At 38.8% G+C, this 72,089-nt stretch overlaps 2 protein-coding genes across 9 annotated transcripts in view; one reads left to right on the forward strand and one right to left on the reverse strand.

Moving 5' to 3' along the window:
• LOC133615812 (PEST proteolytic signal-containing nuclear protein-like) overlaps positions 1-1,798 on the reverse strand; it is a 17,935-nt gene extending 16,137 nt beyond the window's left edge. For all 7 annotated transcript variants that reach the window (XR_012050844.1, XR_012050843.1, XR_009816773.2 and 4 more), the window contains exon 1: positions 1,657-1,798. Coding sequence is in view for 3 of the 7 variants with exons in the window: in XM_072914829.1 (XP_072770930.1) it covers positions 1,657-1,702 (46 nt within the window). In the remaining 4 variants the exon portion in view is untranslated. The remainder of the gene's footprint in view (positions 1-1,656) is intronic.
• A 2,409-nt stretch (positions 1,799-4,207) lies between these two features.
• On the forward strand, positions 4,208-48,316 carry stk16 (serine/threonine kinase 16). 2 transcript variants are annotated; one of them, XM_061974618.1, is made up of 9 exons: positions 4,208-4,283; positions 9,711-9,825; positions 13,906-14,125; positions 14,192-14,325; positions 17,251-17,338; positions 17,544-17,672; positions 18,872-18,993; positions 20,561-20,648; positions 48,232-48,316. In XM_061974618.1, the coding sequence occupies exons 2-9, from the start codon at positions 9,740-9,742 to the stop codon at positions 48,238-48,240; spliced, it is 876 nt and encodes a 291-aa protein (XP_061830602.1). In that variant the 5' UTR covers positions 4,208-4,283; positions 9,711-9,739; the 3' UTR covers positions 48,241-48,316. The 2 variants fall into 2 exon arrangements, with proteins under 2 accessions (XP_061830602.1, XP_061830601.1); XM_061974617.1 differs by lacking the exon at positions 48,232-48,316 and having other exon boundaries at positions 20,561-22,547.
• Positions 48,317-72,089: the final 23,773 nt, after the last annotated feature.

Below are 72,089 nucleotides of genomic sequence, written 5' to 3' on the forward strand. Positions count from 1 at the left end.
TTTTTAACCAAAAAAATACCGACTTTTTGACACTTAGAAAAAATCCCGACCTTTTGAAAAAAAATTCCATTTTTAGACAAAAAAATCCAGATTTTTTGACCAAAAAAAATCCAGATTTTTTGACCAAAAAAAATCAGATTTTTGACCCAAAAAAATCAGATTTTTTGACACTTAAAAAATCCAGATTTTTTGACAAAATTTTTAGACTTTTTGACACTTAGAAAAAATCCAGACTTTTTGACATTTAGAAAAAAAATCCAGACTTTTTTACATTTACAAAAAATACCGACTTTTTGACATTTACAAAAAATACCGACTTTTTGACCAAAAAAATTCCGACTTTTTGACACTTGGAAAAAATTCCGACTTTTTGACAAAAAATGTCCGACTTTTTGACACTTAGAAAAAATCCCGACTTTTTGACAAAATAATTTCCGACTTTTTGATACTTATAAAAAAATCCAGACTTTTTGACAAAAGAATTTCCGACTTTTTGACACTTATAAAAAAATCCAGACTTTTTGACACTTACAAAAAATCCAGACTTTTTGACCCCAAAATTTCCGACTTTTTGACACTTAGAAAAAATCCAGACTTTTTGACCAAAAAAATTCTGACTTTTTGACACTTAGAAAATGTGAATTTTTTTGTCAAAAAGTCTGGATTTTTTTGGTTACAAAATCATTTCCGACTTTTTGACACTTAGAAAAAAATCCCGACTTTTTGACACTTACAAAAATTTCCGACTTTTTGAGACTTAGAAAAATCCAGAATCAGATGACAATATCAACTATCAAGTGTGGTTGATTATTTGCATTGAGTGAGAAGAGGAAGTCAAAATGAAGAAATTGTGGATAAAGGAGGAAAAGGCACCTCGACAATTTTTGAAATTTTTCCAAAGGGAATGTGGTCTGTACATGATGCAAGGCAAGACCGCTAATACCACACCACCTTAGCTCACCCTTTAGAGCACAGTAGTAACTTCCTGACACTAAACCTGCAGAACATAGTTTTTCTTAGTTTTCTCTATGTTTACATTTTCACACTTTGCACTATTTTCTTACACTTTAGGAAACATTTCTTACATATTCCTTATTTTTGCACCTTCATTTTATGAGCTTATTGTTAAGTCTTCAATATGATTTAACTATTTTGTTGACATTGTTGGAGTGTTTTCCATGTTTGTGTTGACATTTCATTTCTGCCTTGATAACTGAGGGATTATAATCCTATTTTAAATATAAATGTTTACATTCTATACATTTTCTTCTGCTCTTTATTTTCAATTGGTCATGAAAACAATCATTAATTATCGATAAGGACCGATATAAAACATTTACTGTATATCGTGATAAAGTTTACAGCCGTATCGCCCAGCCCTAGTTTGAACTGAAATAAAGATCTAAAAAGAGCCTTTGCCAAATGTGAACTTATCAAGTAAGCATGATATTACATGACTAGTTAAAACACAAATCCAGCATTAAACGATGCATTAGCATTAGCATTGGCTAAACAACAACACCGAGCATGTTAGCGTGATACCACCTTAAAGGTGGCTCCAGTGACAAGGTTATGAACAATACGAAACGTGTAAAAAAAGGCAAGCAAACTGCGAGAGAAATGAGTGTTATATCGTGAAAATAGCACAGATATCACCTCCGTCGTCGGAGTAGTTTCTCCTCTTGCGCTGGAGCTCCGCCATTTTTGCTTCAGTGACGTCACTTCGGCTTCTTCTTCGGTGACGTCACTTCTGCTTCTTCTTCGCCGCTTAGTCCGAGGACCGCGATGCTCTTTAGCGCCACCCTCTATTCGTCAAATCTGCTACAACGCCTTAAATGGCAAATAAACTAAATCCATCTTTTTACTACTTTATATACATCAATTATACACATCAATTAACAATACTGGAAACTTTTAAAAAATTCCGATTTAGAATAAAGTGAATTGCCTTGTTGAAAAAAACAATATTTAAAAAATCTACGGAATGGGATTCTTTAGCGCTCCCGTGCGTCGCTCGTTGCAATGACAAGAGTCATCCTGGACAATATTCATGATAAATTTGTGATTTGTTTTAAAAATGTGCTATTTGGATTTACAAAAATGTGAAAAGGAATTTTACCTTTGCAACCTCATTGCACTATTGGCTAAGTTTTATATGCATACATGTAAGACTCTCAATACCCAACCTGTTTTTTGTGCCTTTAAAAAATAATTAGAACTCTACTTTAAAACGCTTTCTACCGCTAACAACCAAAAAGCTGTGATAACTATGATGCTGTGCTGTGCTCCAAATTTGGATTATTTACGGAACGTGTGTGAGCCTGTGGCTTTACACTTTGTTACATATATAATAGTAATAATAATAGATTTTATTTGTAAAAGCACTTTTCATTGAGCAAACAACCTCAAAGTGCTACAGTGCATTAAAAATAAATAAATAAATAAATAAAATAAAATAAAAACTAGAGCAGCCTAATAGCTAGAACTAGCACACATATATATAAAAAAAGAAAAGAAAAGAAAAAAAGGCTTTTTAAGGGTTTTTAAGCCTTTTTTTTTTAAAGCATCCACAGTCTGTGGTGCCCTCAGGTGGTCAGGGAGAGCGTTCCACAACGGCGGAGCAGAAAGCCCAGTCTCCCATTGTTCGGAGCTTTGTCCTCGGAGGTTGGAGGAAGTTAGCCTGTCGGTGGAGGATTTGGGGGTGAGCAGTTCTTTGAGGTAGAGGGGGGCATTTCCATGGAGACACTGGTGAGGTAGTAGGGAGACTTTGTATTCAAACCTGAGTGTATATATATATATATACATATATATATATATATATATATATATATATATATATATATATATATATATATATATACTATGAACCCACGCCAGGAAACCAGCCAAAAAAGAACAGAAAACGAAACGACATCATCTGGTACAACCCCCCATACAGCAAAAACGTCTCAACGAACATTGGACACAAATTCCTCAATCTGATTGACAAACACTTTCCCAAAGACAACACCCTAAGAAAAGTATTCAACAAGAACAACAGTAAATTGAGCTACAGCTGCATGAACAATATACGACAAATCATCTCAAACCACAACAAAACAATTGCAAATGAGCCGTCAGCCCCCAGACAGAGCGACTCCAAAACCAACAAAGGATGTAACTGTCGAAAGGAACCTGATTGCCCTCTCAACGGGGGGTGCTTACAAACATCAGTTGTCTACCAATCTAAGGTAATACGCAAGGACATTAACACATCCGACACATATGTAGGATTAACCGAGGGAGAATTCAAAACCAGATGGAACAATCACAAGGCTTCTTTCAGGAACAAAAACCTGCGAAATACCACAGAACTCAGCAAACACATTTGGGACCTCAAAGACAATAATGTTGAATATTCAATAACATGGCAAATTCTTGCATCCAGCACACCTTACAATAGTGGTAATAAAAGATGCAACCTATGCTTGAAAGAGAAACTGTTTATTATTTACCGTCCAGACCTGTCATCCCTCAACAAGCGCAGCGAAATTGTAACAACATGCCGCCATAGACGGAAACACCTCCTAGGTAACACATGAGCCAATCACCACGCCCCTAGGCCAGCCTGTACCCACCCACTCTGTGTCCTATATAAACCATAGTATGCGAATGCTCCCATTAAAATCTCCTGATGATTGAGGGTACCCCCCCTCATGAAACAGGCCTGTAGAGATGAAATAGTCTTGTGATTTTTTTCCCACACATACATATATATATATATATATATATATATATATATATATATATATATATATATATATATATATATATATATATATATATATATATATATATATATATATATATATTGTATTCTACTTTAGTTGCTTTATGAGTTTAAAACCCCCTGGCACTCTTTCGTACTGTGTCTGTACTTTGTTTTGTTTATTATTATTTATTTGCTTGTAAGTAAATGTTGCATATTATAAATAAAGGTTTCTAAAAAAAAAAAGTGGTTGAAATTGAGGCGAAAATACTCCATGATTTTTTTTAAAACCCCCACTTGCTCATTTTTTATTTCTTGTTCTCTTTTACTACAAGGTAAGTTATTTTTTGCATACAAAACATTAACGAAGCATTCTGACGTCACAGCATGTGACGTCGCAGAAGCGCCGGAAGTGTTTCTAGGTCACGTGACGGCGAGGGCGCGAATATGGGAAGTGACGTAATATTCGCGCATGCGTGAACAGATCGAGTCTTCCGGCACCGATCGGGTAGCGACGCCGACTGACCGACAGCAGGTAAGGAAGACGACGCCGCTAAATGTCACATTTGTGTCAGTAAACACAACTATGTCTCTTTTTTTTTCATGACAAAAAAATGTATCGTTAGGTTTTATACGGACCTTTGTTTTAGGTTGCTGTGGACTTGCTTTGTTTACATCAGTTCGAGAGGAGCGCGCGGACTTAGCGTTCTGATGACGGGTTTGTGTCCAATAATGAGTTTTAAACACAAATATTTACTCCGGATGGGAAATATAATTTCATGACTCTTATGAAGGGAGCCGGATCATAAGAATTAGTTTTTTTTCAAAGAGCCGTTCAAAAACTGTCAAAAACCATCTTCTTCCGCTTATCCGAGGTCGGGTCGCGGGGGCAGCAGCCTAAGCAGGTAAGCCCACACTTTCCTCTCCCCAGGCACTTCGTCCAGCTCAGACTTGGGCAAATTAAGGCCCGGGGGCAGCTTGCGACCCGTTAAGCTTTTCAATCTGGCCCGCCAGACATTCCCAAACATTTTTTTGTAGATCCTTAAGATGTAAACTGTAGCTGCCATTATGATGTGTAGTGATGTTTTCAAATGACCGTAAGTCTTGAACTATACTAAGTATTTCAATGGTCGGAATCTGCACTTTTGCATGATATAGAAGAATCAGAATCAGAATCAGCTTTATTGTCATTACGCAAGGTAACGAGATTGAGGCCATTCCATACAGTGCGATGTGTGCATGCTAGAAAAACAATGTGCAAATATATAAAAATTTAAAAAATGTAGAAGTGCAATGAGTATGGTGTGAAATGAATATATACATGAAAAAACAAAACAAAAACAGGGTGGTTGGTGGAATGGGTTATTGCACCGAAGAGAAGGCAGTTATGAGGGACAATGGGGCAGTCCGTTCAGGATGGTTATGGCCCTGGGGAAGAAGCTGTTCTTTAGCCTGTTTGTTTTGGTTTTAATGCACCTGTAGCGCTTCCCAGAGGGCAGCAGGTGGAACAGGTCAGAGCCAGGGTGGGTGCTGTCCTTGATGATGGCACTGGCTCTGTTGAGGCAGCGGGAGGTGTAGATGTCCGTCAGAGAGGGGAGAGGGCGGCCGATGATCTTCTGAGCCGTCTTGACCACTAGTTACTAGTTACCATATACTAGTTACTATGGTAATTCCTGAGGGAACTCTCCTGAAGGAATCAATAAAGTACTATCTATCTATCGATAAGTGACGAGGCACCAGGCAGTGTGGGTGGGGAGCGTTTCCACAGAGTGTTTCCAGAGCGGCCAGCCTGAAATGCGGGTGTCAGGGACAGACGCGGAAGGAGATTTTTACAACAAAGTTCTGACCCTTCGCGTTTATATTTTGCTGTGGTTGTTGCATTTTCGTTTCGTTTTGCTAGATTGTAAAACATGTTGGTCGAGAGGGTGAGTGACGTTTATATGTTGTCAATATTCAGTGTTTTATCCTTCGTAGTTCATATTGCAGATCCCACATTCTTTATTGTCATGTACATTCTAGGTGTCTCATTCAGTAAACAAATGTAATATTCCATTCTGTTTTTTAAGGTGGTCTGTCATAACGTTTTTAGCTTTTATCTATAGATAGATGGATATACCGGCCCCCAGACACATTTTTTTTCTCTAAATTTGGCCCCCCGAGTCAAAATAATTGCTCAGGCCTGGGCCATTGTAATGTCTGCTCGCGGAAAAACAAACATCCTAATTTACGATTTGACTCCCTCGAATGGCCTTGACGAAGGAGCAGGCTGTTCTGACAAAATCCCAGAGGACACCTCAATGATGGACGCTTTTGACCTCCCTCCCTCCTCAACGACACCTGGAGTCGAACTTTTGCTTACATGCAGAACGGCCCCAGGCCTATGGACACTACATCAACACACCCAAGACAATGGGCATATACACACACACACACATCCCTCCCCCACCCCACCGCTTGATTCCCCTTTGGGGTGATGGACGGCTGGCAGCGCTTCATAGCAGCAGTCGACCTCCAGGGTCCCAACCCCCCCGTGTTGCGAGTTGTCGTGATTTAATGTAATATGTTTATGAGTGTGTGGCACCTTTTACGGGGAGCCTTGTGGCGACCCATCAGCGTTCCTGTTCTGTAACCCTGTACTCTTTGTTTGTCTAATCTTGAACGGGTTTGTGCTGAAAACATAGTTTCGTTGTACTTGTTGCAATGACAATAAAGACCTGTCCCCCTATCCTATCCGGTCCAGCTCTTCCCGGGGAATCCCGAGGCGTTCCCAGGCCAGCCGGGAGACACAGTCTTCCCAACGTGTCCTAGGTCTTCCCCGTGTCCTCCTACCAGTCGGACGTGCCCCAAACACCTCCCTAGGGAGGCGTTCAGGTGGCATCCTGACCAGATGCCCGAACCACCTCTTCTGGAGCGGCTTTACTTTGAGCTCCTCTCGGATGACACAGTTTCTCACCCTATCTCTAAGGGAGAGACCCGCCACCCGGCGGAGGAAACTCATTTCAGCCGCTTGTACCCGTGATCTTGTCCTTTAGTCATAACCCAAAGCTCATGACCATAGGTGAGGATGGGAACGTAGATCGACCGCTAAATTGAGAGCTTTGCCTTCCGGCTCAGCTCCTTCTTCACCACAAGGGATCGATACAGCGTCTGCATTACTGAAGACGCCGCACCGATCCGCCTGTCGATCTCACCATCCACTCTTCCCTCACTCGTGAACAAGACTCCGAGGTACTTGAACTCCTCCACTTCAGTTTTACAATAAGATGAAAAAGATCGAAATAATTAAATTTACACAAATATTACTCTATTAGTGGGAATTATTCTGAAATACTGGCTTTAATTTCTTTTTTTGTTGTTGTAGTTTTCATTGTAAATATGCCATATTTCCATGCTTTGGCATTACGAGCTTGAATTTTCCCTCACCTAGAAAAACTGTGCAGCATTCTAACAGCATAGAAAAAACGCATAAGCGCGAATAAAGTGCATTAATGGATATAAGAAGTCAAAATAAAACTATTATAACTAGATTTTGCAATTCCGGCAAAAATTGAGTGTGAACGCCCGAAGCCGCCGAATCCCCCGATACATGTGAGTGGAACCGAAAATAATTGAATGTGTGGGTGAGTGGAGTGTGTGGATGTTGGAAGGCTTCAAACCGGATGAGAAATGTGGGAAATGCAGTAGATTGTATATTGCCCAGTCATTGTCAATGGAGAGAAATTCCTGGAAATTCCGGGTAATCAGGGAATTTTCGAAACTGGGAAACATGATGGCTTGAATGTCCAGGGTGAGTCGAGTTTGTGGATGTTAAATATACATACACACATATATATATATATATATATATATATATATATATATATATATATATATATATATATATATATATATATATATATATATATATATATATATATATATAAATAAATACTGTACATACACACATACATACAGTCTTGGTCAAAAGTGTACATAGTAGAGATGCGTGGTTTGCGGGCACAACCGCGGAGTCCGCGGATTATCCGCGGATCGGGCGGATGAAATTAAAAAAAATAAAATTTTATCCGTGGGTCGGGTCGGGCGGTTGAAAAAAAAAAAAAAAAGATTTAAAATAGATTCAGGCGGGTGGCAGTTAAACCAATTGGTAAATATATATACATAGTTAAATGTTGTTACCCACATATGAAAAACGAGCAGGCACCTGCAGCATATGCCACAACAGAAGAAAAAAAAAAAAAGAGATGGACACTTTTACGGAGCGGAGAAGGGACGCCTCGCCGGGGTCCGGGACCGAGGCCCCACCGGGAGCCGTAGCTGAGGCGATCCGCGAGAAGGGCCCGACGCACGTCCAGGGTCACCACCGCGCCCACCGCACCGACACCCCGCCTCGTCCGCCTTCGCCGCGGCCGGCGTCACGCGCAGCAGGTAAGCAGCTTACCTGCCCACCACCCCCGTGGCCGGGGGCTCGTAACAGGGGTCACTCCGCCCGCGCAGCTTACCTGCCCGCCACCCCTGTTGCCGGGGGCGCGTAACAGGGGTCACTCCGCGCGCAGTGCGCTCACGAAAGGGGTGGGGCTCACCCTGGTTGATATAGACAGCAGCTGGGACGGTGGCCATGGAAGTCGGAACCCGCTAAGGAGTGTGTAACAACCCACCTGCCGAATCAACTAGCCCTGAAAATGGATGGCGCTGGAGCGTCGGGCCCACACCCGGCCGTCGCCGGCAGCGAGACGCGCTTGGAGGTGCGCTCAGCGCGGCTCCCATATGATTGCGCACTGGTGTGCGTCTGGGTCGTGACAGCGTGGCACGCGAATGTCTGTGCTGCATTGGATCAGTCTCCTTTCTTTAACAGGCAAAAGCTTTATAACCTCACTAATGCCTTGCATCGTCTATATTAGATATATAACAACGGGCGGATGCGGTTCTGATCAAATGTTAGGTCGGGTGGATGGCGGATGGTTGACGACTTTCTGATGCGGTTACGGATGAAATAATTGCCTATCCGCGCATCTCTAGTACATAGACTTGTAAAGAACATCATGTCATGGCCGTCTTGACTTTACAATCATTTCTTATTTGTTTGTGATGTAGTGATTGGAGCACATACTTGTTGGTCACAAAAAACATTCATGAAGTTTGCTTCTTTTATGAATTTATTATGGCTCTACTGAAAATGTGAGGGTGAAAAGTATACATACAGCAATGTTAATATTTGCTTACATGTCCCTTGGCAAGTTTACCTGCAATAATGCGCTTTTGGTAGCCATCCACAAGCTTCTGCTTGAATTTTTTACCACAAAAATGGTGCAGTTCAGCTAAATGTGTTGCTTTTCTGACATGGACTTGTTTCTTCAGCATTGTCCACACCTTTAAGTCAGGACTTTGGGAAGGCCATTCTAAAACCTTCACTCTAGCCTGATTTAGCCATTCCTTTACTACTTTTGAGGTGTGTTTGGGGGTCATTGTCCTGTTGGAACACCCAACTGCGCCCAAGATCCAACCTCCGGGCTGATGATTTTAGCTTGTCCTGATGAATTTGGAGCGAATCCTCCTTTTTCATTATCCCATTTAAAGCAGCAGTTCCATTGGCAGCAAAACAGGCCCAGAGCATAATATTACCACCACCATGCTTTACGGTAGGCCTGGTGTTCCTGGGATTAAAGACCTCACCTTTTCTCCTCCAAACATATTGCTGGGTATTGTGGCCAAACAGCTCCATTTTTGTTTCATCTGACATCACATGGACAAAGATAAGACCTTCAGGAGGAAAGTTCTGTGGTCAGATGAAACAAACATGGAGCTGTTTGGCCACAATACCCAGCAATATGTTTGGAGGACAAAAGGTGAGGCCTTTAATCCCAGGAACAAGCATGGTGGTGCAGATGTTGCTGAATGATTTAGTGATTAAAGCTGCGTGTCTTCTTATTTAGTGTTTAAATCTGTATGTCTTCTTATTTCCCAGGCTAGTTTGTGAACAATGTTCCTGTCAAAATGGGGCAGACCATGTGTATCTGCTCCCGCGGCTCCATCACCATCGATAGCAAAAGATATTACTTCTTGCAGAAACTTGACGAGGGGTAAGTAAGATCATGCAAATGCTCCCAGTCTGTGTGTTGACAGTTTACTACCACAACACTCTGACTAGAGACTCGACTTCCTGACTGGGCCTGCTGTGGTAAATACTGCAGACCAGGGAGGTCCAGACTGGTTCCACTATGTTGATTCATTATTATTTTTCAGCAATGACAGTTTAAAACAAATCCCCACCAAAGCTTTTGAGGGATCCAGAAGGGTCCCACTAATAAGTGTTAAAAATGAATACAATTGTATTTTATATGTTTTTATTTTAAGCTCCTATATTATTTTTTATGTGTTTTAATTTCAACGCTCAAATCTCTACATCAACTTCACATCTACCCGTCAATTAAACCGTAAGTTTTGATTATTTCTGTACGTTTTATGCCTTTTTAACCCTTTTGTCAAATAAAACTTAGTTTTTTATAACAAACTATGAATCTTCAATATTTCCCCAATAAATATTTAAGAAGTGGTATATTTGATGTGAAGTAATTGTAGCTTTAAGTAGGTCAATAATTCATTAGAAAAAAATAATTTGGATTCATTATAATTTTTTCAGCAATGACCTTTTATAAAAAAAAAACCACAACTATTTTTGGGGATCCAAAAGAACCCCACTTTTAAAAGTGTTAAGCATGTCACACTTCTTTCTTTTTTTTTTAACTTTCAAGGCTTTAATCTTTAGACTTCCGATCTAGCCGTCCATTAAATATTTATTAAAAGTTAAAGATTAAAGTAGCAATGATTGTCACACACACACTAGGTGTGGTGAAATTTGTCCTCTGCATTTGACCCATCCCCTTGATCACCCCCTGGGAGGTGAGGGGAGCAGTGGGCAGCAGCGGTGCCGCGCCCGGGAATCATTTTGGTGATTTAACCCCCAATTCCAACCCTTGATGCTGAGTGCCAAGCAGGGAGGTAATGGGTCCCATTTTTATAGTCTTTGGTATGACTCGGCCGGGGTTTGAACTCACAACCTACCGATCTCAGGGCGGACACTCTAACCACTAGGCCACTGAGTAGGTTTTATAAAAAAAATTTATGTTGTTTTTTGTTTGTTTTATGCCTTTTTGTCAAATAAAACTTAGTTTTTATATGGCAAACACACACAATTTTTGATAGTTCCTCAATAAATATTTAAGAAGTGGTACAGTTGATGTGAAGTCATTGGAGCCTTAAATAGGTCAATAATTCATAATAAAAATATTTTTGATTCGTTATTTTTTCAGCAATGACCTTTTATTTAAAAATTTTTTTTTTAAATCCACAAAAATGTTTGGGGATCCAAAAGAACCCCACTTTTAAAAAACATGTCACACTTTTTTTTTTTTTTTTTTTAACTTTCAAGGCTTTAATCTTTAGATCAACTTCCAATCTAGCCGTCCATTAAGCTTTTATTCATTTTTGATGTTGTTTTTTGTTTGTTTTATGCCTTTTTGTCAAATAAAACAAACACACACATTTTTTTATATTTCCCCAACAAATATTTAAGTGGTACAGTCATACTTGCCAACCCTCCCGGATTTTCTGGGAGACTCCCGAAATTCAGCGCCTCTCCCGAAAACCTCCCGGAACAAATTTTCTCCCGAAAATCTCCCCAAATTCCAACGGAGCTAGAGGCCACGTCCGCTTTCCCACAATATAAACAGCGTGCCTGCCCAATCACGTTATAACTGTAGAATGATTGAAGGCGAGTTCTTGGTTTCTTATGTGGGTTTATTGTGAGGCAGTTTCATTAACGTCCTCCCAGCGCGGCAACAACACACAACAACAGCAGTCACGTTTTCGTCTACCGTAAAGCAGTTCGTCTGCCGTTAGCAGCAATGTTGTGACACTCTTAAACAGGACAATACTGCCATCTAGTGTACATACATATGTGACAATAACATATACGACTTCTAGCAAGTGCAGTGCACAACTGCGCACACAACAAGGAGACGAAGCAGAATGCATCATCAGAGAGGGTGTTCAGCATGGTTAGAAAAATAGTGACGGAGAACAGAAAAAGGATGGACAATTCAACCCTTAGCTCAACAATGAGTAGATGAGTGTTATGTGTGTGTATATGTGTAAATAAATGAACACTGAAATTCAATTTCCAAAAACATGCACCTGGGGATAGGTTGATTGGCAACACTAAATTGGCCCTAGTGTGTGGATGTGAGTGTGAATGTTGTCTGTCTATCTGTGTTGGCCCTGCGATGAGGTGGCGACTTGTCCAGGGTGTACCCCGCCTTCCGCCCGGTTGTAGCTGAGATAGGGTCCAGCGCCCCCCGCGACCCCAAAAGGGAATAAGCGGTAGAAAATGGATGGATGGATGGATGAAATTCAAGTATTTCTTTTATTTATATATATATATATATATATATAATAAAATAAATATATACAATATATATATATATAGCTAGAATTCAAGCGGTAGAAAATGAATGGATGGATAGCTGGAATTCACTGAAAGTCAAGTATTTCTTATATATATATATATATATATATATATATATATATATATATACCGTATTTTCCGCACCATAAGCCGCCCTGGGTTATAAGCCGCGCCTTCAATGAACGGCATATTTCAAAACTTTGTCCACCTATAAGCCGCCCCGTGTTATAAGCCGCATCTAACTGCGCTAAAGGAATGTCAAAAAAACAGTCAGATAGGTCAGTCAAACTTTAATAATATATTAAAAACCAGCGTGATGTGGGCGCGCATGGAGTCGTATATCAACATGGACGGAGCTGCGTGAAAAAAGCCACCCGGCCTCTTCGCGTAAACTTACCTTAACCACTCGCTCATCTTTTCTTCATCCATCCATCCCTTCGAGTTAGCTTTTATGATGACGCCGGCTGGAAAGGTCTCTTTTGGCAAGGTCTTCCTTTTGAATATCACCATGGGTGGAAGTTTCTGGCCATTAGCATGGCAAGCTAGAACCACAGTGAAGGATGACTTCTCATTCCCTGTGGTGCGAATATTCACCGTACGTGCTCCCGTTGTATCCACAGTGCGGTTCACAGGAATATCAAAAGTCAGTGGAACCTCGTCCATGTTGATAATGTTCTCTGGCCGGATCTTTACTATGCTACTTTCCGTGCATATTGTAAAAACAAGATAGCTGAAAAAACTATCTTGTTTTTACAATATGCACGGAAAGTAGCCAGCTTTTCTTGAAAGTCTTTAGGCAGTTGCTGTGAAATAGTAGTCCGTGTGCGGATGGAGAGATTGCGTCTTTTCATGAACCGGAAACCTGTCGCTTAGTAGGAGCCATTTTGTGGTCTTTACAGATGTAAACACACAAAGGAAATGAAACGTAATATCCGCGCGCTTCTTCTTCTTCTACGCGGGCGGGTGGTTGCTTACAGTAGAAGAAGAAGCGCTTCCTGTTCTATGGGGGCGGGTGCTTACCTTGGCGGTTGCTTGCGTAGAAGAAGAAGCACTTCCTCTTCTACGGGGAAAAAAGATGGCGGCTGTTTACCGTAGTTGCGAGACCGAAATTTTATGAAAATGAATCTTAATATTAATCCATATATAAAGCGCACCGGGTTATAAGGCGCACTGTCAGCTTTTGAGTAAATTTGTGGTTTTTAGGTGCGGCTAATAGTGCGGAAAATACGGTGTATATATATATATATATATATATATATATAATGTGTGAAATACTTGACTTTGTGAATTCTAGCTGTAAATATACTCCTCCCCTCTTAATCACGCCCACAACCACGCCCCCCCACCTCCCGAAATCGGAGGTCTCAAGGTTGGCAAGTATGGGTACAGTTGATGTGAAGTAACTGGAGCCTTAAATAGGTCAATAATTCCTAATAAAAATTATTTATTATTTTTGGAGCAATTTTAAAGAATAAAAAACAGCCTGCAAGGCAGTTTTGTGTTTTTAGAGTTGCAACTTTTTCTCGTTACATTTCACCTGTTTGCTCTTTTTTCCAATTTTTAATGTTTTTTTTTGTACTGTTATTTTTAAAATGTGCTGTAAAAATGAGCTGAGGGCCGCACATTGGCCCCCCCTGCTGCTGTAGATCCGTCATGCATGGACCCTTCATGCTGACTAATTGCTATTCTTGTGCAGTGGTTTCAGCTACGTGGACCTGGTGGAGGGGGTGAAAGACGGGCGCTTCTACGCCCTGAAGAGGATCCTGTGTCACGACCGAGAAGGTCGCCAGGAGGCCCAGACGGAGGTGGAGATGCACCACATGTTCAACCATCCCAACATCCTCAGCCTGGTGGCGCACACCTTTGTGGAGCGCAATGGGAAGAGCGAAGCCTGGTTACTGTTGCCCTACATACCAGTAAGTTGGAGTGGCACAGTCAATGGAAGCCAAACGCTCAGACACTTTGGGTGTGTGCACAAACAGAAGGGCAGCCTGTGGTCCATTCTGGAGAAGCTCCGAGAGAAGGGGAGCTCCATGCCCGAACAACAGATTCTCAAAATACTGCGTGGGATGTGTTCAGGACTCAAGGCCATTCATGACAAAGGTTATGCACACAGGTAAGCACACCTTCTGAATACTCTCCTCATATTAAACTACACTTAGATAGGGTTTGTTCCCATAGCAACACGCATTTTGGTACTTTTCAAAATAAAGGCCACCTCAAAAAATTTCATTATTAACAGACATTGTTCTGATACACGAAACCAGGGGTGCCCATTACGTGGATGGCGAGCTAGCGGTTGATGGTGGAGGGTGTGTCAGTCGATGGTGGAGGGTGTGTCAGTCGATGGCGGAAGGTGTGTCGGTCGAGGGTGTGTCGGTCAATGGAGGAGGGTGTGTCAGTCGATGGCGGAGGGTGTGTCGGTGGAGGGTGTGTCAGTGGATGGAAGAGGGTGTGTCAGTCGATGGCGGAGGGTGTGTCGGTCGATGGAGGAGGGTGTGTCGGTCGATGGAGGAGGGTGTGTCAGTCGATGGCGGAGGGTGAGTCGGTGAAGGGTGTGTCGGTCAACAGAGGAGGGTGGGTCAGTGGATGGAGGATGGTGTGTCAGTCGATGACGGAGGGTGTGTCGGTGGAGGGTGTGTCAGTGGATGGAAGAGGGTGTGTCAGTCGATGGCGGAGGGTGGGTCAGTCGATGGCGGAGGGTGTGTCGGTGGAGGGTGTGTCAGTGGATGGAAGAGAGTGTGTCAGTCGATGGCGGAGGGTGTGTCAGTCGATGGCGGAGGGTGTGTCGGTCGATGGCGGAGGGTGTGTCGGTCGATGGAGGAGGGTGTGTCAGTCGATGGCGGAGGGTGAGTCGGTGAAGGGTGTGTCGGTCAATGGAGGAGGGTGGGTCAGTGGATGGAGAAGGGTGTGTCGGTCGATGGCGGAGGGTGTGTCGGTGGAGGGTGTGTCAGTGGATGGAAGAGGGTGTGTCAGTCGATAGCGGAGGGTGTGTCGGTGGAGGGTGTGTCGGTCGATGGTGGAGGGTGTGTCAGTCGATGGAGGAGGGTGTGTCAGTGGATGGAGGAGGGTGTGTCAGTGGATGGAGGAGGGTGTGTCAGTCGATGGTGGAGGGTGTGTCAGTCGATGGTGGAGGATGTGTCAGTCGATGGAGGAGGGTGTGTCAGTCGATGGCGGAGGGTGTGTCAGTCGATGGCGGAGGGTGTGTCAGTCGATGGTGGAGGGTGTGTCAGTCGATAGAGGAGGGTGTGTCAGTGGGTGGTGGTTGGTGTGTCAGTCGATGGCAGAGGGTGTGTCAGTGGGTGGTGGAGGGTGTGTCAGTCGATCGCCAGCCAGGCATTAAAAAAAAGAGGTAAAAATGATGGATCCTAAATCTTCACCAAGATGTGACTTTGGTCACTTGATTGACATTCAGGGCACCCGAGGGTCTTGTGAGATGACGCTGGCTGTTGCCAGATCATTATTAAGAAAAAACGACCGACAGGAAGGCGAGAGAGTAAGTCGGGCCGCACCATTCTGAGAAGACCAAAAAAATACAGAAAAGTGTGAAAATAATGTGAGAATGAAGACATGTTACTTGTAGACGGTCCATCAACATGTTCTTGTGTCAAGGTGCCACACATGACAACAATATTTGTCTTTATGCAGACACTCTGAGCTTTTGTCTCCACCATGCTCCTAAACTGAAGAAATAACCCATCAGACTATACAGTGTTTATCATGTCATCATCATATATGAGAGCTGTCAATCTTGGGGCACCACACCATTTGATTCAGAATCGATTCTCAATTAAAAAATCCATACTTGTTTAATAACATTGGGTGTCAGTTCTATAATAACTACATTCCTCCATAAAATAGATAAACAACTGTGTGATAAACGTCTATATTACTTCAAATAAAGCTGATTTTGTTGAACAAATTCTACCAAACAAGACAAATAAGACAAGAGAAGTATCCAACACTTCTCTTTTCTAAAGTACAGCAGATATAGATCATCTACATCAACTATATGGTTTGTCTGAAAATCGATTTTTGATCTTTTTAATCGATTAAGAATTGTTACAAATAAGAATCGCGATTAATTTGAAATCGATTTTCTTTGACACCCCTATAATACTGTATATAATAATAATGCAAGGAACCATTCTTCAACCAGTCTTCCTCTCAGGGAATAAAACCCACTGGTCACTCCCAAGTTCTTTTAGATGACATATATGTTGAGCAAAAAGGACCCCAGAGACAGACTGGTACTTGGCCAAGTTTTACTGAAACTTTAGGAGACCAGCCCTTACAATGCAACAATAGCATCAGCAAGAAAGACGTCTAAATCCAAACAAAAAGAGTCAGCTTCTGTAGAGCGAAAACAGAAAGGAGCACAGCTGCTTCTTCAAAACAGATAAGGAACTGGCCAAAACAGTTCTGTGAGCCGACAAACAGGAGCCCTTAGAATTGTTTACCATTCTACTGGAATTGGAAGGTAAATAATTAAATAACTAAATAAAACATGAAAGGGACTTGTTTCTGTAAGCGAAAATGTAACTTAAATAAATATTGAACACCTGAGAGTGCATTTTTTTTCCCCAGTTGGAAAAACGAGGTCGGACGTTGCCTATTTGTTAGTTGCCATCACGTGATCGCCGCATTCTCGCTGGTTGATAGTTAGCCGCGAGCTAGCGATGTTTTGAAGCACCGCTTGCAGGGCGGCGCTTCAGCGTTTGTACCTTCACCTTCATCGTTAGTTTTGAAGACAAAATACGTCCATTCTCCTTTCCTGTTTCCGCTTGTCAGTGCTCTGTGTGTGTGTGTGTTGACTCACATGCGCCTCGGCTCATGGTACAGAAACGTCACCACGGCAACATCAAGTCTGTTGAAAAAAGAGCAATGGTATTTTTCAAAGGCAGTATAGTACCTTTTTGACTTAATCATTACCGCAGTACTTAATCAGTATTGCAGTACTTTATCAGTATTGCAATACTTTATCAGTACTGTTATACATGACAACCCTACTGGAGTGTAACATCTTGCTGTGTTTCCTCAGAGATCTTAAACCCACCAACGTGCTCCTGAACGAGGACGACAGTCCAGTCCTGATGGACTTTGGCTCCATGAACAAGGCACGCATTGAGGTAAGAACCTCTTCAGACACGCGTTTGATTCCCAAAGTGGGTCACCTGAAAGGTACTGCAGGCGGACTGGTTAGATGAGCTCATGAATTTGCTTAACGATGTTTACCGGGAACATATCACGTCTTTCACTGGCAAACAAACATTTTATTCAAGTGGTGAGATAAATTCACACGTTTTTAGAAAGTGCTCCGTTTCTGACTTGTAGGTCCGAGGGTCCAGAGAAGCCATGACGTTACAGGACTGGGCTGCTCAGCGCTGCACCATTTCTTACCGTGCTCCTGAGCTCTTCAACGTCCAGAGCTACTGTGTCATCGATGAGCGAACAGACATCTGGGTAGGCTTCATGTCGCAACTAAAGTACTTTTGCTCCCAGTTTTCATGAGATGAAGTCAACAACTTTGACTATATACACAAAAGACGTATTTCTCTCAAATATTGTTGACTAATCTGTGTTAGTGAGCATTTCGTCTTTGCCAAGTTAGTCCCTCCCACCTCACAGGTTGTGACATATCAAGATGCTGATTTAACTGCAGGAATGTCCCGTGAATTGAATGTTTGTTTCCCTACCACAAACCGTCAGAGAATTTGGCAGTACATCCAACCGGCCTCACAACCGCAGACCACGTGTAACTACACCAGCCCAGCAGGTGCACCTCCATGATCGTCTGAGACCAGCCACCCGGACAGCTGCTGCAACAATTGGTTTGCATAACCAGAGAATTTCTGCACAAACTGTGAAAGACCGTCTCAGGGAAGCTCATCTGCATGCTCGTCGTCTCCACCTGACTGCGGTGTGTCGTCGTAACCGACTTGAGTGAGCAAACGCTGACATTTGATGGCGTCTGGCACATTGGAGAGGTGTTCTCTTTGCGGATGAATCCCGGTTTTCACAGTTCAGGGCAGATGGCAGACCGCGTGTGTGGGAGAGCGGTTTGCTGATGTCAACGTTGTGAAAGGGAGTGGCCCATGGTGGGGGCGGGGTTATGGTATGGGCAGGCGTATGTCATTTTGAATGCACAGAGACACCGTGACAAGATCCTGAAGCCCATTGTTGTGCCACACACCCGAGACCGTCACCTCATGTTGCAGCATGACAATGTTGCAAGGATGCTGTAACCGTCACCTCATGTTGCAGCATGACAATGTTGGAAGGATGCTGTAACCGCCACCTCATGTTGCAGCATGTCAATGCACGGCCCCATGTTGCCAATGCACGCTCCCCTTCCACCCCATCCCAGACCCCAATAAAGCAAAACTGCACATTTCAGTGCGGTCTTTTATCGTGGCAGCCTAAGGCACACCTTGTGCAATAACCCTGCAGTTGAATCAGCATCTTGATATGTCACACCTGTGAGGTGGGAGGGACTATCTTGGCAAAGAAGAAATGCTCACTAACACAGATTAGTCAACAATGTTTGAGAGGAAAAAGTCTTTTGTGTATACAGTCAACGTTTTTGACTTCAAGTCATGAAAAACTGGGAGCAAAAGCAAAAGTGCTGAGTTTCTTAAGATGATTGCTGTGGACTCCTCCAGTCTCTGGGCTGTGTGTTGTACTCCATGATGGTGCTGGAGGGGCCCTATGACCTCATCTTCCAGAGAGGGGACAGTGTGGCCCTGGCAGTGCAGAACCCAGTCGTCCTCCCACAGCCGTGCAGGTGAATTCATCCTGCAAACATTCTTCTATCACAGTCAGTTTGGAGTGTGGTTTGATCAGGGCCGATACTGATACCGATTATCAGTAGTCAAGGAGGCCAATAAGTGCTATATTCATTAGCAGTAAAAGGTAGTAAAGATGAATATTATATGTCAGTAAACATCTGGATATAAGCTGTTTTTTAACATTATTTTGTAGGGAAGGTGTGATCAGTAGTGACATAATGTTTGATGTTGTGTTTAATTGATCATCAGACACCTTTATTAGGTGTGTCTAAGAGGAACATCAACATTTTATTTCTAAATATAGAACATCTCTTGGGGAAATGGGTCAAAATATGACATTTCTCTACATCACAATAACTCATCTACTCCATTTTATACACTTTTATATCACTTTATGGATTTAATACTTTGTAAGGTTTCCTCCTGAAATATTGTCAATATTTAAATAAAAACGATTCTGTGCTCTTTCACGTAGATTATAAATCGAGTGGTTTTTAAATGGAGGCTCCACTGTATTGATGTGACTCTCCCTGATGACATCACCAAGTGTCTTCGGTCTAGGCCAGTGTTTTTCAACCTTTTTTTTGAGGCAAGGCATGTTTTTTTTCATTAAAAAAATACGAAGGCACACCACCTGCAGAAAAGGTAAAAAAAAATGAACTCCACCAGGTCGTCGTGCCTTATTTTGAGTTTGTTGGTGTTTAGTGCTTTAGTTCTCGTCTTGCGCTCTTATTTTGGTGGCCCTTCCTGTTTTCCTGTAGCAGTTTCATGTCTTCCTTTGAGCGCTACTCCCCCGCACCTGCTTTGTGTTAGCAAGAAAAACTATTCAAGTCGTTGCTATCCTTCTTTGTGTGGACATTGTTGATTGTCATGTCATGTACGGATTGTACTTTGTGGACGCCGTAAGTTTTTGCTGTCGTCCAGCATTCTGATTCTGTTTACTTTGTAGTTAAAGTTCCAATGATTGTCACACACACACACACACTGGGTGTGGCGAAATTGTTCTCTGCATTTGACCCATCACCCTTGATCACCCCCTGGGAGGTGAGGGGAGCAGTGAGCAGCGGCGGTGGCCGCGCCCGGGAATCATTTTTGGTGATTTAACCCAGCAGGGAGGTAATGGCTCCCATTTTTATAGTCTTTGGTATGACTCGGCCGGGGTTTGAACTCACAACCTACCCATCTCAGGGCGGACACTCTAACCACGAGGCCACTGAGTAGGTAGCCAGTTCAGTTTTACTTTCGCTTTGCATAGCCATTGCCTTTTCCTTCCCTTTACAAACTACCTGCTGCCACCTACTGACATGGAGTGTTACGTGCTTACCCTGCTGAGTTCTACACAGCACAGACACTAAGCAACGGCACGTTATTTGCAGATTATAATTATTGATTTGCAAAATATATTTTTTGGACCAATTAGGTGAAGCTGCATGATTTCCCACGGCACAGCAGGCAATATCTCACGACACTAGTGGCACAGTGGTTGAAAAACCCTGGCCTAGGCCATGTGTGTGTTGAGGGAGTCTGTGTAACATGTTTTTGTTCCCTTCATTTGCCTCCCAGCTACTCAGACGGACTTCAGCTGCTGCTGAGCTCCATCATGACATCAAATCATGAAGAAAGGCCGAACGTCAGCTGGGTTCTGGAGCAGGTACAGGACTTGCACACTTGTGGCCCCAACACTCAAACCAACATGGTCTGAGCGGGACCTTGAGCAGGCGAATGGAAGATGACAAATCCAAATCTATTATTTATTGACCAGTGGTCAACTTGGTCTATGATTGACGGCTTCACACTCAACTTGTGATCCAGACCTTCTCAAAAGGTTTTATTCATTAGAACATCACTTCACCGCTTTCGCTTCAAATGACATTCCTTATGTTTTTTTAAATATTCTTACGTGCCTTTTTGTTACATGAGATGATGAATTATACGTTAGAGCAGAGGTGTCCACACTTTTCATGTTTTGTATTTTCACAACCAATACAATATATCGTTTTTGTTTTTATTTGACCTTTAGAGCTCCCCTCAACTTTAATTCCAGGGACCTGCAAAGGTCTCAAATTAAAAAAAAAGTTAAAAATAAGTCATTTATTTAAAAAATACAACGTTTAAATTTCAAGATCAACTTCAGATTTATCTGTCGATATAAAGTAGTTTTTTGTTTTTTTGATCTTTTGTGCCCTTTTTGTTAAGGAAAACCTTGTTTTTTTTAATGGCAAAAACACAAAATATGCAACATTTTCCACCAAAAAATAATTAAAGGTGAATATTTGATGTGAAGTAATTGGAGTCTTTCATAACAACAGTCATTTTGATTCATTATTATTTTTTGAGCAATGACAGTTAGAAAAAAATAACCACTAAAATTCCCAGGGTTCCAAAAGTGTTTAAAATAAGTTGTATATTATTTAAAATTTTTGTTTATTTTCAACCCTTAATGGGAAAGTGCACATGTTAATTTTTTTTTTTAAATAACTTATATATTTAAAAAATTCAATGTTTAAATTACAAGATCAACTTCAGATCTATCTGTCGATATAAAGTTTATTTAATTTTTTTTGTGTTTTGTGCCCTTTTTGTTAAAGAAAACCTTGTTTTTTTTAATGGCAAAAACACAAAATATGCAACATTTTCCACCAAAAAATAATTTAAGGTGAATATTTGATGTGAAGTAATTGGAGTCTTTCATAACAACAGTCATTTTAATTCATTATTATTTTTTGCGCAATGACAGTTAAAAAAAAAAAAAACCCACTAAAATTCCCAGGGTTCAAAAAGTGTTTAAAATAAGTCGTATATTATTTAAAATTTCTGTTTATTTTCAACCCTTAATGGGAAAGTGCACGTTAAAATTGTTTTTAAAAATAAGTCATTTATTTTAAAAATTCAACGTTTGAATTTCAAGATCAACTTCAGATTTATCTGTCGATATAAAGTTGTTTTTTGTTTTTTTGATCTTTTGTGCCCTTTTTGTTAAGGAAAACCTTGGTTTTTTTAATGGCAAAAACACAAAATATGCAACATTTTCCACCAAAAAATAATTAAAGGTGAATATTTGATGTGAAGTAATTGGAGTCTTTCATAACAACAGTCATTTTGATTCATTATTATTTTTTAAGCAATGACAGTTAGAAAAAAATGACCACTAAAATTCCCAGGGTTCCAAAAGTGTTTAAAATAAGTCGTATATTATTTAAAATTTTTGTTTATTTTCAACCCTTAATGGGAAAGTGCACATGTTAATTTTTTTTTTTTTTAAATAACTTATATATTTAAAAAATTCAACAATTAAATTTCAAGATCAACTTCAGATCTATCTGTCGATATAAAGTTAATTACATTTTTTCATGTTTTGTGCCCTTTTTGTTAAAGAAAACCTTGTTTTTTTTTAATGGCAAAAACACAAAATATGCAACATTTTCCACCGAAAAATAATTCAAAGTTGAATATTTGATGTGAAGTAATTGGAGTCTTTCATAACAACAGTCATTTTGATTCATTATTATTTTTTGAGCAATGACAGTTAAAAAAAAACAAAAAAAAACACCCAGGGTTCAAAAAGTGTTTAAAATAAGTCGTATATTATTTAAAATTTCTATTTATTTTCAACCCTTAATGGGAAAGTGCACGTTAAAATTGTTTTTAAAAATAAGTCATATATTTTAAAAATTCAATGTTTGAATTTCAAGATCAACTTCAGATTTATCTGTCGATATAAAGTTGTTTTTTGTTTTTTTGATCTTTTGTGCCCTTTTTGTTAAGGAAAACCTTGTTTTTTTTAATGGCAAAAACACAAAATATGCAACATTTTCCACCAAAAAATAATTAAAGGTGAATATTTGATGTGAAGTAATTGGAGTCTTTCATAACAACAGTCATTTTGATTCATTATTATTTTTTAAACAATGACAGTTAGAAAAAAAAGACCACTAAAATTCCCAGGGTTCAAAAAGTGTTTAAAATAAGTCGTATATTATTTAAAATTTTTGTTTATTTTCAACCCTTAGTGGGAAAGTGCACGTTAAATTTTTTTTTTAAATAACTTATATATTTAAAAAATTCAATGTTTAAATTTCAAGATCAACTTCAGATCTATCTGTCGATATAAAGTTGTTTTTTTGTTTTTTTAATGTTTTGTGCCCTTTTTGTTAAGGAAAAGCTTGGTTTTTTTAATGGCAAAAACACACAAAATATTCAACATTTTCCCCCCAAAAAATAATTCAAAGTTGAATATTTGATGTGAAGTAATTGGAGTCTTTCATAACAACAGTCATTTTGATTCGTTATTATTTTTTGAGCAATGACAGTTAAAAAAAAAAAAACCACTAAAATTCCCAGGGTTCAAAAAGTGTTTAAAATAAGTCGTATATTATTTTAAATTTTTGTTTATTTTCAACCCTTAATGGGAAAGTACACGTTAAAATTGTTTTTAAAAATAAGTCATATATTTTAAAAATTCAACGTTTAAATTTCAAGATCAACTTCAGATCTATCTGTCGATATAAAGTTGTTTTTTGTTTTTTTGATCTTTCATGCCCTTTTTGTTAAGGAAAACCTTGTTTTTTTAATGGCAAAAACACAAAATATGCAACATTTTCCACCAAAAAATAATTAAAGGTGAATATTTGATGTGAAGTAATTGGAGTCTTTCATAACAACAGTCATTTTGATTCATTATTATTTTTTAAGCAATGACAGTTAGAAAAATAAGACCACTAAAATTCCCAGGGTTCAAAAGTGTTTAAAATAAGTCGTATATTATTTAAAATTTTTGTTTATTTCCAACCCTTAATGGGAAAGTGCACGTTAATTTTTTTTTTTAAATAACTTATATATTTAAAAAATTCAATGTTTAAATTACAAAATCAACTTCAGATCTATCTGTCAATATAAAGTTTATTTAATTTTTTTATGTTTTGTGCCCTTTTTGTTAAAGAAAACCTTGTTTTTTTTTAATGGCAAAAACACAAAATATGCAACATTTTCCACCGAAAAATTATTCAAAGTTGAATATTTGATGTCAAGTAATTGGAGTCTTTCATAACAACAGTCATTTTGATTCATTATTATTTTTTAAGCAATGACAGTTAGAAAAAAATTACCACTAAAATTCCCAGGGTTCCAAAAGTGTTTAAAATAAGTCGTATATTATTTAAAATGTTTGTTTATTTTCAACCCTTAATGGGAAAGTACACGTTAAAATTGTTTTTAAAAATAAGTCATATATTTAAAAAATGTAACGTTTGAATTTCAAGATCAACTTCAGTTCTATCTGTCGATATAAAGTTAATTACATTTTTTTTATGTTTTGTGCCCTTTTTGTTAAAGAAAACCTTGTTTTTTTTAATGGCAAAAACACACAAAATATTCAACATTTTCCACCAAAAAATAATTAAAGGTGAATATTTGATGTGAAGTAATTGGAGTCTTTCATAACAACAGTCATTTTGAGTCATTATTATTTTTTGAGCTATGACAGTTAAAAAAAAAAAAAACCCACTAAAATTCCCAGGGTTCCAAAAGTGTTTAAAATAAGTCGTATATTATTTAAAATTTCAGTTTATTTTCAACCCTTAATGGGAAAGTGCACATGTTAATTTTTTTTTTTAAATAACTTATATATTTAAAAAATTCAATGTTTAAATTACAAGATCAACTTCAGATCTATCTGTCAATATAAAGTTTATTTAATTATTTTTGTGTTTTGTGCCCTTATTGTTAAAGAAAACCTTGTTTTTTTAATGGCAAAAACACACAAAATATTCAACATTTTCCCCCAAAAAAATAATTCAAAGTTGAATATTTGATGTGAAGTAATTGGAGTCTTTCATAACAACAGTCATTTTGATTCATTATTATTTTCTAAGCAATGACAGTTAGAAAAAAAAGACCACTAAAATTCCCAGGGTTCAAAAAGTGTTTAAAATAAGTCGTATATTATTTAACATTTTTGTTTATTTTCAACCCTTAATGGGAAAATGCACATGTTAAAAACAATTTTCTAATTAACTTATATATTTAAAAAATTAAACGTTTGAATTTCAAGATCAACTTCAGATCTATCTGTTGATATATAACGTTTATTTAATTTTTTAAAATGTTTTGTGCCCTTTTTGTTAAAGAAAACCTTGTTTTTTTTTAATGGCAAAAACACAAAATATGCAACATTTTCCACCGAAAAATAATTCACAGTTGAATATTTGATGTGAAGTAATTGGAGTCTTTCATAACAACAGTCATTTTGATTCATTATTATTTTTTGAGCAATGACAGTTAAAAAAAAACAAAAAAACACCCAGGGTTCAAAAAGTGTTTAAAATAAGTTGTACATTATTTAAAATTTCTGTTTATTTTCAACCCTTAATGGGAAAGTGCACGTTAAAATTGTTTTTAAAAATAAGTCATATATTTAAAAAATTCAACGTTTGAATTTCAAGATCAACTTCAGATCTATCTGTCGATATAAAGTTAATTACATTTTTTTAATGTTTTGTGCCCTTTTTGTTAAAGAAAACCTTGGTTTTTTTGAATGGCAAAAACACAAAATATGCAACATTTTCCACCGAAAAATAATTCAAAGTTGAATATTTGATGTGAAGTAATTGGAGTCATTTTGATTCATTATTATTTTTTGAGCAATGACAGTTAAAAAAAAAAAACCCACTAAAATTCCCAGGGTTCAAAAAGTGTTTAAAATAAGTCGTATATTATTTAAAATTTCTGTTTATTTTCAACCCTTAATGGGAAAGTGCACGTTAAAATTGTTTTAAAAAATAAGTCATATATTTAAAAAAATTAAACGTTTGAATTTCAAGATCAACTTCAGATCTATCTGTCGATATAAAGTTAATTACATTTTTTTTTTATGTTTTGTGCCCTTTTTGTTAAAGAAAACCTTGTTTTTTGAATGGCAAAAACACAAAATATGCAACATTTCCCCCCCCCAAAAATAATTCAAAGTTGAATATTTGATGTGAAGTAATTGCATTTTTAAATGTGTCAATAAAGCATAACAACATTGATTTTGATTCATTATTATTTTTTGAGCAATGACAATTAAAAAAAAAAAAAACACTAAAATTCCCAGGGTTCAAAAAGTGTTTAAAATAAGTTGTATATTATTTAAAATTTCTGTTTATTTTCAACCCTTAATGGGAAAGTGCACGTTAAAATTGTTTTTAAAAATAAGTCATATATTTAAAAAATTCAACGTTTGAATTTCAAGATCAACTTCAGATCTATCTGTCGATATAAAGTTTATTAAATTTTTTTTTACGTTTTGTGCCCTTTTTGTTAAATAAAACCTTGTTTTTTTTAATGGCAAAAACACAAAATATGCAACATTTTCCCCCCTAAAAAATAATTCAAAGTTGAATATTTGATGTGAAGTAATTGCATTTTTAAATGTGTCAATAATTCAAAACAACATTGATTTTGATTCATTATTATGTTTTGAGCAATGACAGTTTTAAAGTAAAAAAACAGCCTTTGGGGCAACTTTGTGTTATTATCCAGTCAACAATGCAACTTCTTATTCACTCGTTTGTTCTTTTTTTCCCCACTTTTGTATGTTTTTTTTTTTTGTAGTGTTATTTTTAAAAAGTGTTAAAATATTTTTGGACACCTCTGCATTCTACACATTTATAAGGAGCCCCTAAAGGGACATGGGGGAAATTTTATTTTTTGTAGTATTTTTTTATTTTATTTTTGTAGACATGTATCTCGTGCGCACGAGAAACTTTCTCGTGTGCACAAGAATTTTTTTTTTTTATAATTTTTTTTTTTTTTTTAGACATGTATCTTGCACGAGATACGTCTTAAAAAAATTATACAATTTTTTTTTAACATTTTTTTTATAACTTTATAAAACGTTTCTCGTGCGCACGAGATGCATGTCTAATAAAAAAAAAGAAAAATTTTAATTTTTTTTAAATTTTTTAAATTCCCCTATGTCCCTTTAGGGCGGTGGTCCCCAAACTACGGCCTGCGGGCCGGATCCGGCCCCCCAGCATCCAAAATTCGGCCCACAGGAAGTTCCAAGTTTAAAAAAAAGTTTGTTTTTTTTTTTTGTTTTTTTTTGTTTTTAAATCTTTCCTTTCTAATCTAATCCATTTTCTACAGCTTGTTACTCTTGGTGTCTCCTAGCCGCTCAGGCAAATCATATTGTCTAAAAATGAATTTTCCCATCGATAACGTGACAATGTTAAATGTTGATGAACATCAATGTTCATTGATGTTAAATGACAAAACGGATTATAAAGACAATGTGTGTGTGTGTATGTATATATATATATATATATTATATCAGTGATGGGTCCGGCAACACCGATGCATCGGCGCATGCGTCGAGCTCATAGAGCAAAACCCTGTGTCGGTGCGCGTACCGCTTTTAGAAAGTCACGTGACCGATCATGAGCTGTTTTGGTCACGTGACCGATACGCCAACTGTGTCGCCTCCTCTGTGCCCTGTGAGCGGCTCTTTTCTACAGCCGGAGAAATAATAACTAAGAAGAGAAATCGTCTAAAATGTAATACGTCGGAAAAACTTTTTTTTTCTTTCTTTTTTTTATAAAAATGTGTAAAAAAATAAAATAAAAACAATTCCCAGTCCACAATCATCCACAACACGTTCTCTTAGATGTCCATGTTATGATACATGTTCACATTATTTATTGACTGTATCTAAAAAAGATACAAATATATTTTTATTTAAATGAAGATATGAAATAATCCTAAATGACTTGGTTTATATTATTGTATATACTAGGGCAGGGGTCACCAACGTGGTGCCCGCGGTCACCAGGTAGCCCGTAAGGACCAGATCAGTCGCCCGCTGGCCTGTTCTAAAAATAGCTCAAAGAGCAGCACTTACCAGTGAGCTGCCTCTATTTTTTAAATGTCATTTATTTATTAGCAAGCTGGTCTCGCTTTGCTCGACATTTTTAATTTTAAAAGAGACAAAACTCAAATAGAATTTGAAAATCCATGAAAATATTTTAAAGACTTGGTCTTCACTTGTTTAAATAAATTCATTTATTTTTTTTTACTTTGCTTCTTATTACTTTTAGAAATACAATTTTAGAGAAAAAATACAACCTTAAAAATGATTTTAGGATTTTTAAACAAATATACCTTTTTACCTTTTAAATGTCTTCCTCTTCTTTCCTGACAATTTAAATCAATGTTCAAGTAAAAAATTTTTTTTTTCATTGTAAAGAATAATAAATATTTTAGCTTCTGTTTTTTCGACGAAGAATATTTGTGAAATATTTCTTTAAACTTACTATGATTAAAATTCAAAAAAATTATTCTGGCAAATCTAGAAAATCTGTAGAATCAAATTTAAATCTAATTTCAAAGTATTTTGAATTTCTTTTAAAATTTTTGTTCTGGAAAATCTAGAAGAAATACTGATTTGTCTTTGTTAGAAATATAGCTTGGTCCAATTTGTTAAATATTCTAACAAAGTGCAGATTGGATTTTAACCAATTTAAAACATGTCATCAAAATTCTAAAATGTATCTTAATCAGGAAAAAATACTAATGATGTTCCATAAATTTTTTTTTTTATTTTTTCAAAAAGATTCAAATTAGCTAGTTTTTCTCTTCTTTTTGTCAGTTGAATTTTGAATTTTAAAGAGTCGAAATTAAAGATAAACTATGTTTCAAAATTTGATTTGATTTTTTTTCGTGTTTTCTCCTCTTTTAAACCGTTCAATTAAGTGTTTTTTTCATCATTTATTCTCTAGAAAAAACCTTCCGTAAAAGGAAAAAAAAAATGTACAACAGAATGACAGACAGAAATACCCATTTTTTTTATATATATACATTTTTTTATTTAGCTATTCTTGTTTAAATCACACTTACGTGTAACTTACAAATGACAATATATTTATTTATTTAAGTGTGTATCAAACTGGTAGCCCTTCGCATTAATCAGTACCCAAGAAGTAGTTTTTGGTTTCAAAAAGGTTGGTGACCCCTGTACTAGGGCATCAAATCAGTGTCAGTTGAGTCGGTCCATAGGTTGCCTGTAGGGATTTTTAATGTCCAGCAGATGTCAGTATTTAGTGACACAGTATCGACACAGTATCAATACAGTTTTGCAATGTGTCGAAACGCTTCATGACGCCTCATCAACCCATCACTAATATATATATATATATACATACATACATACAGCCTGGCCCCCGGCCAAAATTTTTTAACCCAATGCGGCCCCCGAGTCAAAAAGTTTGAGGACCCCTGCTTTAGGGGCTCTGTACATTTAGATGTATAAATATATATTTTCCAGAGAAAGTCAGAATCTTAGTAAAGTCTCACTAGCCCAACGATTGTCAATATTTCTATTCTTCTTCTTTGCATTTTGCTTCTTTCATCTGCACCAAATGAATCCTGCAATCTTTATGTGAAGCAGACTCACCTGTAGGAAGCAGATCAGCATCATTTATGTGAAGCAGACTCACCTGTAGGAAGTAGATCAGCATCATTTATGTGAAGCAGACTCACCTGTAGGAAGCAGATCAGCATCATTTATGTGAAGCAGACTCACCTGTAGGAAGCAGTTCAGCATTTTCCAACAGGACCAATTCTTCTTCTTTTAAAACTGACTTTGCTCCTTTGACTAAAAAGTAAACATTGAACATGTTGTAAATACTTTGTCTTCCAAAAGGAAGATTTGATTGTATTCACCGTCTTCACTTTGGTGTGCACACTAACACTGAAGATGAAAATAATAGGACAACTTGACCCAGGTGAGTCCACACCTGCGCCAGTGTTGTAATACCTTGGGTGACCGCAGGGTGGTGTTGCATCATCACTTTCCTGTCTGAACACTTGGACTCACTTGAGAATGGGAAAGCAAATGGAATGAATTATTATAACTTTTAGATATGAAAGCAGTCACAAAATGGACTTTTAATCTTTTTGCTAATCTCTTGACATATTTTGACTGCTTGTCCAACTTCTTTGTGGAAGTCCTTGGCCCTTCAGTTCAACCTTTTGAAGATTTGACGGTGAAAGTACTTTTAATTCCAGATGAATATTGTTTGTTTTCAATCTCGTTTCTCTCGGCCAGTGAAATGGTACTTTTTTTTTGTTTTAATCTGTGGTTATTTTGTACTTTAGTTAGCATAAAGACTTGACATAAAGTGTTGTGGCCCTCAGCTCAATCATGTTTTGTTTATTATTTATTTCATGCTGATTACAGTGTGAATGTTTCTTTTATTTTCTGACATAATCAATTAAAGTTGCTGTTTATTCACTGCACAGATAATAAATATATCACAATATCATAAACGTAGCCTTTCATTTTGTAGACTGTTGTGTCAAATCCATGTTCTAATATACTAATGTCATTTGTCCCCATTATGACAACTTTGCCATACAAGCAACATTGAAATAAAATCACCTTCACAACTTATTAGGATCCAACACATGAAAGCAGGGGTGTCAAACTGGTTTTCATTGAGGGCCACACCGCAATCATTAGAAAGCCGCTTGTAACAGTAAATAATTCACGAATTTGCCTATGAATTTAAATATTTTACTTCTTTTTTTTTTTTACATAAAGAGTAAACAAATCTGTGAATTTGACCACTGTTTTCTACAGAAAAAAACTGGCAGCTTATAAATATAAGTATAAATATTATACTATTATTATACTATATTATACTATTATTATACTATTATTATATTATTTATAAGTATAAATATTATACTATTATTATACTATATTATATTATTTATAAGTATAAATATTATACTATTATTATACTATATTACACTATTATTATACTATATTATATTATATATATATACTATATTATATTATATATAATATAGTATATATATATATAATATATATACTATATTATATATATATATATATATATACCAACCGGCGGTATAGCTCGGTTGGTAGAGCGGCCGTGCCAGCAACTTGAGGGTTGCAGGTTCGATCCCCGCTTCCGCCATCCCAGTCACTGCCGTTGTGTCCTTGGGCAAGACACTTTACCCACCTGCTCCCAGTGCCACCCACACTGGTTTAAAAAAAAATGTAACTTAGATATTGGGTTTCACTATGTAAAGCGCTTTGAGTCACTTGAGAAAAGCGCTATATAAATATAATTCACTTCACTTCACTTCACATATATAAGTATAAATATTATACTATTATTATACTATATTATACTATTATTATACTATATTATATTATATATATAGTATAAATACTGTAAAATATATAATAATAATAGATTTTATTTGTAAAAAAGTACTTTACATTGAGTAAACAACCTCAAAGTGATACAGTGTATTATAAAAAATAAAAAGATAATAAAAAATAAATCAAAATAAAAACTAGAACAGCCAAATAGCTAAAACTAGTATGCATATATCTTTAAAAAAAAAGAAGGCTTTTTTTTAAAAAAGAAGGGTTTTTAAGCCCTTTTTAAAAGCATCTACAGTCTGTGGTGCCCTCAGGTGGTCAGGGAGAGCTTTTCCACAGACTGGGAGCGGCGGAGCAGAAAGCCCGGTCTCCCATTGTTCGTAGCTTTGTCCTCGGAGGTTGGAGGAGGTTATCCAGTCCGGAGCGGAGGTGTCGTGTGGAGGATTTGGGGGTGAGCAGTTCTTTGAGGTAGAGGGGGGGCATTTCCATGGAGGGTTTTTAAAATTATTATTTTTACAAGATATTGCTTATTACATATTACATATTCAACTGCCAGTTTTTTACCAAAATAAAATGTGGTACCATAAAATCAACAGTAGATTTTACAGTAAAAAAAAAAGAAGAAACTAACAGTTCAGTGGATAGAATTTTACAGTAAAAAAAAAAACACTGGTCGTTTTTTTCAACTTACAGTAATATGCTGTAAAAAAAAAAAACTCCCTAAATTTTATAGCAAAATCTATTGGTCATTTTTATAGCGTACAATTTGATGGATAACTTCATAAGGTAAGCAGATATTTACCGTATTTTTCGGAGTATAAGTCGCTCCGGAGTATAAGTCGCACCGGCCGAAAATGCATAATAAAAAAGGAAAAAAACATATAAGTCGCATTGGAGTATAAGTCGCGTTTTTTGGGGAAATGTATTTGATAAAAGCCAACAGCAAGAATAGACATTTGAAAGGCAATTTAAAATAAATGAAGAATAGTGAACAACAGGCTGAATAAGTGTACGTTATATGAGGCATAAATAAGCAACTGCTATGTTAACGTAACATATTATGGTAAGAGTCATTCAAATAACTATAACATATAGAACATGCTATACAATCTGTCACTCCTAATCGCTAAATCCCATGAAATCTTATACGTCTAGTCTCTTACGTGAATGACATCAATAATATTATAATGTGTTCATCATTTCACACATAAGTCGCTCCTGAGTATAAGTCGCACCCCCGGCCAAACTATCAAAAAAACTGCAACTTATAGTCCGAAAAATACGGTAAGAATTTTTTTGGATTTTGATTTGTTGCAATATTGGCATACTTGCCAACCTTGAGACCTCCAATTCCGGGAGGTGGGGGGCGTGGTCGGGGGGTGTGTGGTTGGGGCCGTGGTTAAGAGGGGAGGAGTATATTTACAGCTAGAATTCACCAAGTATATATAAGAAATACTTGACTTTCAGTGAATTCTCGCTATATATATATATATGTATATATTGTTGCGTTTTGGACCAGTTGTTCCTCCCAGGGAATTCAAGTCACAATTCCCTCCCAAGTTCTTTCCGACACTTAAAGCTGAGTTAAAAAAAACCCACCAGAGACAGAATAGGTATTTTGTTGTATATTCTCAAAGCTTTGCCAATATACATTTTGATTGAGACCAGTCTAACCATAGAACCTTCTATCGCGCCTCCCAAAATGGTCTGTCTTCCCAACGCCAAAAACCTCTCTTTCCTTCCCCCTCCCTAGCCATAACACAAGCACAACGTCTCCCTAGCCATAATACATTCCAAAGAACTCAAGGTTAACACACACAGTTTGCTTGCTGACAGAGCATCAAGAGAAGAAGTGGAAAACACGAGCTGTTTTCAAATATGACAAAGAAATGGAAGAAGTACAACTTAAATTCGGATATATGTAAATATCTGCCTCCGACAATATATATATATATAAATAAGATAAATACTTGAATTTCAGTGTTCATTTATTTACATTTATTAACACTCATCTACTCATTGTTGAGTTAAGGGTTGAATTGTCCATCCTTGTTCTATTCTCTCACTATTTTTCTAACCATGCCGAACACCCTCTCTGATGATGCATTCTGCTTCGTCTCCTTGTTGTGTGCGCAGTTGCACTGCACTCTCTAAAAGCCGTAGATGTTATTGTCACATATGCATGTACAGCAGATGGCAGTATTGTCCTGTTTAAGAGTGTCACAACATTGCTGTTTACGGCGGACGAAATGCTTTACGGTAGACGAAAACGTGACTGCTGTTGTTGTGTTTTGTTGTGGAGGGGGCGTGGCCTCCAGAAAACAGGCTGTCGACACGTCACTCAGGTCCGCCTGAATTTCGGGAAATTTTCGGGAGAAAATTTGTCCCGGGAGGTTTTTGGGGAGAGGCGCTGAATTTCGGGAGTCTTCGGGAAAATCTGGGAAGGTTGGCAAGTATGAATATTGGACACAATTTTTTTTCCCTGTCAAACTGGGAAAAAAACCTTAATACCTTTTAGTAAGAGAAAGTAAAGAAAGAAAATTGACATATTATTTTCCATATAAAATGACATGGAGGGCCAGTTGTGTATTAAAGAGTACAACAAATATACATTCAGCAAGATAATTCATGTTTTAGTACAATAATCAGCTGCATGGCATCCTGACAAGTGCTTAGCACTAGATAACGTGAAGTAGTGAAAACACTCCTCAGGCTCTCTCACATGTCAATGTTAGAAAAATAATGTCTGATCAATATTTTAGTCCAGGGCCAAATTACTGCCGATAAACACTTATTTTTCTCCGCCATATTTTGAATAAACCATATTAAGCAATAATAAAATGTAATGAACTTTTATTTCTCATGAGTATTTTTTGACTTTGTAATTTGAAGGTGAATACCTTTTTAATGATCCTGAATAAGTAGCTGGGATAGGCTCCAGCACTCCCGCCACCCAGAAAGGGACAAGCGGTAGAAAAGTGGATGGATGGATGGAAGTAAACAAACAATAAAAATAAATGTAATTCCCAATCTCTGCTAGTAAAAATGGCACTTCAATAAATATTGAACATCTACAAGTACACGTGGGAAAAAAATGGTTTGTTTGTTGTCTTTTTGTTGCCGTCACTTTCCAACAAGTTTGTCCGCGTTGACAAACTCATCTTGCTCGCTCGTTTGAGGCCTAGACGTTGATTTTACTGTAAAAAAAATACATGTAGGTCAGTCGCCAAAATATTACTGTAAGATTTCCTCTGTAAAGTTTATAATTATATTATCTGTGTGCGTCACTAGATCAGTGACAAACTCTGAAAATAAAGTCCAAATAGGGCCCATGGGGGGCCAGGTAGAGAGGTAGCGGTGTGACAGACATCATAGTAAGCAATGATTTATATTCATTACTTAGGTTAGGGGTAAGGTTAAGGTTTTCATTGTATCTTAGTGCGACCCCTCCACCCCTTTTAAGGGGACGAGCAATATGTGCATTCGTATAGTTAGAAGGAGATGCCTTGTTAAGCGGGAACAATTCATCTCGTTTGAGCCAGGTTTCACTGAGACCAATGACGTTAAGACTGTTGTCTCTAATGACCTCATTAACTAATAACGTTTTGGGAGACAATGATCTGATGTTTAAAAAGGCCATGTTATAGGTAGTTGGCTGTTTTGAGGAATTTTTGTTAATGGTATCCTCACAATACGAAGGTCCTGAGTTCAATCCCGGGCTCGGGATCTTTCTGTGTGGAGTTTGCATGTTCTCCCCGTGACTGCGTGGGTTCCCTTCCTCCCACCTCCAAAGACATGCACCTTGGGATAGGCCCCTCCCACCTCCAAAGACATGCACCTGGGGATAGGTTGATTGGCAACACTAAATGGTCCTTAGTGTGTGAATGTGAGTGTGAATGTTGTCTGTCTATCTGTGTTGGCCCTGCGGCGATGAGGTAGCGACTTGTCCAGGGTGTACCCCGCCTTCCCCCCGTGTGCAGCTGAGATAGGCTCCAGCACCCCCCGCGACCCCGAAAGGGACAAGCGGTAGAAAATGGATGGATGGATGGAAGTAAACAAACAATAAAAATAAATGTAATTCCCAATCTCTGCTAGTAAAAATGGCACTTCAATAAATATTGAACATCTACAAGTACACGTGGGAAAAAAATGGTTTGTTTTGTTGTCTTTTTGTTGCCGTCACTTTCCAACAAGTTTGTCCGCGTTGACGAACTCATCTTGCTCGCTCGTTTGAGGCCTAGACGTTGATTTTTACTGTAAAAATATACGTGTAGGTCAGTCGCCAAAATATTACTGTAAGATTTCCTCTGTAAAGTTTATAATTATATTATCTGTGTGCGTCACTAGATCAGCGACAAACTGAAAATAAAGTCCAAATAGGGCCCATGGGGGGCCAGGTAGAGAGGTAGCGGTGTGACAGACATCATAGTAAGCAATGATTTATATTTATTACTTAGGTTAGGGGTAAGGTTAAGGTTTTCATTGTATATTAGTGCGACCCCTCCACCCCTTTTAAGGGGACGGGCAATATGTGCATTCGTATAGTTAGAAGGAGATGCCTTGTTAAGCGGGAAAAATTCATCTCGTTTGAGCCAGGTTTCACTGAGACCAATGACGTTAAGACTGTTGTCTCTAATGACCTCATTAACTAATAACGTTTTGGGAGACAATGATCTGATGTTTAAAAAGGCCATGTTATAGGTAGTGGGCTGTTTTGAGGAATTTTTGTTAATGCTATCCTCACAATACGAAGGTCCTGAGTTCAATCCCGGGCTCGGGATCTTTCTGTGTGGAGTTTGCATGTTCTCCCCGTGACTGCGTGGGTTCCCTTCCTCCCACCTCCAAAGACATGCACCTGTTGCAGAATGAATGAATAAATAAATGAATGAATGAACAAATGTATTACAAAAGAATAATTTTCAGTGAGATAAATCCAGGCGTGTCTTGAAGCAATGTTGCACTTTGCCTTTATTACGCTCCTCTTATTACATTTCTTTCCTTCCCGGCCACTATTATGAAAGTCTTCCCCAGCTGGATTTACCACTTGTAGGATGATGAGGCCCCCCCTTCACCCCTCCTCCCGCAGAGATCAGTCACATGTCAAACTTCAGCTGCCGACACAATTCCCTTCCAAGGCACACAAATGAAAAGAATACAAACTCAATTGACCGCGCACATTTTTATTCAGCACATTTATTTATTCCAGGAGGACGGATGATATCTTCCTCCTCCAGGTGAACCTTCAACTCTCCTGCATCCAATTTGACTCATCCTTACACACACACACACACACACACACACACACACACACACACACACACGCTTTGAATATGGTGTGAGAAGCAGAAGTGATGTAATGCTGAGGTCTTCAATGTGATCGCACTGATGGGGCTCCTGTTTGCAGATTTGTGTGTTTGTGTGTGTGTGTGTGGGTGTGTGTTTTCATATTTGTGTGCATGTGTTTATATTTGCATGTGTGTGATTGGATTTGTGTGTGTTTGTGTTTAGGTTTGTGTGAATGTGTTTAGATTTGTGTGTGTGTCTGTGTTAGAGATTTGTGTGCGTGTTTTCAGATTTGTGTGTATTTGTGTGTGTGTCTGTGTTTGGATTTGTGTGCATGTTTTCAGATTTGTGTGCGTCAGTGTTTAGATTTGTGTGTGTGTTCATATTTGTGTGCATGTGTTTATATTTGTGTGTGTGTGATTGGATTTGTGTGTGTTTGTGTTTAGATTTGTGTGTTTACGTTTGTACGGATGTGTTTAGATGTGTGTGTGTGTGTGTTAAGATTAGTGTGTCTGTTCAGATTTGTGTGTTTGTGTATAGATTTGTGTGTGTGTGTCTGTGTTAGAGATGTATGTGCATGTTTTCAGATTTGTGTGTGTGTGTGTGTGTCTGTGTTTAGATTTGTGTGTGTCTGTGTAAGAGATGTATGTGCATGTTTTCAGATTTGTGTGTGTGTGTGTCTGTGTTTAGATTTGTGTGTGTGTGTTTATATTTGTGTGCATGTTTTCAGATTTGTGTGTGTCAGTGTTTAGATTTGTGTGTGTGTTCATATTTGTGTGCATGTGTTTATATTTGTGTGTGTGTGATTGGATTTGTGTGTGTTTGTGTTTAGACTTGTGTGTTTACGTTTGTGTGGATGTGTTTAGATGTGTGTGTGTGTGTGTGTGTGTGTGTGTGTGTGTGTGTGTGTGTGTGTGTGTGTGTGTGTTAAGATTAGTGTGTCTGTTCAGATTTGTGTGTTTGTGTTTGGATTTTTATGTGTGTGTCTGTGTTAGAGATGTGTGTGCCTGTTTTCAGATTTGTGTGTGTCTGTGTTTATATTTGTGTGCATGTTTTCAGATTTGTGTGTGTCTGTGTTTAGATGTGTGTGCCTGTTTTCAGATTTGTGTGTGTCTGTGTTTAGATTTGTGTGTGTGTGTTCATATTTGTGTGTATGTGTTTATATTTGTGTGTGTCTGATTGTATTTGTGTGTGTTTGTTTTTAGATTTGTGTGTTTGTGTTTGTGTGGATGTGTTTGTTAAGATTAGTGTGTCTGTTCAGATTTTTGTGTGTTTGTGTTTAGATTTGTGTGTGTGTGTTAGATGTGTGTGTCTGTGTTACAGATTTGTGTGCATGTTTTCAGAATTTTGTGTATTCGTGCGTGTCTGTTTAGATTTGTGTGTGTCTGTGTTTAGATTTGTGTGCATGTTTTCAGATTTGTGTGTGTCTGTTTAGATTTGTGTGTGTGTTTAGATTTGTTTGTGTGTTTAGTTTTGTGTGTGTGTGTTCAGATTTGTGTACATGTGTTTAGATTTGTGTGTGTCTGTGTTTAGATTTGTGTGCATGTTTTCAGATTTGTGTGTGTCTGTTTAGATTTGTGTGTGTGTTTAGATTTGTTTGTGTGTTTAGTTTTGTGTGTGTGTGTTCAGATTTGTGTACATGTGTTTAGATTGTGTGTGTGTGTGTGTGTGTGTGTGTGTGTGTGTGTGTGTGTGTGTGTGTGTGTGTGTGTGTGTGTGTTAAGATTAGTGTGTCTGTTCAGATTTGTGTGTTTGTGTTTGGATTTGTATGTGTGTGTCTGTGTTAGAGATGTGTGTGCCTGTTTTCAGATTTGTTTGTGTCTGTGTTTATATTTGTGTGCATGTTTTCAGATTTGTGTGTGTCTGTGTTTAGATGTGTGTGCCTGTTTTCAGATTTGTGTGTGTCTGTGTTTAGATTTGTGTGTGTGTGTTCATATTTGTGTGTATGTGTTTATATTTGTGTGTGTCTGATTGTATTTGTGTGTGTTTGTTTTTAGATTTGTGTGTTTGTGTTTGTGTGGATGTGTTTGTTAAGATTAGTGTGTCTGTTCAGATTTTTGTGTGTTTGTGTTTAGATTTGTGTGTGTGTGTTAGATGTGTGTGTCTGTGTTACAGATTTGTGTGCATGTTTTCAGAATTTTGTGTATTTGTGCGTGTCTGTTTAGATTTGTGTGTGTCTGTGTTTAGATTTGTGTGCATGTTTTCAGATTTGTGTGTGTCTGTTTAGATTTGTGTGTGTGTTTAGATTTGTTTGTGTGTTTAGTTTTGTGTGTGTGTGTGTTCAGATTTGTGTGCATGTGTTAAGATTTGTGTGCATGTGTTAAGATTTGTGTGCATGTGTTTAGATTTGTGTGTGTGTGTGTGTGTGTGTGTGTGTGTGTGTGTGTGTGTGTGTGTGTGTGTGTGTGTGTGTGTGTGTGTGTGTGTGTGTGTGTTTAGATGTTAAGGCAATGACATCACTAGTTTGAATTTTCCCTCACCTAAAAAAAAATGTGTGTTATTTAACAATAAAGAAAAAATACACAAATAACAAGTAAGAATAAAAGGCATTAATAGATACAAAAAAAAGTGTAAATAAAACTACAATAAAAATTAAGAAATGATAAAAATGTGAGTAAAAAATGGTACTACAATATTTGGTGTGTGTACGCTTAACCTAATACTTATCAGGACAATCAATAAGAAAATGGAATAAATATAAAATTAAATATAAATAAGTGTGCTAAACTAAGCATCATGTAGCAGTATTGCTAAGTGCTAAACAAGATATACAAACATAATAAAACGATCACTTACTGTACAATGTCTGCTCTCACTGGGATAAAGACTGATGGGATGTTTATATCTTCCCTTTTACATCAACAATTCATTATCATCCTCACCAAGGGTTAAAAAAAAGTTTTTTCGTTTCTTTCTGGCCATCTCCGGGTCTAAGTTGGATGTGAAAGTTGACCGACTTGTGGGTTTATGTCCACAACCTTCTACTATCCAGGTGAGAGACATCATTTATCATCTACAATTCACTTTCACCAACTCAGAGGCCATGCAGCAGCTCAATATGTCAATATAGCAGCATAAGCTAGTTTGCTTTTTAAAAGTAGTTCCTCTGCGTTAGCACTTATATTAATAACATGACTAATACTTGTTCATATTCAGGTCACCACATGTAAATGGAGTATTGTTGGTGTTTTTTGGGTGTAACAGTGTACTCCTATTAGCTGCATTGTTAGCCACCTCTTGCTTGCCATATTTTATGACTTGGGATGCATTAAAAAAAAAAGAAAAACATGTTCTTGTCTTACAAAACTCCAAAATAAGTGCAGTTCCCTTTCAGGTCTGTGGGCGTAAACTAACCTGAGGCTGTATTGAATCAATTAGTGAGCTTTTTAATGAGCAAAGCATTGTGGGTCAGAGCCAGCAGGTGTCTTCATGACAATGACCACAGGAAAGTTTTCAAAGCGCACAGAAGTCCTCTCTCAAGTTCCTAAGAGTGAATATTTATTTGGCAGAGTGGCGCTGTCAGTCAGGCCCAAAAGAACCTTGGGATGGAGTCCCAGGCGGCGAGTGGCGGATGATGTACGACCCTCGCAGACGCTTTGTTCTGGCGGGAGAATTGATGGCCGTGTTTGGGTTAAAATGCATAACGAGTTCATTAAGGGGGATTGGCGTAATCAGCAAAGGTATGGCCTTAATTACTGGCCGGTGGCCAGCGCAGCCGCACTCATTTCATTAAGTGGACACACGCTACACCCGGGGGGCCATTAAGGAGGGAAAGATCTCCACCTTTTATTTACTGCGCCTGTCAGTTAGCTGATTGCATGGATGATATGGATTTGGAACAGCTTTGCCACTCATTTCATCTGCAGAGGTGAGACCATTTATTTACCTTTTTCTTTATTTACACCCACCAGCACTCTTTGCCAAAGTGATGGAGGGCAAGTGTCACTCTCTTCCAGCCAAGGAGGGAAGGATGCTTTTGTGTTGGCCCACAAGGTCACCAGAGGTCACACCTTGGTCTTCACCACAACTTAGAGAAGAAACAAGAAGGTGGATCTTACCACTCTTTCAGTCTCATCCACCTGACCATTCTTCATACAAACTACATTTTATGCTATTGGAAAACAACAACATCTGGCAGCTTAGTTACTGGAACATTTATTGTGGTTTCTACTAGGAGTGCACGTAAAATAGATTTTTCTTCATTCCGATACAATTATTATTAGGGCCCGCATGGCCCATTGCAAAAGGACTTCCGAAGGGAGTCCTTATGCAATGGGACATAAGGACCTATTGAATTTGTAAGGTTTTATTATTATTATTATACCGGCCGCCTCTTTGAGCTGCAATTTGACCCACTTAACATGCTTCAAAACTCACCATACAGGTCAAAGCCAGTAAATTAGAATATTTTGAAAAACTTGATTTATTTCAGTAATTGCATTCAAAAGGTGTAACTTGTACATTATATTTATTCATTGCACACAGACTGATGCATTCAAATGTTTATTTCATTTAATTTTGATGATTTGAAGTGGCAACAAATGAAAATCCAAAATTCCGTGTGTCACAAAATTAGAATATTACTTAAGGCTAATACAAAAAAGGGATTTTTAGAAATGTTGGCCAACTGAAAAGTATGAAAATGAAAAATATGAGCATGTACAATACTCAATACTTGGTTGGAGCTCCTTTTGCCTCAATTACTGCGTTAATGCGGCGTGGCATGGAGTCGATGAGTTTCTGGCACTGCTCAGGTGTTATGAGAGCCCAGGTTGCTCTGATAGTGGCCTTCAACTCTTCTGCGTTTTTGGCTCTGGCATTCTGCATCTTCCTTTTCACAATACCCCACAGATTTTCTATGGGGCTAAGGTCAGGGGAGTTGGCGGGCCAATTTAGAACAGAAATACCATGGTCCGTAAACCAGGCACGGGTAGATTTTGCGCTGTGTGCAGGCGCCAAGTCCTGTTGGAACTTGAAATCTCCATCTCCATAGAGCAGGTCAGCAGCAGGAAGCATGAAGTGCTCTAAAACTTGCTGGTAGACGGCTGCGTTGACCCTGGATCTCAGGAAACAGAGTGGACCGACACCAGCAGATGACATGGCACCCCAAACCATCACTGATGGTGGAAACTTTACACTAGACTTCAGGCAACGTGGATCCTGTGCCTCTCCTGTCTTCCTCCAGACTCTGGGACCTCGATTTCCAAAGGAAATGCAAAATTTGCTTTCGTCAGAAAACAGGACTTTGGACCACTCAGCAGCAGTCCAGCTGGTGTCGGTCCACTCTGTTTCCTGAGATCCAGGGTCAACGCAGCCGTCTACCAGCAAGTTTTAGAGCACTTCATGCTTCCTGCTGCTGACCTGCTCTATGGAGATGGAGATTTCAAGTTCCAACAGGACTTGGCGCCTGCACACAGCGCAAAATCTACCCGTGCCTGGTTTACGGACCATGGTATTTCTGTTCTAAATTGGCCCGCCAACTCCCCTGACCTTAGCCCCATAGAAAATCTGTGGGGTATTGTGAAAAGGAAGATGCAGAATGCCAGAGCCAAAAACGCAGAAGAGTTGAAGGCCACTATCAGAGCAACCTGGGCTCTCATAACACCTGAGCAGTGCCAGAAACTCATCGACTCCATGCCACGCCGCATTAACGCAGTAATTGAGGCAAAAGGAGCTCCAACCAAGTATTGAGTATTGTACATGCTCATATTTTTCATTTTCATACTTTTCAGTTGGCCAACATTTCTAAAAATCCCTTTTTTGTATTAGCCTTAAGTAATATTCTAATTTTGTGACACACGGAATTTTGGATTTTCATTTGTTGCCACTTCAAATCATCAAAATTAAATGAAATAAACATTTGAATGCATCAGTCTGTGTGCAATGAATAAATATAATGTACAAGTTACACCTTTTGAATGCAATTACTGAAATAAATCAAGTTTTTCAAAATATTCTAATTTACTGGCTTTTACCTGTATATATTATATTATTTATTATTATTATTCTTGTCTATTGTGAGCGAACTGTGGTGCTGAATTTCCCGTATATATACTGTATATACATATACATATACATATATACACATATATATATATATATATATATATATATATATATATATATATATATATATATATATATATATATATATATATATATATATATATATATATATATATATATATATATATATGTATATATATATATATATATATATATATATATATATGTGTGTGTGTGTATATATATATATATATATATATATATATATATATGTATGTGTGGGGAAAAAAATCACAAGACTATTTCATCTCTACAGGCCTGTTTCATGAGGGGGGGTACCCTCAATCATCAGGAAAATCTCCTGATGATTGAGGGTACCCCCCCTCATGAAACAGGCCTGTAGAGATGAAATAGTCTTGTGATTTTTTTTCCCACACATACATATATTGCGCTCTACTACGGTATCGAGCACTATTTTTTGGATAACCTTATTAAGACATATATATATATATATATATATATATATATATATATATATATATATATATATATATATATACATATATATATATATATATATATATATATATATATATATATATATATATATATATATATATATATATATATATGTGTGTGTGTGTGCTTGAAGCTCACAGAGAGAATGCCAAGAGTGTGCAAAACAGTAATCAGAGCAAAGGGTGGATATTTTGAAGAAACTAGAATATAAAACATGGCTTCAGTTATTTCACCTTTTTTGTGGTTAAGTACATAACTCCACATGTGTTCATTCATAGTTTTGATGTGACAATCTACAATGTAAATAGTCATGGAAATAAAGAAAACACATTGAATGAGAAGGTGTGTCCAAGGTGTGTATATGTCTATATGTATGTATATAAGTCTATATATATGTATGTATGTATATGTGTATATATGTCTGCATATATCAATGTCTGTATACGTCTATGTATACATATATATATATATATATATATATATATATATTTATATATATATATATATATATATACATATATATATATATATATATATATATAGATAGATATATATGTATATATGTTTATATATATATATATATATATATATATATATATATATATACTGTAAATATGTTTCCATATATTAGCCGCACCGGACTTTAAGCCGCAGATATATATGTTGTTAAATGAGTTATTTACACAGAAATATTTTACAAATGTTTATTTACATACCTTAATTGTCTCCAAACGGTGTCTGTAACACAGCAGTAAAACAGATGATCAAACAAAACAGAAGTCATCGTCATAGACCCACTAGCTGTGCAATTTACTGAGGAATTTGTGAAAGTGAAACAATACAAAAAGGATGTAATTGTAAGTTAATAATACTAACACGGACGCTTGTAAACGTATTAGCTAATGCTAACAACGCTAGCTTGATTACATGACGATAGCACGTACAAATATGCATGAAAACACTCCTGCAGACCTCACACATGGGACGCGTTAGTAAGTATGAATTGTTTTAGTTATATTGTAAAACTTGCTATCGTTGCTTGGAGTGATGAATGAAGAATCCATACAAGTAGAACTCGACGACCAAGCAACACATCTACTTCTGGTCGAAAGCTCAGTCTAAAGAGAAGGAGGGCACTGCAGTGAGAAGAAGTCGTCCTAAAGATGGCGCCATAACACAAACAATAACACAACAATTAAGTGATTAATGAAAACTATTTCCTTAACGGCCGTCAGCGAAGAAAAATCCATTAATTAGCTGCACCGTTTTATTAGCCGCAGGGTACGAAGCGTCGGAAAAACGTAGAGTCCAAAATGTAAGGTAGTTATTATTGTCAAAAGAACAAATTTATTGGTGATCTCAGACTTTTGGAAGATGTTGTCGTGCGATTAAAAGTGGGAGATGCTTCTTTTACGGCGGCCCTCTGACCTTCGCCGAGCGCGGCAAAAGGCGAGCGGCGGCTAATAGTTTGATGAGCAGTTCATCAGCGCTGATTAGCGCCGTCGCGTTAATGGCGTCGGAGGAAGAGTAAATTAGCTGATTAAACGCCTGTGTGTGGCAGGCAGGACCAGGGGGGGGGACGGGGCGGGGCTTGGGGAGTGATGGACGAGGGGGGCGTGTTTACGTGGCGTGAGCGAAGTGTCTTCATCAATTTGGATCCATTACCATGTCAAAGAGAGGGGATGGGGAGGGGGGGGACCCTTTTCATTCCGCCCCTCCCCCGCCCGCTTTACCGTAAGGCTCTTTAATTTTCCTGAAATAGGGCCGTGACAGCTGTGTGGTGCTGATGAGGGAAGTGGCGGCCTGTCACATCTCCGCCCTGACTCCGCCCCCTGCCGTCAGGTGGCAGACACTTCCTGCCAGCAAACAGTCTGGGGGGGGGGGGGGGGGGGGGGGGTGCAGAAGGACAAAAGTAATAACTGGGAGCTGTTTTTTTATGTTATTGATCACGTGACCCCGCCTCTATTCTACCACAGAACATGAACTTTGACCCTCGTGCATGTTTAGGGGCCACGTAGTGACAAAAAAACGTATCACGATATACGTGTGTTGTATCGCTCCATATCCGTTATCGAAAACAAGGAGCAAAAGAAAAATATAAAACCATAAATTCCAGACTATAAGCGTTTATAGAAGTGTTTCCTACACTTTGAATCCTGCGGTTGATTAAACGGTGCGGCACATTTTTGATGTATTTTTCTTTGCTGTAATGTAAATAGCTAAAAAACAAAACAATCAAATACACCGAAAAGGTGTGTTTGTTTGTGCTTTAACTGGGAGCTGGTTTTTTTTATGTTATTGATCACGTGACCCCGCCTCTATTCTACCACGGAACATGAACTTTGACCCCCGTGCATGTTTTGGGGCCACGTATTGACAAAAAAAAAACATATCACGATATATGTGTGTTGTATCGCTCCATATCCGTTGTCGACAACAAGGAGCAAAAGAAAACTATAATAGCATCAATTCCAGACTATAAGCGTTTATATAAGTGTTTCCTACGCTTTGAATCCTGCGGTTTATTAAACGGTGCGGATAATTTTTGATGTATTTTCCTTTGCTAAATTCCTTGCAATAGCTGCTTGAGAAATGTTGTTCTTAAACAATTTGCTCAGGCATTTGTTGACAAAGTGGTGACCCTCGCCCCGTCCTTGTTTGTGAATGACTGAGCATTTCATGGAAGCTGCTTTTTATACCTAATCATGGCACCCACCTGTTCCCAATTAGCCTGTTCACCTGTGGGATGTTCCAAATAAGTCTTTGATGAGCATTCCTCAACTTTATCAGTCTTTTTTGCCACTTGTGCCAGCTTTTTTGAAACATGTTGCAGGCATCAAATTCCAAATGAGCTAATATTTGCAAAAAAGAAGAAAGTTTCTCAGTGTGAACATGAAATATCTTGTCTTTGCAGTCTATTCAATTGAATAAAAGTTGAAAAGGATTTGTTGTATTCTCTTTTTATTTACCATTTACACAACATGACAACTTCACTGCTTTTGGGGGTTTGTATATATATATATATATATATATATATATATATATATATATATATATATATATATATATATATATATATATATATATATATATATATATATATACAGATATATATATATATATATACATAAATATACACACATATATATACACACATATATATACATGTATACTTATGTATATATATATATATATATATACATATGGATACACACATATATATATATATACACACACACATATACATATATATACATATATATACACACACCTATACATGCACGCATATGTATACATATGTATATATGTACATATACTGTAGATACACACACACATATATATATACACACATATACATATATATACATATATACACATATACACACACATATATATATACACACTTATACATATATATACATATTTACACATATACACACATATATATATATACACATATACACACACACACATATATATATATATATATATATATATATATATATATATATATGTGTGTGTGTATATGTGTATATATGTATATATATGTATATGTGTGTATATATATATATGTGTGAGTATCTATATGTACATATATACATATGTATACATATATATATATATATGTGTGTGTGTATATGTGTATATATGTATATATATGTATATGTGTGTATATATATATATGTGTGAGTATCTATATGTACATATATACATATGTATACATATATATATATATATATGTGTGTGTATATGTGTATATATGTATATATATGTATATGTGTGTATATATATATATGTGTGAGTATCTATATGTACATATATACATATGTATACATATGCGTGCATATATATGTGTGTGTGTATATGTTTATATATATATGCATATGTGTGTGTGTATATATATGTATATATATACATCTATATATGTGTGTGTTTATATATATATATATATATATATATATATATATATATATATATATATATATATATATATATATGTGTGTGTATCCATATGTATATATATACATATGTGTACATGTATATATATATATATGTGTGTATATATATATATATATGTGTTTATATATGTGTGTGTATCTATATATATATATATATCTATATATATGTCCATCCATCCATCCATCCATCTTCTTCCGCTTATCCGAGGTCGGGTCGCGGGGGCAGCAGCCTAAGCAGGGAAGCCCAGACTTCCCTCTCCCCAGCCACTTGGTCCAGCTCCTCCCGGGGGATCCCGAGGCGTTCCCAGGCCAGCCGGGAGACATAGTCTTCCCAGCGTGTCCTGGGTCTTCCCCGTGGCCTCCTACCGGTCGGGCTCCTCTCCATGTGGAGGAGCAGTGGCTTTACTTTGAGCTCCCCCCGGATGACAGAGCTTCTCACCCTATCTCTAAGGGAGAGCCCCGCCACCCGGCGGAGGAAACTCATTTGGGCCGCTTGTACCCGTGATCTTGTCCTTTCGGTCATGACCCAAAGCTCATGACCATAGGTGAGGATGGGAACGTAGATCGACCGCTAAATCGAGAGCTTTGCCTTCCGGCTCAGCTCCTTCTTCACCACAACGGATCGATACAGCGTCTGCATTTCTGAAGACGCCGCATATATATATATATATAATGTAAACAGTGATCTACATGTTGACTTGACGGTGTTAAAAATGTGTTGTACAGTAGACTTACAGTATGTGGTCTTTACCTGTGCTCCTACAACGTACAGCGTCGTCCTCACCACCAGTGGAAATAACCACTTCATGACACAGGTGTGTTTGAAGGTGTCAGATCCATACATCACTCCACTCCTAACCTGCTTTTGAACCCGGAGCGCCACACACACACACACACCAAAATAAAGCACACACCTTCACTTGAACGCAAACATAATTCCACTTAATTCTCCTAAAGTCGTCAGTCAGTCCTCAGGACACCTTTGATGTGAGTCAGCGTGAGGACAGAAGATATTTGTCATTTATTTCAACACTTGTGAAGGCAAATAGTTTTATTGCATTATTAAGTCCCGATGATTCATTACAGAAGGAACGTTATTACTTTATTATTTGTTCATCTCCCACACTATTGTACTACTAGTGTGTGTGTGTGTGTGTGTGTGTGTGTGTGTGTGTGTGTGTGTGTGTGTGTGTGTGTGTGTGTGTGTGTGTGTGTGTAAGCATTTTTCATACCATGTGATTCCCACACTAAGGATATTTTACTTAAGTCTAAACTTGGGTTCTTTTGGCTCATAGGACTCCTGAGGCAGCAGACAGGTACCGACAGGCCAAGCGGTGTGCGGCTTCAGCGGTCGCGGAGGCAAAAACTCGGACATGGAAGGAGTTCGGTGAGGCCATGGAAAACGACTTCCGGACGGCTTCGAAGTGATTCTGGACCACCATCCGCCGCCTCAGGAAGGGGAAGCAGTGCACTATCAACACCGTGTATGGTGAGGATGGTGTTCTGCTGACCTCGACTGCGGATGTTGTGGATCGGTGGAGGGAATACTTCGAAGACCTCCTCAATCCCACCAACACGTCTTCCTATGAGGAAGCAGTGCCTGGGGAGTCTGTGGTGGGCTCTCCTATTTCTGGGGCTGAGGTTGCTGAGGTAGTTAAAAAGCTCCTCGGTGGCAAGGCCCCGGGGGTGGATGAGATCCGCCCGGAGTTCCTTAAGGCTCTGGATGCTGTGGGGCTGTCTTGGTTGACAAGACTCTGCAGCATCGCGTGGACATCGGGGGCGGTACCTCTGGATTGGCAGACCGGGGTGGTGGTTCCTCTCTTTAAAAAGGGGAACCGGAGGGTGTGTTCTAACTATCGTGGGATCACACTCCTCAGCCTTCCCGGTAAGGTCTATTCAGGTGTACTGGAGAGGAGGCTACGCCGGATAGTCCAACCTCGGATTCAGGAGGAACAGTGTGGTTTTCGTCCTGGTCGTGGAACTGTGGACCAGCTCTATACTCTCGGCAGGGTCCTTGAGGGTGCATGGGAGTTTGCCCAACCAGTCTACATGTGCTTTGTGGACTTGGAGAAGGCATTCGACCGTGTCCCTCGGGAAGTCCTGTGGGGAGTGCTCAGAGAGTATGGGGTTTCGGACTGTCTGATTGTGGCAGTCCGCTCCCTGTATGATCAGTGTCAGAGCTTGGTCCGCATTGCCGGCAGTAAGTCGGACACGTTTCCAGTGAGGGTTGGACTCCGCCAAGGCTGCCCTTTGTCACCCATTCTGTTCATAACCTTTATGGACAGAATTTCTAGGCGCAGTCAAGGCGTTGAGGGGATCTGGTTTGGTGGCTGCAGGATTAGGTCTCTGCTTTTTGCAGATGATGTGGTCCTGATGGCTTCATCTGGCCAGGATCTTCAGCTCTCGCTGGATCGGTTCGCAGCTGAGTGTGAAGCGACTGGGATGAGAATCAGCACCTCCAAGTCTGAGTCCATGGTTCTCGCCCGGAAAAGGGTGGAGTGCCATCTCCGGATTGGGGAGGAGATCTTGCCCCAAGTGGAGGAGTTCAAGTACCTCGGAGTCTTGTTCACGAGTGAGGGAAGAGTGGATGGTGAGATCGACAGGCGGATCGGTGCGGCGTCTTCAGTAATGCGGACGCTGTATCGATCCGTTGTGGTGAAGAAGGAGCTGAGCCGGAAGGCAAAGCTCTCAATTTACCGGTCGATCTACGTTCCCATCCTCACCTATGGTCATGAGCTTTGGGTTATGACCGAAAGGACAAGATCACGGGTACAAGCGGCCGAAATGAGTTTCCTCCGCCGGGTGGCGGGGCTCTCCCTTAGAGATAGGGTGAGAAGCTCTGTCATCCGGGAGGAGCTCAAAGTAAAGCCGCTGCTCCTCCACATGGAGAGGAGCCAGATGAGGTGGTTCGGGCATCTGGTCAGGATGCCACCCGATCGCCTCCCTAGGGAGCTGTTTAGGGCACGTCCGACCGGTAGGAGGCCACGGGGAAGACCCAGGACACGTTGGGAAGACTATCTCGCCCGGCTGGCCTGGGAACGCCTCGGGATCCCCCGGGAGGAGCTGGACGAAGTGGCTGGGGAGAGGGAAGTCTGGGCTTCCCTGCTTAAGCTGCTGCCCCCGCGACCCGACCTCGGATAAGCGGAAGAAGATGGATGGATGGATGGATAAACTTGGGCTGAAAACTGTATCGCCATATAAGTGTTTTGTATCGGCCCATATTCATAATTATTGATATTTTTATGATCTATGGACAATAAGGAGAAGCATAAAAATGTATTTTATTTGAAATGTAATTTTTTTGTTACAATCCCTCTGTCCTTCAAGGCAACACAAACATGAAAACACTCCAACAATATCAACAAAATAGTCAAATCACATTAAAGACTTAACAATAAGCTCTTAAAATGAAGGAATATGTAAGAAATGCTTCATAAAGTGTAAGAAAATAGTGCAAAGTGTGAAAATGTAAACATGTAGAAACCTGAGAAGTGTCATGTCTGTGTGATCATGTTTTTGTTTTGGTCATGTTCGTTTTGGTTTTTGGACTTTTTGTGCACTTTTGTTTTGTCACCATAGCAACCATTAGTTTTCACCTGTCACGTCACGCACCTGTTTCATGTTTTGAGTCACGCACCTGCTTTCACTAATCATGTCCATAGTATTTAAGTTCATTCTTTTCAGTTTGTCGTTCTGACGACATCCCCGCATTTATACTCTCCACACACTTATGACCCTTGCTGCGCTTTTTCATGCTGTTTTTGTCCATGCCAAGTATCAATCAATCAATCAATCTTTATTTATATAGCCCTAAATCACAAGTGTCTCAAAGGGCTGCACAAGCCACAACGACATCCTCGGTACAAAGCCCACATAAGGGCAAGGAAAAACTCACCCCAGTGGGACGTCGATGTGAATGACTATGAGAAACCGAAAAAGTAAGTTTTGTTTATTAGTGCCACAGTTAAGTGTTTTTTGTTGTTCATAGTTTTTGCCTTTGTGCAAAATGTACTCACATTCCCGTCTCGCCCGAGCCAACTTTTCCGTTGCATCTCGGAAAAGCAAACACTCAGGACCAAGTCATGACAAGAAGAAGTCTTTTCTGCAGGTTTAGTGCTGGGAAATAACGTCTGTGTAACATTAGTTTGCCCTCTTATTCCTATTCAAATATGCAAAATATTTAACTATTTTCTGCAGGTTTAGTGGCAGAAAGTTACAGCTGTGCTCTAAAGGGTGAGCTACGGTGGTGTGGTATTAGCGCTCTTGCCTTGCATCGTGTACACACCACCTTGGTCTGACTACGGTCCTTTTGGAAACATCCAACAAAAGTGACTTTTCCTCTTTTATCCGCAATTTCTTCATTTTGACTTTCTCTTCTCACTCCGTGCAAAGAATCAACCAAAATTGGTAGTTGCTACTGTCACCTGATTGGCTGATAAGCGTGTCACTTCCTGTGTTGCTGGTGTTTTTGTTCGTGCAACCAACCTTGCTTCCATACTTCCACTTTCTTCCCATCAAGAAGAAGAAAAAAAAGATCGTTTTTATGCAACACATTTTTTATTGATTACGTGTCTATTGTGATATATATTGATATCATTTCATGGCCCAGCCCTGCCCTAAAGACATTTGGCAATAAGTCACTCCTTCCAGGATTTCATGAACTTAGGATTTTATGTGTTTGTTATCAATGTTTTACACGCGAGCATGTATCGTCCGACGATATCAAAGTGATATCGGTGTGGGACATACTATTACAGCAGCTGTTGGTACATGATGGAGGTATGAGAGCGACGACGGAAGAGTTGCAAGGTCGCCTGAGGCATGGTGGTGTGTGTGTGTGTGTGTGTGTGTGTGTGTGTGTGTGTGTGTGTGTGTGTGTGTGTGTGTGTGTGTGTGTGTGTGTGTACATTTCATTACAGCAAGTGCCTGTATCCCCCCTCTGCTCACCTGCACACGATTAGTACTTGCTGTGATAAATGACATCAGTGACACGTGTCGCCAACAGCTGAGCACTAACATACTGTAATATGATATTGGAAGAGATGCTACACTACACACAAAATACTCACTGGACACTTCTTTAGGCACACAACTACTCACTGGACACTTCATTAGATACACAACTACTCACTGGACACTTCATTAGGTACACAACTACTCACTGGACACTTCATTAGATACACAACTACTCACTGGACACTTCATTAGGTACACAACTACTCACTGGACACTTCATTAGGTACACAACTACTCACTGGACACTTCATTAGGTACAAAACTACTCAATGGACACTTCATTAGGTACACAACTACTCAATGGACACTTCATTAGGTACACAACTACTCACTAGACACTTCATTAGGTACAAAACTACTCAATGGACACTTCATTAGGTACAAAACTACTCAATGGACACTTCATTAGATACAAAACTACTCAATGGACACTTTGAGTAGTTTTGTATCTAATGAAGTGTCCATTGAGTAGTTTTGTATCTAATGATGGACACTTCATTAGATACAAAACTACTCAATGGACACTTCATTAGATACAAAACTACTCACTGGACACTTCATTAGGTACACAACTACTCAATGGACACTTCATTAGGTACAAAACTACTCAATGGACACTTCATTAGATACAAAACTACTCAATGGACACTTTGAGTAGTTTTGTATCTAATGAAGTGTCCATTGAGTAGTTTTGTATCTAATGATGGACACTTCATTAGATACAAAACTACTCAATGGACACTTCATTAGATACAAAACTACTCACTGGACACTTCATTAGGTACAAAACTACTCAATGGACACTTCATTAGGTACACAACTACTCAATGGACACTTCATTAGGTACACAACTACTCACTAGACACTTCATTAGGTACAAAACTACTCAATGGACACTTCATTAGGTACAAAACTACTCAATGGACACTTCATTAGATACAAAACTACTCAATGGACACTTTGAGTAGTTTTGTATCTAATGAAGTGTCCATTGAGTAGTTTTGTATCTAATGATGGACACTTCATTAGATACAAAACTACTCAATGGACACTTCATTAGATACAAAACTACTCACTGGACACTTCATTAGGTACACAACTACTCACTGGACACTTCATTAGGTACAAAACTACTCAATGGACACTTCATTAGGTACACAACTACTCAATGGACACTTCATTAGGTACACAACTACTCACTAGACACTTCATTAGGTACAAAACTACTCAATGGACACTTCATTAGGTACAAAACTACTCAATGGACACTTCATTAGATACAAAACTACTCAATGGACACTTTGAGTAGTTTTGTATCTAATGAAGTGTCCATTGAGTAGTTTTGTATCTAATGATGGACACTTCATTAGATACAAAACTACTCAATGGACACTTCATTAGATACAAAACTACTCACTGGACACTTCATTAGGTACAAAACTACTCAATGGACACTTCATTAGGTACACAACTACTCACTGGACACTTCTTTAGGTACACAACTACTCACTGGACACTTCATTAGGTACACAACTACTCACTGGACACTTCATTAGGTACACAACTACTCAATGGACACTTCATTAGGTACACAACTACTCAATGGACACTTCATTAGGTACCACTAAACCAGAGGTGTCATGAGTTGAATAAAGAATCTGTATTATATTTCATTCTAAGAATCTAGTAGACGTAATGAGCGATTCAGGTCCATGACCATTTATCATGATTTGAATGACAGGATGCGCAGCATTTACTTTTATGACCCAATGCAAACAACCTTCCCTCGTCATGGTGACAGAAAAAAAAAACCCAACCAACACAAAATGCCAACAGACATGGTCACACATAACGGAAAATAACACAATTTGTGGATATTGTATAAAAACAAAATGTCCATGCACTTTAAAAAAAAATTAGAATGACACCTGTTTACATGAATTACAATGCATGATGGGAAAAGTGCAAAATACAACTTCACACTTATCCATGTTAGCTGCTTGATATTTCTGATTGATTACAAAACTTTAAGAAGGTCGTCACGGAAGTAAACAATGTAGGAGTCAAACTTTCACATACTCTAAATATACAATTATATTCATTATTCATTATATATCCATTATATTAATATAATATATATATGTATGTGTACATATATATGTATACACTATACTGTATACATATATATATATATATATATACATCATGTTACATCACCTTACGTCATGTTACGTCGCCTTGCAGCACGTTACATCACGTTACATGATGTTATGTCACCTTACTACACGTTACATCATGTTACATCATGTTACATGATCGTATGTCACCTTACTACACATCACGTCATGTTACATCATGTTACATCACGTTACATCATGTTACATCATGTTACATCATGTTACTACACAGTACGTGATGTTACATCATGTTACATCACGTTACTACACATTACATGATGTTACATCATGTTGCATCACATTACTACACATTACGTGATGTTACATCATGTTACATCATGCTACATGATCGTATGTCACCTTACTACACGTTACGTCATGTTACATCATGTTACATCACGCTACATCATGTTACATCATGTTACATCATGTTACATCATGTTACATCATGCTACATGATCGTATGTCACCTTACTACACGTTACGTCATGTTACATCATGTTACATCACGCTACATCATGTTACATCATGTTACATCCCGTTACTACACAGTACGTGATGTTACATCATGTTGCATCACATTACTACACATTACGTGATGTTACATCATGTTACATCATGCTACATCACGCTACATCGTGTTACGTGATGTTACATCATGTTACATCATGTTACATCATGTTACATGATCGTATGTCACCTTACTACACGTTACGTCATGTTACATCATGTTACATCACGCTACATCATGTTACATCATGTTACATCACGTTACTACACAGTACGTGATGTTACATCATGTTACATCATGCTACATCACGCTACATCGTGTTACGTGATGTTACATCATGTTACATCATGTTACATCATGTTACATGATCGTATGTCACCTTACTACACGTTACGTCATGTTACATCATGTTACATCACGCTACATCGTGTTACGTGATGTTACATCATGTTACATCATGTTACATCATGTTACATGATCGTATGTCACCTTACTACACGTTACGTCATGTTACATCATGTTACATCACGCTACATCATGTTACATCATGTTACATCACGTTACTACACAGTACGTGATGTTACATCATGTTACATCACGTTACTACACATTACATGATGTTACATCATGTTACATCATGTTACATCATGTTACGTGATGTTACATCATGTTACATCACGTTACTACACAGTACGTGATGTTACATCATGTTACATCACGTTACTACACATTACATGATGTTACATCATGTTACATCATGTTACATCATGTTACATCAAGCTACATCATGTTACATCACGTTACTACACAGTACGTGATGTTACATCATGTTACATCACGTTACTACACATTACATGATGTTACATCATGTTACATCATGCTACATCACGCTACATCATGTTACATCATGTTGCATCATGTTACACCACACTACATCATGTTGAGTGATGTTACATCATTTTACATCATGTTACATCACATTACTACACATTACATGATGTTACATCATGTTGCATCACATTACTACACATTACTACACATTACGTGATGTTACATCATGTTACATCATGCTACATCACGCTACATCATGTTACGTGATGTTATATCATGTTACATCATGTTACATCACATTACTACACATTAGGCGATGTTACATCCTGTTACATGACGTTACATCATGTTACATCACGTTACTACACATTACGTGATGTTACATCATGTTACATCATGTTACATCATGTTACATCATGTTACACTACACTACATCATGTTGAGTGATGTTACATCATGTTGAGTGATGTTACATCATGTTACATCATGTTACATCACATTACTACACATTACATGATGTTACATCATGTTGCATCACATTACTACACATTACTACACATTACGTGATGTTACATCATGTTACATCACGCTACATCATGTTACGTGATGTTATATCATGTTACATCACATTACTACACATTAGGTGATGTTACATCCTGTTACATGATGTTACATCATGTTACATCACACTACTACACATTACATGATGTTACATCATGTTGCATCACATTACTACACATTGCGTGATGTTACATCATGTTACATCATGTTACATCGCGTTACTACACATTACGTGATGTTACATCATGTTACATCATGTTACATCATGTTACATCACATTACTACACATTAGGTGATGTTACATCATGTTACATCACGCTACATCATGTTACGTGATGTTACATCATGTTACATCACATTACTACACATTAGGTGATGTTACATCCTGTTACATCATGTTACATCACGTTACTACACATTACGTGATGTTACATCATGTTGCATCATGTTACATCACGTAACATGATGTTACATCATGTTACATCACGTTACTACACATTACGTGATGTTACATCATGTTACATCATGTTACGTGATGTTACATCATGTTACATCATGTTACATCATGTTACATCACGTTACTACACATTAGGTGATGTTACATCATGTTACATGATGTTACATCATGTTACATCACATTACTACACATTAGGTGATGTTACATCATGTTACGTCATGTTACATCACGTTACTACACATTAGGTGATGTTACATCATGTTAGGGTTAGGGTAGACCCAAAATGCTCCCCCAGACGTGTGTGTCCCACATGTGTGTGCAGAAGAGAAGCGTGTTGTTGGTGGTCAAGGACATGGGGGGGCGTGTCTTGGAGGAAGACTGTGTGATGTTTTGATCAATGTGGAGGCATTAAAATCCCAGCTGTGATTGACATCTGCCACTATGTCCCAAATTGAGGAATCTAAGCGGGCCTCCATCAATCTGTGACAAAGTCAAGTGACAAATCCCCGCCTGCACATTTTGGGAGGATGGACTCTGGACTTCTTCCCACACAAATGAGCATCATGTGCGCACATAAAAAGGCTTTCATTTGCTTAAAAGATTCTCCTTTGACGTGATTGGATTTGTTTCCTCATCTGCATCCTTTCTTCCTTTCTTCATGCACACACAAAACATCCTAACCCCAATATTTCATCTTCAACCTTTCCATTCTTTCACCACAACAACACTCTTCATCTCTTCTTCACCACAACAACACTCTTCACCTCTTTTTCACCACAACAACACTCTTCATCTCTTCTTCACCACAGCAACACTCTTCATCTCTTCTTCACCACAGAAACACTCTTCATCTCTTCTTCACCACAGCAACACTCTTCATCTCTTCTTCACCACAACAACACTCTTCATCTCTTCTTCACCACAGCAACACTCTTCATCTCTTCTTCACCACAACAACACTCTTCACCTCTTCTTCACCACACTCATCACCTCTTCATCTCTTCTTCACCACACCAACACTCTTCATCTCTTCTTCACCACACTCTTCACCTCTTCTTCACCACAGCAACACTCTTCATCTCTTCTTCACCACAGCAACACTCTTCATCTCTTCTTCACCACAACAACACTCTTCATCTCTTCTTCACCACAGCAACACTCTTCATCTCTTCTTCACCACAGCAACACTCTTCATCTCTTCTTCACCACAGCAACACTCTTCATCTGTCTCTGCATGGAGTCAAACAGAATCAGTCTGACAAACATCAACGAAACACTTTGATACCTTTTTGCATTCAAGTATTGAGCAAAGGATGTCAATACTGATTGATTGAGATTGATTGAATACTTGTCCACATGTCATTTATTATTATTATTTTTCTAAATACTTTTGCAAAATACTAATAATTTAAAAAAATCCAAACTTTTCACATTTTCATTAAGGGAAATTGTGTGTGGAAATTTGAGGACAACAATGAATCATTTCCTTCTGGAATAAGGCAGTAACAGAACCACATGTGGGGAAAGGGAAGTGCTGTGAATACTTTCCTGTTTTTAAAATGGTATTTTCAATGACATCCTGATAATAATGAATACATGTGTGCATAAATGTGTGCATAAATGTGTGCATAAGTGTGTGCATAAATGTGTGTATAAGTGTGTGCATAAATATGTGCATAAATGTGTGTATAAGTGTGTGTATAAATATGTGTATAAATATGTGTATAAATGTGTGTATAAATGTGTGCATAAATGTGTGCATAAATGTGTGCATAAATGTGTGCATAAATGTGTGCATAAAAGTGTGTATAAATGTGTGTATAAATGTGTGTATAAAAGTGTGCAAAAATGTGTGTATAAATGTGTGTATAAATGTGTGTGTATAAATGTGTGTATAAATGTGTGCATAAATGTGTGTATAAGTGTGTGTATAAATGTGTGTATAAATGTGTGCACAAATGTGTGTATAAATGTGTGTATAAATGTGTGTATAAATGTGTGTATAAACGTGTGTATAAATGTGTGTGTATAAATGTGTGTATAAACGTGTGTATAAATGTGTGTATAAATGTGTGCATAAATGTGTGTATAAGTGTGTGTATAAATGTGTGTATAAATGTGTGCACAAATGTGTGTATAAATGTGTGTATAAATGTGTGTATAAATGTGTGTATAAACGTGTGTATAAATGTGTGTGTATAAGTGTGTGTATAAACGTGTGTATAAATGTGTGTATAAATGTGTGCATAATTGTGTGTATGAGTGTGTGTATAAATATGTGTATAAATGTGTGCATAAATGTGTGTATAAATGTGTGCATAAATGTGTGTATAAGTGTGTGTATAAATGTGTGCATAAATGTGTGCATAAGTGTGTGCATAAATGTGTGCATAAGTGTGTGTATAAGTGTGTGCATAAATGTGTGTATAAATGTGTGCGTAAATGTGTGCATAAATGTGTGTATAAATGTGTGCATACATGTATAAATGTGTGCATAAATGTGTGTATAAATGTGTGCATAAATGTGTGCATAAATGTGTGTATAAGTGTGTGTATAAATGTGAGCATAAATGTGTGCATAAATGTGTGTATAAATGTGTGTATAAATGTGTGCATAAATGTGTGCATAATTGTGTGTATAAGTGTGTGCATAAATGTGTGTATAAGTGTGTGTGTAAATGTGTGTGTATAAATATGTGCATAAATGTGTGTATAAGTGTGTGTATAAATGTGTGTATAAATGTGTGCATAAAAGTGTGTATAATTGTGTGTATAAATATGTGCATAAATGTGTGTATAATTGTGTGTATAAATGTGTGCAAAAATGTGTGTATAAATGTGTGCATAAATGTGTGTATAAATGTGTGCATAAATGTGTGTATAAATGTGTGTGTGTAAATGTGTGTATAAATGTGTGTATAAATGTGTGCATAAATGTGTGTATAAGTGTGTGTATAAATGTGTGCATAAATGTGTGTATAAATGTGTGCAAAAATGTGTGTATAAATGTGTGTATAAATGTGTGTCTAAATGTGTGCGTAAATGTGTATAAATATGTGTGTATAAATGTGTGTATAAATGTGTGTATAAATGTGTGTATACTGTAAATGTGTGTATAATTGTGTGTATAAATGTGTGTATAATTGTGTGTATAATTGTGTGTATAAATTTGTGTATAAGTGTGTGTATAAATGTGTGTATAAGTGTGTGTATAATTGTGTATATAAAAATGTGTGCATAAATGTGTGTATAAACGTGTGTATAAATGTGTGTATAAATGTGTGCATAAATGTGTGCATAAATGTGTGTATAAATGTGTGTATAAATGTATGTATAAATGTGTGTATAAATGTGTGTATAAGTGTGTGCATAAATGTGTGTATAAGTGTGTGTATAAATGTGTGTATAAATGTGTGCATAAATGTGTGCATAAATGTGTGTATAAATGTGTGTATAAATGTGTGTATAAATGTGTGCATAAATGTGTGTATAAATGTGTGCATAAATGTGTGCATAAATGTGTGTATAAATGTGTGTATAAGTGTGTATAAATGTGTGCATAAATGTGTGTATAAATGTGTGTATAAATGTGTGTGTATAAATGTGTGTATAAATGTGTGCATAAATGTGTGTATAAATGTGTGCATAAATGTGTGTATAAATGTGTGTGTGTAAATGTGTGTATAAATGTGTGTATAAATGTGTGTATAAATGTGTGTATAAATGTGTGCACAAATGTGAGTATAAGTGTGTGCATAAATGTGTGCATAAATGTGTGTATAAGTGTGTGTATAAATATGTGTATAAATGTGTGCATAAATGTGTGTATAAATGTGTGTATAAACGTGTGTATAAATGTGTGTATAAGTGTGTGTGTATAAATGTGTGTATAAGTGTGTGAATAATAGTGTGTATAAATGTGTGTATAAATGTGTGTATAAATGTGTGCATAAATGTGTGTATAAGTGTGTGTATAAATGTGTGTATAAGTGTGTGTATAATAGTGTGTATAAATGTGTGCAAAAATGTGTGTATAAATGTATATATAAATGTGTGTATAAATGTGTGTATAAGTGTGTGTATAAATGTGTGTATAAATGTGTGCATAAATGTGTGCATAAATGTGTGTATAAATGTGTGTATAAATGTATGTATAAATGTGTGTATAAATGTGTGTATAAGTGTGTGCATAAATGTGTGTATAAGTGTGTGTATAAGTGTGTGTATAAATGTGTGCATAAATGTGTGTATAAATGTGTGCATAAATGTGTGCATAAATGTGTGTATAAATGTGTGTATAAGTGTGTGCATAAATGTGTGTATAAATTTGTGCGTAAATGTGTGTATAAATGTGTGTATAAATGTGTGTATAAATTTGTGCGTAAATGTGTGTATAAATGTGTGTATAAATGTGTGTGTATAAATGTGTGTATAAATGTGTGTGTATAAATGTGTGTATAAATGTGTGTGTATAAATGTGTGTATACTGTAAATGTGTGTATAATTGTGTGTATAAATTTGTGCGTAAGTGTGTATAAATGTGTATGTATAAATGTGTGTATAAATGTGTGTGTATAAATGTGTGTATACTGTAAATGTGTGTATAATTGTGTGTATAAATTTGTGTAAAAGTGTGTGTATAAAAGTGTGTATAAGTGTGTGTATAAATGTGTGCGTGCATAAATGTGTGTATAAATGTGTGCGTAAATGTGTGTATAAATGTGTGTTTATAAATGTGTGTATAAATGTGTGTATACTGTAAATGTGTGTATAATTGTGTGTATACATTTGTGTATAAGTGTGTGTATAAAAGTGTGTATAAGTGTGTGTATAAATGTGTGTATACATATGTGTATACTGTAAATGTGTGTATAAATGTGTGTCTAAATATGTGTATACTGTAAATGTGTGTATAAATGTGTGTATAAACATGTGTATACTGTAAATGTGTGTACAAAGGTGTGTATTTGACAGCAGGTGAAGAAGCCAAAAGAGTAAAAGTCCTGGGCGGTTTACAAAGAGTTTGATGGTGCTGAATAGTCCGGTAAGTGGTGTGGTAATGCTCTGTGGGGGAGATAGCGGCCGAAAGTGAGACGGACAGTGATAAGGTATCTCCCACATTACCTGCACAATGGCTCCTTGTGCACCGCCTCGTAAAAGTGCGATAGAAGGACCCATTAAATGCTCATAAAAGTCACACTGTACTCAAAGGAAGCTTTTGTTTCCAAAAACAAACAGGTGAGGGTGTGTGTGTGTGTGTGTGTGCGTGTGTGTGTGTGTGTGTGTGTGTGTGTGTGTGTGTGTGGGGGGGGGGGGGGGGGGGGGGGGGGGGGCAAACAGAAAATAAAACTGCTGCATTGTTGGAATTCCCCAAAGTAAATCTTAAAGAGGAACTGAACTTTTTTTGGGAATTCTGCCTGTCGTTCACAATCTTTAAGAGACGAGAAGACAAAAGTTGTTGTTTTTTTCTATTCTAAAATGTAGAAATGGGCTTGTTTTTGATGGCTAGCAATGCAGCTAATGTTAGCAATCAGTTTTACATCTAAATCATTTTAAAACTGCATTAAACAAGTGTTGTGTTGTGTAACATGTATAATAACTAACTGTACAACATTGTTATTGTAAGAGAGAACACTGAGGAACTCTTTTTCTAGCGTACTAACACATCAGCATGCTATGGTATTAGCCGTACAAGCTAACTACGGCAAGAGATAAGCTAGCTTCTATGTCAGCACAAAACAGGTTAGAGTTAGTAACACACAACACTGTGATTGGACACCAAACTGTACTGAGTGAAAAACATGATATTACAGTATCTGTAAAGTATGATTTCATGTTTTGTTTGTACACAGCTAGCCTATTTGGGTAAGCACTCCATTTATGTTGCAATAGCTTGGCTCCGAGTTCCATATTTGTTGCGTCGTCACTTTACCTCACTCTCTCGGCTTCCGTTTGCTCCAACGTCTCACTCTCGCTTTGTGCTGCCTTCTATAGTTCATCCTCAGTATGTTCAGCTTCAAAAAGATATTGTTGTGAATCCTCATTAGTCCAATAATAGTCGTCTTTGTTGTCTGTGACCAAGTCTGCCATGATTAGAACACTTTTTCTGGAAGTAGGAACAGACAATTGTTGCCAGAAGTGCGTCGCTATGGAAAGGGAAATAAATGTGGCGAGGGATTAGAAAGTGCACTTCCTCTTTAAGTAACTTTAACTAACTAATCCTCCAGTCTGTTGTAGTGATCCATGCAGACTCAATTGTTATTTCATTGTTTACTCTTTTTTTTTTTAGGATAAACTTGAATCATTTGAGATTTAGAACAGTGACAAAGAAAAGAAGCATTTCAATAGAAGGTGTTAGTTTTATGGAACAATCTTGACAATGTAAATCTCCTACAGTATTTGAACACATCATGATGATGAAAATATCATCTGGAGTAAATTATTGTTTCCATGGTTAGTTATTTTGTTGCATGTTGTGATGAATATATATATATATATATATATATATATATATATATATATATATATATATATATAGCTTTGTACTTACTTTTACTCAAGAAAGACGAAAACGAGCAGAAACGTGTGAACTCGTTGGGAGTTTCCTCCTCTCCCAGCTCGCTAGCCTCAACCTGAACCTTGGTATTTACCGTGATGACGGACTGGCAGTGTGTCGCGCCTCGCCAAGGAGCAGCGAGAATACCAAGAAGCGCATATGCCAAATTTTCAAAGAGAACGGCCTACGGATCACGATTGAAGCCAACAAGCAAACCGTCAACTTTCTCGACGTCACTTTCAACCTGAGAAATAACAGCTACCAACCATTCACGAAACCCAACACAACACTCCAATACGTGCACCATGACAGCAACCACCCACCCACCACCACGAAAAGAATACCTACCGGAATCAATAAAAGGCTATCGATGCTGTCATCTAGCAAAGCTGAATTTGACCAAGCAACCCCCCCGTACCAAAAAGCCCTTGATGAAAGCGGATACAATTTCACCATCACCTATGAACCCACGCCAGGAAACCAGCCAAAAAAGAACAGAAAACGAAACGGCATCATATGGTACAACCCCCCATACAGCAAAAACGTCTCAACTAACATTGGCCACAAATTCCTCAATCTGATTGACAAACACTTTCCCAAAGACAACACCCTAAGAAAAGTATTCAACAAGAACAACATTAAATTGAGCTACAGCTGTATGAACAATATACGACAAATCATCTCAAACCACAACAAAACCATTGCAAATGAGCCGTCGGCCCCCGGACAGAGCGACCCCAAAACCAACAAAGGCTGCAACTGCCGCAAGAAACCTGATTGCCCTCTCAACGGGGGGTGCTTACAAACATCAGTTGTCTACCAATCTAAGGTAACACGCAAGGACATTAACACATCCGACACATATGTAGGATTAACCGAGGGAGAATTCAAAACCAGATGGAACAACCACAAGGCTTCTTTCAGGAACCAAAACCTGCGGAATACCACAGAACTCAGCAAACACATTTGGGACCTCAAAGACAATAATGTTGAATATTCAATAACATGGCAAATTCTTGCATCCAGCACACCTTACAATAGTGGTAATAAAAGATGCAACCTATGCTTGAAAGAGAAACTGTTTATTATTTACCGTCCAGACCTGTCATCCCTCAACAAGCGCAGCGAAATTGTATCAGCATGCCGCCACAGACGGAAACACCTCCTAGGTAACACATGAGCCAATCACCACGCCCCTACGCCAGCCTGTACCCACCCACTCTGTGCCCTATATAAACCATGGTATGTGAATGCTCCCATTAAAATCTCCTGATGATTGAGGGTACCCCCCCTCATGAAACAGGCCTGTAGAGATGAAGTAGTCTTGTGATTTTTTTCCCCACACATACATATATATATATATATATATATATATATATATATATATATATATATATATATATATATATATATATATATATATATATATATATATATATAGCGAAATGGAACGTGTTAGAAGTTTCCAGCTTTGTACTTACTTTTACTCAAGAAAGACGAAAACAATAAACTCGCCCTGTTCTTTATCTCTACACACACACACACACACACACACACACACACACACACACACACACACACACACACACACACACACACACACACACACACACACACACACACACACACAAACACACACACACAAACACACACACAAACACACACACACCTTTTCTCTCTAGTTTAAATGTAGCAGGTGTGTGTGCCCAACACATACACCAAGTTAACTTTCAGTTTCGATCGCCGCCAAGGCTCAGCTTCGAGTTGGACAAAAATATATGTGAGGAGCGACCATTTCCGGGGAATGCTTTTCGGTTCGGTTTATTTGGAACGTGCATACGATACAATGTCATGTAATGCATATTTAGGGCCCGCATGGCCCATTGTATAAGGACTCCCTTTTGGGAGTCCTTATACAATGGGACATAAGGACCTATTGAATTTGTAAGGTTTTATTATTATTATTATACCGGCCGCCTCTTTGAGCTGCAATTTGACCCACTTAACATGCTTCAAAACTCACCATATTTGACGCACACGTCAGGACCTGCAAAAATTGCCTTTTGATAAAAAAACCGAACAGCAAAACTCAAAATTGCGCTCTAGCGCCCCCTAGGAAAAAAAAACTAGACTGCATGTAACTCCCACTAGGAAGGTTGGAGAGACATGAAACAAAAACCTTTATGTAGGTCTGACTTACACCTACCTTTCATAATTGTACATCCTCGGGCAAAAATCAACAGGAAGTTGGCAATTCCCCCTTCAAGACAAAAAAGTACTAAAAACAGTAACTCTTTAAGCTGTATTTTGACCCCCTTAACACGCTTCAAAACTCACCAAACTGAACACACACATCAGGACTGGCTAAAATTGTGATCTAATGAAAAAACCTAACCCCAAATCTCAAAATTGCGCTCTACCGCAATTTTTGAATAAAACGCAGAAAAAACTGCTCCTCGGAAGAAAAAAATGACAAAACTGCCTGTAACTCCCACTGGGAAGGTCGGAGAGACATGAAACAAAAACCTCTATGTAGGTCTCACTTAGACCTACATTTCATAAATTGACAACCCCCAGCAAAAATTAACAGGAAGTTTGCTATTCCCCCTTCAAAACACATTTTTTGTAAAAACCGGTCACCTTCCTTCAAAAACGATCTCCTCTGAGCGCGTTTGTCATTTCGCCTTCAAACTAACACAGGAGAGAGATTGAACCCTTGTGATTACAATGACAGAAGCGCTTTCTTTCTAACTGCTCCGGTTTTGATTTTATGACCCTTCAAAGACCCGCTGCGCTGATGATGCTGCGCTGCTGTTTTTTTAAGATGGCTGCTTAAAAGCAGGAAGCACCAACGTGCCCACACAATGCAGACAAGGTAGGTACACTAGACAAAAGTCTTGGGACACTTCAGACTAAAAGTAGACAAAAGTATTGGGACACTTATGACTATCACTGGACAAAAGTATTGGGACATTTAGGACTAGCACCTGCCAAATATGCAGGCCCGACCAATGCTGCTTGCAGCTTTAATTACAATTGTTTCATCAGAGCACGTGTGAAAAGGAGCAGGAAGAAGCAGAGCTTATTTAACCCTATCCCTTTTCTTATCATAGCAGTTTTATCCCATGTCTTTGTTCTGTGAATGCATGAATAAATAACCCACGGGTAAGTACATAAATAAGAAATACATCATAAATATAAACGTTCACACAACTAGATGATGTGTGAATGCTCCAATGCTGAAGTGACAGAATGTAGTATGAATGTAAGAATAGTTTAAACGTTGGAATAGTTGGAATCTCCAGGAAAACCGGTATTTGGTTTAGAACTTGGGAAATGAAAGCTGCTCACACGGTCACTAAGGTGGACACTATGATTGACATGTCAACTTAATGATGACTATATTTATCCATGAGAGCATTTTGTTGTGAACTGTGAGGTTAAAATCATGGTTGTTTTTACAAATGATGACAGATATGAACAAGAGCACGTATTGTCTAGTTATGATGTAAAGGAGGGGTGGTTGTCATGTATAAGTATGTGTCAATGAAAGGACATTTGATGACTTTTCTTCATTTGATTACTTGCTATGGTATCATTTCAATGTTATCATTTTATTGCCAGATTTACGTATCTCTGCTCTCTGTGGACTATAGCTCTGCCTTCAATACAATAATCCCGGACAGACTCTACAATAAACTGGACACTCTTGGCCTCCCCCCTCTCACAAACGCCTGGATAAGGGACTTCCTAACGGACCGACCCCAGAATGTGAGACTTGGCCCGCACCTCTCATCCTCCCGCACGCTGAGCATCGGCTCCCCACAGGGCTGTGTGCTGAGCCCCCTCCTCTACTGCCTTTACACCCATGACTGCAGTCCGGCCCACAGTGACAACCTTACCGTCAAGTTCGCCGACGATACCACAGTGGTCGGGCTCATCTCCAGGGGTGACGAGGCTGCCTACAGAGAGGAGAACAACCTCGCTCTCAACACCAGCAAGACCAGAGAGATCATCGTCGACTTCAGGAGGAGCAGCACCGACCCTGCCCCCCTCTACATCAACGGCGAGCGTGTAGAGAGGGTCCACACCTTCAGGTACCTTGGAGTCCACATCTCTAATGACTTCTCCTGGACAGTCAACACCACATCAATCATCAAGAAGGCTCAGCAGCGGCTACACTTCCTTAGAGTCCTCGGGAAGTACAACCTGAAGCCTGACCTGCTGCTGACCTTCTACCGCTCGTCCATCGAGAGCCTGCTGACCTACTGTATTACGGTATGGTACGGCAGCTGCACTGCAGCAGACAGGGAGAGGCTGCAAAGAGTGGTCAAGACGGCTCAGAAGATCATCGGCCGCCCTCTCCCCTCTCTGACGGACATCTACACCTCCCGCTGCCTCAACAGAGCCAGTGCCATCATCAAGGACAGCACCCACCCTGGCTCTGACCTGTTCCACCTGCTGCCCTCTGGGAAGCGCTACAGGTGCATTAAAACCAAAACAAACAGGCTAAAGAACAGCTTCTTCCCCAGGGCCATAACCATCCTGAACGGACTGCCCCATTGTCCCTCATAACTGCCTTCTCTTCGGTGCAATAACCCATTCCACCAACCACCCTGTTTTTGTTTTGGTTTTTTTTCATGTATATATTCATTTCACACCATATTCATTGCACTTCTACATTTTTTATATTTTTATATATTTGCACATTGTTTTTCTAGCATGCACACATCGCACTGTATGGAATGGCCTCAATCTCGTTACCTTGCGTAATGACAACAAAGCTGATTCTGATTCTGATTCTGAAGTTAGGTAGTGTTGCGTTTTGGACCAGTTGTTCCTCCCAGGGAATTCAAGTCACAATTCGCTCCCAAGCTCTTTACGACACTTTAAAGCTGAGTTGAAAAAACCACCAGAGACAGAATAGGTATTTTGTTGTATATTTTCAAAGCTTTTCCAATATACATTTTGAGACCAGTCTAACCATAGAAGATTCTATTGCGCCTCCCCAAAATGGTCTGTCTTCCCGATCCCACCACCCTCTCTCTCTCGTCCCATCTCTGTAGACAAAACAAATGCTAGTCCAAACACATTCTAAAGAACTCAAGGTTAACACACACAGTATACTTGCTGACAGAGCATCAAGAGAAGAAATGGAAAACACGAGCTGTTTTCAAATATGACTAAGAAAAGAAAGAAGTACAACTTAAATTCGGATATATGTAAATATCTGCCTCTCCGACAGTAGCCAGGGACTGCAGATGGCCAGGATCTTCAGCTCTTACTGGATCGGTTCGCAGCCGAGTGTGAAGCGACCGGGATGGGAATCAGCACCTCCAAGTCCGAGTCCATGGTTCTCGCCCGGAAAAGGGTGGAGTGCCATCTCCGGGTTGGGGAGGAGACCCTGCCCCAAGTGGAGGAGTTCAAGTACCTCGGAGTCTTGTTCACGAGTGGGGGAAGAGTGGATCGGGAGATCAGAATCAGAATCAGAATCAGCTTTATTGTCATTACGCAAGGTAACGAGATTGAGGCCATTCCATACAGTGCGATGTGTGCATGCTAGAAAGACAATGTGCAAATATATAAAAATATAAAAAATGTAGAAGTGCAATGAATATGGTGTGAAATGAATATATACATGAAAAAAAACAAAAAACAAAAACAGGGTGGTTGGTGGAATGGGTTATTGCACCGAAGAGAAGGCAGTTATGAGGGACAATGGGGCAGTCCGTTCAGGATGGTTATGGCCCTGGGGAAGAAGCTGTTCTTTAGCCTGTTTGTTTTGGTTTTAATGCACCTGTAGCGCTTCCCAGAGGGCAGCAGGTGGAACAGGTCAGAGCCAGGGTGGGTGCTGTCCTTGATGATGGCACTGGCTCTGTTGAGGCAGCGGGAGGTGTAGATGTCCGTCAGAGAGGGGAGAGGGCGGCCGATGATCTTCTGAGCCGTCTTGACCACTCTTTGCAGCCTCTCCCTGTCTGCTGCAGTGCAGCTGCCGTACCATACCGTAATACAGTAGGTCAGCAGGCTCTCGATGGACGAGCGGTAGAAGGTCAGCAGCAGGTCAGGCTTCAGGTTGTACTTCCCGAGGACTCTAAGGAAGTGTAGCCGCTGCTGAGCCTTCTTGATGATTGATGTGGTGTTGACTGTCCAGGAGAAGTCATTAGAGATGTGGACTCCAAGGTACCTGAAGGTGTGGACCCTCTCTACACGCTCGCCGTTGATGTAGAGGGGGGCAGGGTCGGTGCTGCGCCTCCTGAAGTCGACGATGATCTCTCTGGTCTTGCTGGTGTTGAGAGCGAGGTTGTTCTCCGAAGACCAGGCCGTCAGTTTCAGGACCTCCTCTCTGTAGGCAGCCTCGTCACCCCTGGAGATGAGCCCGACCACTGTGGTATCGTCGGCGAACTTGACGGTAAGGTTGTCACTGTGGGCCGGACTGCATTCATGGGTGTAAAGGCAGTAGAGGAGGGGGCTCAGCACACAGCCCTGTGGGGAGCCGATGCTCAGCGTGCGGGAGGATGAGAGGTGCGGGCCAAGTCTCACATTCTGGGGTCGGTCCGTTAGGAAGTCCCTTATCCAGGCGTTTGTGAGAGGGGGGAGGCCAAGAGTGTCCAGTTTATTGCAGAGTCTGTCCGGGATTATTGTATTGAAGGCAGAGCTATAGTCCACAGAGAGCATCCGGACGTAGCTCTGCTGCTGCTCCAGGTGGTTCAGAGCAGAGTGGAGAGCAACAGCGATGGCGTCCTCATCGACAGGTGCGGCGTCTTCAGCTGTATCGATCCGTTGTGGTGAAGAAGGAGCTGAGCCGGAAGGCTAAGCTCTCAATTTAGCGGTCGATCTACGTTCCCATCCTCACCTATGGTCATGAGCTTTGGGTTATGACCGAAAAGGACAAGATCACGGGTACAAGCGGCCCAAATGAGTTTCCTCCGCCGGGTGGTGGGTCTCTCCCTTAGAGATAGGGTGAGAAGCTCTGTCATCCGGGGGGAGCTCAAAGTAAAGCCGCTGCTCCTCCACATGGAGAGGAGCCAGATGAGGTGGTTCGGGCATCTGGTCAGGATACCACCCGAACGCCTCCCTAGGGAGGTGTTTAGGGCGCATCCGACTGGTAGGAGGCCATAGGGAAGACCCAGGACACGTTGGGAAGACTATGTCTCCCGACTGGCCTGGGAGTTCCCCAGGATCCCCTGGATGGATGGGACTGCAGATGGAAATGAGCTATAATCTGGTCCAGAACATATCTGTCTTTAAGTTGAATGTTTCTGTGCATTGTCCCTTCAAATAAACTCAACTAAATGTTTTCAATGACATTCTCCTCCGAGGTTATATTTTTGTCTTGGACTTTCCACAGCTCAGTCCTGGCATTGCTACTGTTTGTTCTGTTTCTTAGAAGACCTTGTTCAGTTCTTTGAATACCAGAATCTGGGAGGACTCTCGGCTGCAAAAGCCGACACAGATCGACTGGGTCCCACGGCTCAAAGTTGGTTAATAATTAATGGGAGGGGTAAGGAGAGCATTATTTTACCTTTATCTCCGTAATGAGACAACGTTAGTTTGGACTCAAGGTCTGGGAGAAAGCTGGCTGATTTATGGTTGTCAGGATGGAACTAATCACCAGGACAGGAAGCCCATTGTGCTCCGGCCTCCTTTATCACAGCCCAGGTCCTGATGGGGGACTTGCAGGCCTGCTGGGAGTCTTCAGGTGGCAAAAAGGCCTGGGAGATGTTGCTTTAACGTGGACCGGCTGGCCCGAGTAACGCAAGTGGTCCATAATCCCAGGTCACACTATCTGTGGGATGTGGTAATGATTGAAAATTATGCCTGTAATTGCTGATACCGACACATAAACTGGCTTTGTAGGACCGCCGCTTCTCTTTGAAGCCATTGTGTTCTCACGCTGGCAGGCAGGGAGTGTTCGGCGGACTCGCCGGGCGGGGGTGCAGAGGGCGTGTGTGTGTGTGTGTGTGTGTGTGTGTGTGTGTGTGCCAGCGCCGTAACGGATCTCCAAACACGCAACTGTAAGTTCCACAAACATTTGGCGAAGAAGAATGTCGGTTAAACGGGGTCTCTTCACTCTTGGTAGAAGCGGTCCTCGTGCACATTTAAACCCTGACCTGGTCACTCAAAGGGTTTTTAACCTCAAAGGTTCTGCTTCATTTTACCCTCCAGGACGACCAGGAAATGTTTGACACTTTGACACTAAGTGCTTTGCAGCAAATTACAGGACAGTAAAGATAAAATAAATATAATTCAAATCATAAAATAAAACCATCATGGACACGATCAGGATTCAAACTAGTATCATTTGTTCTTTCTCCTGGGAGACTAGACTGTTGTCATTTATTGTAGTTTGTGTTCTTTCTCCTGGGAGACAAGATTGTTGTCATTTATTGTAGTTTGTGTTCTTTCTCCTGGGAGACTAGATTGTTGTCATTTATTGTAGTTTGTGTTCTTTCTCCTGGGAGACTAGATTGTTGTCATTTATTGTAGTTTGTGTTCTTTCTCCTGGGAGACTAGACTGTTGTCATTTATTGTAGTTTGTGTTCTTTCTCCTGGGAGACTAGACTGTTGTCATTTATTGTAGTTTGTGTTCTTTCTCCTGGGAGACTAGACTGTTGTCATTCATTGTAGTTTCTGTTCTTTCTCCTGGGAGACTAGACTGTTGTCATTTATTGTAGTTTGTGTTCTTTCTCCTGGGAGACTAGACTGTTGTCATTCATTGTAGTTTGTGTTCTTTCTAGTGGGAGACTAGACTGTTGTCATTTATTGTAGTTTGTGTTCTTTCTAGTGGGAGACTAGATTGTTGTCATTTATTGTAGTTTGTGTTCTTTCTAGTGGGAGACTAGATTGTTGTCATTTATTGTAGTTTGTGTTCTTTCTAGTGGGAGACTAGATTGTTGTCATTTATTGTAGTTTGTGTTCTTTCTAGTGGGAGACTAGATTGTTGTCATTTATTGTAGTTTGTGTTCTTTCTCCTGGGAGACTAGGTTGTTGTCATTTATTGTAATTTGTGTTCTTTCGCCTGGGAGACTAGACTGTTGTCATTT

Source organism: Nerophis lumbriciformis, linkage group LG15, assembly GCF_033978685.3.
Source record: "Nerophis lumbriciformis linkage group LG15, RoL_Nlum_v2.1, whole genome shotgun sequence".
Classification (NCBI taxonomy): Eukaryota; Metazoa; Chordata; class Actinopteri; order Syngnathiformes; family Syngnathidae; genus Nerophis; species Nerophis lumbriciformis.

Bases quoted from the DNA above. Each gene is read 5' to 3' on its own strand.
- stk16 (XM_061974617.1), top strand. From the start codon at position 9,740: ATGGGGCAGACCATGTGTATCTGCTCCCGCGGCTCCATCACCATCGAT. The intron at 14,126-14,191 runs GTAAGTTGGAGT...GTGCACAAACAG, and splicing joins TACTGTTGCCCTACATACCA to AAGGGCAGCCTGTGGTCCAT. The intron at 17,339-17,543 runs GTAAGAACCTCT...TCTGACTTGTAG, and splicing joins TGAACAAGGCACGCATTGAG to GTCCGAGGGTCCAGAGAAGC.